The sequence below is a fragment of the Hibiscus syriacus genome, unplaced genomic scaffold, assembly GCF_006381635.1.
Source record: "Hibiscus syriacus cultivar Baekdansim isolate YM2019G1 unplaced genomic scaffold, ASM638163v2 tig00113337_pilon, whole genome shotgun sequence".
NCBI lineage: Eukaryota > Viridiplantae > Streptophyta > Magnoliopsida > Malvales > Malvaceae > Hibiscus > Hibiscus syriacus.
The window spans coordinates 132890-186785 of NW_024063456.1; the positions used below are offsets into that span (position 1 = coordinate 132890).

The 53896-nt window shown below is 33.6% G+C and overlaps 4 protein-coding genes and 2 pseudogenes across 4 annotated transcripts in view; 4 read left to right on the top strand and 2 right to left on the bottom strand.

The window, feature by feature from the left end:
• Positions 1 to 4451: 4451 nt before the first annotated feature.
• On the top strand, positions 4452 to 6740 carry LOC120186266 (S-adenosylmethionine synthase 1-like). Its single transcript, XM_039190249.1, has 2 exons — positions 4452 to 4600; positions 5293 to 6740. Exon 2 carries the CDS (start codon positions 5302 to 5304, stop codon positions 6481 to 6483), a length of 1182 nt encoding a protein of 393 aa, XP_039046180.1. The 5' UTR covers positions 4452 to 4600; positions 5293 to 5301; the 3' UTR covers positions 6484 to 6740.
• Positions 6741 to 9963: 3223 nt separating this feature from the next.
• On the top strand, positions 9964 to 14497 carry LOC120186311 (annotated as a pseudogene).
• Positions 14498 to 21061: 6564 nt separating this feature from the next.
• Positions 21062 to 27093, top strand: LOC120186218 (cytosolic sulfotransferase 5-like). The gene is made up of 2 exons (XM_039190210.1): positions 21062 to 21125; positions 26227 to 27093. Exons 1-2 carry the CDS (start codon positions 21062 to 21064, stop codon positions 27066 to 27068), a joined length of 906 nt encoding a protein of 301 aa, XP_039046141.1. The 3' UTR covers positions 27069 to 27093.
• Positions 27094 to 44704: 17611 nt separating this feature from the next.
• LOC120186313 lies at positions 44705 to 46866 on the top strand (annotated as a pseudogene).
• A 619-nt stretch (positions 46867 to 47485) lies between these two features.
• On the bottom strand, positions 47486 to 48792 carry LOC120186212 (sufE-like protein 1, chloroplastic/mitochondrial). The gene has a single exon (XM_039190205.1). The coding sequence runs from the start codon at positions 48555 to 48557 to the stop codon at positions 47532 to 47534; it is 1026 nt and encodes a 341-aa protein (XP_039046136.1). The 5' UTR covers positions 48558 to 48792; the 3' UTR covers positions 47486 to 47531.
• A 1547-nt stretch (positions 48793 to 50339) lies between these two features.
• The window catches only part of LOC120186262, a 4703-nt gene continuing 1146 nt past the window's right edge, over positions 50340 to 53896 (bottom strand). Inside the window, exons 3-7 of the mRNA XM_039190247.1 lie at positions 53875 to 53896; positions 53556 to 53648; positions 52711 to 52741; positions 50617 to 50749; positions 50340 to 50525 (exon numbers count right to left, since the gene is read on the bottom strand). The exon at positions 53875 to 53896 is cut by the window's right edge and continues 63 nt beyond it. Coding sequence (XP_039046178.1) covers positions 50471 to 50525; positions 50617 to 50749; positions 52711 to 52741; positions 53556 to 53648; positions 53875 to 53896 — 334 coding nt within the window. The 3' untranslated portion in view covers positions 50340 to 50470. The remainder of the gene's footprint in view (positions 50526 to 50616; positions 50750 to 52710; positions 52742 to 53555; positions 53649 to 53874) is intronic.

A 53896-nucleotide genomic window follows, 5' to 3' on the forward strand; every position in this document is an offset into this window, starting at 1 on the left:
ATTCAAACTTACCCTTTTCGTTAAAAAGACAACTGAAAATTACCTTAGCCTGACTCACTTACCGTTCCCAGTGGAGTCGCCAAGCTGTCGCAACCGTCTTTCGGTTGGGCCCCGGAATTGGGCTTCGACTTATAAAATGTGGATTGGAGTCGCCACCGATCATTTATTTAAAATAAATGGGTTGATCGGATACCCTATTTCTTACCTGATATGCGTCTTACCAAAGATGTATCGAATTCGGGAGTCGGTTACAGTCAAGGAAGGGTTAGCACCCTTGAACTGCCCTTTCGGTACTACGTAGTTTCCAGTTGTCTTAAATTAAGAAAATTGTAATTTTTAATTAAAAGGTAAAATTTGATCCTGAATTACTTACACTGATTGAGTGAAATACATCCTTGAAAGGTAGAGATTGTTAGAAAGGAAAAAAATGTGAAAAAAACTAATAAGATAAAGTAATTATAAGAAAACAAATAAGAACAAGATAAGATAAAGGCAATAAAAAAACAAATAAAAATAGGATGAATATAATAAAGGAAAAGAAACAATATATATATATAGTAAATAAAGTAAAATAATAAAATATATGTATAACGAGAAAAAAAAATATCAAAAAGGTACGATGATAATAATAAAAGAACAATAAATAAATAAAATATGTATGTTAATGATAATAAGTAATAATAACGATAAATAAGAATATATACATATATGAAAACGATAATAATAGTTATATGGATAAAATATATATATAATAAAAAGGAAAAAAAAAATAATATATATATATATATATAATAAAAACAATAATGATAAAAAGGATTGAATTGAACACGAAATAAATTCAAGGGTCAATTTATAAAGATTTCGTGTATAAAAATCGATTTAGGGGACTAAATTAAATGTTTTAAAACATGGAGGGCCAAAGCGCGAATCTCTCTTTTCTTGTAAAAAACACTCGGGTCTGAGACTCGGATCGGGTCGTAGCGCGGGTCGCTAGGCCGGGTATGGGCTTTGTATAAAAGCCAATTTGCTCTCTTAATTTCTCATTTTCCTTTCTTCTCATACGAGAGCCTCCTCAATTCTCTCATCTGTTCTTCACTCTTTGAAGAACACGGTGGGCCTCCCACCATCTCCAAAATCTGACAACCGTGTGCCGCCTCACCACCGCCGTTGATCGGCGGCGGCCGTCGTTCATCGGCGGCCAAACAAAAAAGTTTGTCTTTTTTAAAAGCTTTCGTCCTCCCGGTTTCAAAAATGTTTTTTGTTTTTGCAAAGTGGCCTCAGGGGAGGCTAGATCTGGATTTTAAAACCTCGACCTTCCCTTAAAAGTTCATCGGCCGAAATAATTTTTTTGGGTTGATTCGAGCCAAAATAAAAATGAAGAAAGAACACGCATGCAAGCCAAACGTTGCAAGGTATGGAATTTACCTCTTGCTGCTCTCTATCGAAATATAAATGCTTCGAAGAAAAGAAAACTACTGTTATTGGATGCAATTTGTTTGTAACTTTTGCTTGGTATTTCGTATCAATCCCCCCATGTCCTACAAAATGTTTCTGTTACATGTATTTATAGCCTAAAAAATGCTATTTCAATGATGGAGTCCTGATGAAACTGGTGCTCTTGTTTGCTGTTATTGTGAGGTCCTTGCGTCGGAGGTCTCTGGTTGTTGATGGCGAAACGTTCGGCCGTGTAACGTGGGGCTGTGGGACTCTCCTTGGCTGTTGTACGGCGCTGTGGAGCATAAGAGGCTAGGGTTTCTTATTGTACCTAGGCCACGGGCTGCTGACTTGTACTTGGGCCCTGTAGAAAAAAAATGAATGTAATATTATTATGTAATATAATTTATAATATATAATATAATAATATTAATTAATGGGATGAAATTAAGTGTCTTCAATATCCTTAGAAGAAGGAGATAGAGAAGCTTTCTAGACAGAGTGAATTGCCCTTTTCCATCATGTTCTCTTTTTATCAACAAGCTAATGTAGGGTTAGTGTAGATCCACATCTTTATGTCTTTCACAGTAAAATTTAAAATTTTTAGTTAATTATTTATTTTATTGATGATGTTATCTATTTAAAAATTTTATATCATTAATATATGTATATTCACACTAAAATAATATATCTAAATTCTATCATTTTATAGAAGGCTTGAACAAGGCTGGTGTAGGTGTAGGTGCAGGTGACTTATGACTGATGCCGTTGGAGGAGACTTTTCATGGATCTCTTAGTTTTGGTCTTATGTACTAAAATAAATAGTTTGTATAATAATAAATAAATTATTTTATTATACTTAAGGTTGAACTGTTTTAAAAAAATACTTATAAAATTGATATATATATATATATATATATTTTTTTTTCTTTGTATCTTTTATCTGTTCCGATCAAATGATGTACAGAATTGTGAAGCAAACAATACGATAAAAAGGCTATTCTGTCATATTTATGCTTGTAACGATGATGCATATTAGCGTGAAGGGTTTCCGTTTTTCAATCAGTCTCTCTCTTTTTTGGTGGTGCCTCGCTTTATACGGATGTACAATGTCGGTGATATTTTATCTGACCGAAACACCCATGAAAATTTTGTCGTTGACCCATATCTACCCGTGTTTGGATAACTTATTCCTTCAACCGTGATTTAATGTTAGATTCTTGTTTGAACCCTGTGATAAGTAAAACGGCACCAAAAAAAGTATGAAGCATCTCACTTTAATGTGAAGATTCTCTGTATTTGATAAATTATAGTTGAGGTAGAGCACAATGTTCTTAACTTTGAGGTCATGAGATCGAGTCCTACGGAGGGCATTTCATAATTCAGAGGTCTTCTACGGAAGCTACTCTCAATCTGATGTTGGGGGCAACCTACTATCTTACCTCCCCCCTTACTCCATTAAATATGGGAACAAGGGACAACCATATAGTTGAAGTTTTATTAATTTATTTCATTCATAATAAAAAAATTAATAGTATAATAATTAAAATTTGTAAGGATTGTTATTTTTAACTTGATAGGTTTAGTTAATGTTAGAGATGAACATGTGACCTATACTCGATTGGTTTTGACTCAATTGAGTTACTTCTTTTAAAGAAAATTAGGTTTGAGTTGGGTCTATTTTTAGATGATAAGTTCATATTTAGGGTATAAAATATCTGATTTGATCTGACTAAAAAATAATGTAATTATACCTTATATATTTAAGGATAATTGCAATAATACCATTCTGTTTTTAATTAGATCCATATTCTATTAAATAAAATTAAGAATTATATATATTTATATCAGATTGAGTCACATGCAGATTTTATCTAATGAATAGGTTAGATTTTAGGTAAAGTTGTATTTTTATCAGTTTGAGTTGACCGAATATCCGACCATTTATCATCCCTAGTTAATACACTTAAGTTTAAATTGGTGTGAAGAATTAACATTATTTAAACAACTAAAATATTATGAACAATAACTTTCTAATTGAAATAGTATGCTCGAGACAAGAATATCATATCAAGAATGACATCGATGAAATAAAAACAGATATATTAAAAGTAGTAATATATTCATTAATTGAAGGTTTAGAGTTTAAACTTTAGAGTTTAGGATTTGAGATTTAGGGAGTGAAATATAATTATTTTTTGAGAGAAGAAAAGAAAAAACACAGGTACCAGCAATGTGCTTTTCTTTTACTATTGAAGTTAATACTTAAAAAGAACGAAGCACGGTTGACAAAGGTTCATGTGTTGAGTTGTTGATTATTTATGTTTAAATTTCAATGCTTGCATCGTTTTCATAGTTATTTTGATTTGATTTTGGTTATTGTTTTATATGTGCTTCGATATAATTTTTTTTAATATTATAAAATGATTAATTTTAATTAAATATACTCAGTTCTATTTTAATTATAATTATATCTTTTATTTATATTTTCAAATTTTTAATTAATATATTATATATTTTTTACCAGCACGGAAATGAAATTCAAATTACACTTCGTACAAGTTAGAATTAATAATTTGCAACTTCTAAAGCTCTTGTTTTTAAAATATTATATAATTCATAATATATATTTTTGTAAAGAAAATGACCGAGGAAGATTGGTGAATTCCAATATCAAATAAAGGATCAAACGATGCGACTGTTTTGGGGGATTGAAGTAAAAGCTGGACCACTGCAAAATTAAAATAAAATAATAAAACAAAAAAATTCAATGGGGCAAATCAAAGTGCCGGGATACACTACCAAGCCAGAGGCAAACGGCTCAAGCCAAGCCATCAAGCCAATTCACTGGCGATAGTCGGTGAGTGACCGAAGTTTCCCGGTTATATCTATAGAAAAATCTAAAAACCAATAGCCAATCTTTCGCTCTCACCAACCCCACCGATCCTCACCAATTCAAATCGGATCTCAATTCCTAAAGAGAGAAGAAAAATCTAAACCGACTAAAGCAGTTACCGGTAACTTCCATTTTCTCTATAAATAGGCGCGATCGAGGCCTTAACTCGTCGTGCCGTTGAGTTCCGCCAATCTAGAGGTCTGGTCCGCTCAACATCCGCTCTCTTTATCTAAACCAAAGACTCAGATCCGCTCGGAATTCTTTGTCCAGGTTCCCTTTTTCTATCCTCTGTGTTCTTTCTTCTTTTATTTACTTTTGCTCTGTGGTTTTCGTTCGTAGATTTGGCTTTGTTGGCTGTAGCAGCAGCGGGGAATTAGTGTTCATTTAAGTGAATCTTGACTCAATTGTTTTCTGATCCGTTAAATCTGGAGTTTCTCGGTATTTTGGTTCTTGAAAATTATAGGAACTTGAGATTCTGAGGTTTGACTGGATTATTTATGGAAATTTTACTGAAAAAGTACAACATGTTTTAGTGTAAGACTTTTAGTTGATGACGTTTTAAACTTCCATAGAATTTGTTTTTTACGTGAAAAGTAGTTTTGCTTTGTGTAGGATCTACTGGATCTATATTTTTCTACCTTGCTTTGAGTACGATCAACTGGATCTATATTTTTTCGATTAACTGGATCTATATATTTTCATCGTCATAGTATCTTATATCATTATCGATCTTTCAAATTGAGTATAAAGATCTATAAATTTTGTTGTGGTTTTACCACTTGATTTAGTTTTGCGTCTGTCACTCAAAAGCAGCCAACAGGTACAACATTTGCCGTTTAAACATCCTTCTGCAAGTAAATAATTACGGAAGCTTTCTGTTAGTCAAACGAAAGTAGAAATCAGTGTCAATAGTTGAACATGGTAATTGTACTGAGTTTCCTCTGGTGTTCTTATGTTTGCAGCACGTTAGAATGGAGACTTTTCTATTCACATCTGAGTCTGTCAACGAGGGTCACCCCGACAAGCTGTGTGACCAGATCTCTGATGCTGTGCTGGATGCCTGCCTTGCCCAGGACCCTGACAGCAAGGTTGCCTGTGAAACATGCTCTAAGACTAACATGGTCATGGTCTTTGGAGAGATTACCACCAAAGCCGATGTAGACTATGAGAAGATTGTCCGTGATACTTGCCGCTCCATTGGATTTGTTTCTGATGATGTGGGTCTTGATGCTGACAACTGCAAGGTCCTAGTCAATATTGAGCAGCAGAGTCCTGATATAGCCCAGGGTGTCCATGGCCACTTCACGAAGCGCCCGGAAGACGTTGGAGCTGGTGACCAGGGCCATATGTTTGGTTATGCCACCGATGAAACCCCAGAATTCATGCCTCTTAGCCATGTCCTTGCAACTAAGCTTGGAGCACGTCTTACCGAGGTTAGGAAGAATGGTACCTGCGCCTGGCTAAGACCTGATGGTAAAACCCAGGTTACTGTTGAATACTACGACGATAATGGTGCTATGGTTCCAGTGCGTGTTCACACCGTCCTCATCTCCACCCAGCATGACGAGACTGTTACCAATGATGAAATTGCCGCTGACCTCAAAGAGCATGTTATCAAGCCCGTCATTCCTGAGAAGTATCTTGATGAGAAGACAATCTTCCACCTCAACCCATCTGGCCGCTTTGTCATTGGTGGTCCTCATGGTGATGCTGGTCTCACTGGTCGTAAGATCATTATCGACACTTATGGTGGTTGGGGAGCCCATGGCGGTGGTGCTTTCTCAGGAAAGGACCCAACCAAGGTGGACCGGAGTGGTGCTTACATTGTAAGGCAGGCTGCCAAGAGCATTGTAGCAAATGGCCTTGCTCGTAGGTGCCTTGTGCAGGTCTCCTACGCTATTGGTGTGCCCGAGCCTTTGTCTGTCTTTGTCAACAGCTACGGAACTGGAAAGATTCCAGACAAGGAAATCCTCCAAATAGTGAAGGAGAACTTTGATTTCAGGCCTGGTATGATCACCATCAACCTGGACCTCAAGAGAGGTGGCAATGGACGTTTCTTGAAGACGGCTGCCTATGGACATTTTGGAAGGGACGACCCGGACTTCACCTGGGAAATTGTGAAGCCCCTTAAATGGGAAAAGCCCCAATCTTGAACTCGAGCTTTGCCATGCCCCTGCTGCTCAGTACTTGCTCATCCATCCAAGGCACCGAATAATCTGTATTTTCGTAGCTCCTGCCGCATAAGCCCCTGGCATTCCTCGACATATCTAATCTCATACATATGATGCCCCTATTGATTGTCATTTTCTTTTCTGTTTGTTCTTTTTACCATGTTCGTTTTGATTAATGATGTGAGTGTCGGTGTTGCAAAAATGTATGAGAATTTTACTTATATTGATGGCACTAGAATTTTTGATTGATTGCTCATGGAATTCACAGCATTTGCAGTGAGTATTCAGTAATCTGTACTTTGTGATAAATCAAAAATATTGTTCTAAAGCTGCCACCATTTTTAACGTGCTAGCCGACAAGCAACAAGAATTAGACAATGGGCTTTTGATCGAATACCGCAATGCAAAGGTACTTCGGCCGTATCTAGGGCGGCCGAGCCCAAAAGTGAGAATATTTTCTAAAATTTATTATTAAAAAGAATATCTTCATAAATCAAATGGGACCTTGTTAGTTTAGCCTTCAGTACTCGTACCAATGCTATTCTATTTTATTTATGAATATTGTTGTCCTTTTTATTTATGTTTTAGTTGGGGTATTGAGTTTGTAGAATATTTAATTTTATTTATATGAATATAGAATTTGAATTTTAAATTATCTAATATAAAAAATTAAAATTATATTAAAAAATCAAAGATTTCAAAAAATTTGAAAAAACCAAAAACGAAAACTCTAATTTCAACTCCTAAACCCACCATGCCCACTACTCTTTGCCAGCACCTCACCTCCACCCGGTAACCAATAACCCCAAGAAAAACCACTGTAACAGGAGTCAACTGATGAGTGTACCCTGATGAGCCTCGATGCTACAAATTATAATCTCACGCGACCCCGAAGGTCGATCGACGATAAAGATGATGACGTCTGACTAGGAATATGACAAGAATGATGTCAGCAGTGGTGGCCGAGGATTTTTATGGATTTAGGGCTTTCTTGTAATTTAAGAAAAATTAAGATTTTTCAAAATATAATGATATTTTTATTTTTTAAAAAAATCAAAATTATTAAAACATGAAATGTGTCACTTAATGGAGTTTTTTTAAGCCATTACGTTCGTGACACCTAAAATGGTAACATTTGTAATGTTACACACCTAGACAAATAAAAAAAAAGTTTTAGCAACTATTTTAGAAAAAATGATATAGTTTGAACACTTGTTTTCTAATTAAGCCTTAAAAAGTAGTTAAGTAACTAAAACTCCATAAGAATAAGGAGTGTATTCGGTTCGGTTCGGTTTGGTTTTTTACCAAAAATTGAACCGAACCGAAATAAACGGTTTTTCAAAATTTAAACCGAAATCGATTTTTTCGGTTCGGTTCGGTTTATCGGTTTTTCAATGAAAAAATCACTTGAAACTATAATTTTTTTTTAAAAAAATTGTCTATTCGGTTCAATATGAAACAAATGAGTTCCATATGGAAAATCCGAACCGAACCGAATAAAAAGAATTGAGACTTTAAACCGAACCGAAAACGAATCGTATAATACCGAACCGAACCGAACCGTTTTACTTAGTTCGTGTCGATTTTTGATTTTCTTGATTTCGTTGCTCAGCTCTAAGAATAAGTAGATGATTAAATATATAACTCCCCATAATAAATCATATTGAGTGTGAATTTCAATCAATACCTTGATATCATGATTGTAATAAATATATTGAAAATTTGATTTTAATTATATTAAATTAAAGTATAAAAGGTTAAAAGTTAAAAAAAGGTAAACCATATAGCTGGTTACTAGTGTTTGGGTAGTTTTCATTTCCCCACTAATGTTTCAAAAGTTACAAATCGGTCACTAACGTTATTGTTTAGTTACAAATTTGTCACTCAACGTTAACAACTGTTAACATGCGTGACGAAAAATACAGTTGGTGCGTTAACTACTGACATGGATGGGTTGATTGCCACGTTAAAAAGGGTAAACTACACAAATGATCACTAATGTTTGAATAAGTTTCATTTTCCCCGCTGAAGTTTCAAAAGTAATAAATTGGTCACTAACGTTATCGATTTGTAACAAAACAGTCACTCGCCGTTAACCTTCGTTAACGTGGGTGATCGAAAACTTACGTGTAGGGGTGTAAATGAACCGAGCTTGAACGAACAAGACCATGTTCATGCTCGTTTGTTTATATTTGAAGGTGTTCATGTTCGGTTTGTGTTCGTTTAATTTTTCAATATCATGTTCGTGTTCATTTATTTATTTTCGAATGTGTTCATGTTCGTTTATTTAACGTTCACAAACGTGTTCGTGAACATGTTCGTTTATAGTTTGTTTATAGTTCGCAAACATGTTCATTTGGTATTCGTGAACATGCTCGTTTATATATGTTAAAAAATGTTACTAAATAAATAGAAAAGAATAAATTAAACAGAATCACCTAACAAAACTTATATACCAATCCACAATAACAAAATACAACCTTAAAACATACTAGAAACATCCATGAACATTTCTATCTTAAAACATACTTGAAAATAAAATGGAACAATCAAATCATACGAGTAGAAGCTTAGCAAAACGTCATCCGTCACATATCGAACAACACAGTCAAAACAACAAAATAAAATGGCAGTCACAACCAAAATATCCATCCTAAAACGTTATTCAATTCACCTGCAGAACCTAAGAAATAAAAACAAACATCAAGAATGGTCAAACGAAATTAGCAGCAACATAGACAATTATAAACATAAACATTTATAAACATAAACATTTATAAACATAAACATTTAAAGTTAGAGAATAAAAAATTAGCAGTAACATAAACATAAAGAATAGTAAAACGAAAATAGCAGTAACATAAACATTTAAAGTTAGAGCACATAAGAGAGTTATAAACAATTATTAAACAATTATAAACAATCATAACATGAGTTAGTATAATGGACACACATAAGACTCTTATGATTTTTTTGAAAATGAGATTCCCAAAATATTTTATAATAAAGTGTAATTGTAAATTATCTTATGAGCAAAATCGTGACATTATTTTTTAAATTTCGGGACTCTATGATGTATCACATGTCATAGTTGTAGATGGACAATCTAATTATAGCAAATTTAAACATACTTATGAGTTAATACTATATTATTATTATTAGGATGAATATTTGATGCACTTATTGTATATAGTTTTATATATTAGTAATAAATTATTGGACGACACACATCAAAAATGAATTTAAATTATGTATCTTCAATGTGTCAAATATAATTTCTATTATTGTGATAGTAAAATGTTAATAAGTGTGTAATTATATGAAGGGATAGTAAAATGTAATAATTCGAAACTTTATATTTAATTATATATATATATATATAGTAATATTTAAAAAATGTCTTAAGCAATTAGTTAAAAACCTATAAAAAATATGTGGTCAAAGAAAATTAATGGATATGCGATGATCAGACTTCCAAGTAAGTTAGAACATTAAATTAGTGTACTAATTGCTTAATATTTCCAATGCAACAGGGGAAATGATGGTTGGTCCGACCAAAGCCTTCTTTATGGATGAAATATTAACAGGCTTAGATAGCTTCACTACCTTCCAAATTGTCACACGTCTACAACAGTTGGCTCATACAACAGGAGCCACAATTTTAATTTCACTTCGTCAACCAGCTCTGGAGACCTTTAATCTCTTTTGACGACGTTATTCTAATGGACAGAAGAAATACTGTATACCAAGGACCTAGGAATCAAGTTCATAATTTCTTTGAATACTGTGGCTTTAAGTGCCCTCCAATGAAAGGCTTTGCAGTCTTCCTGCAAGAGGTACTGTCCGAAAAAGATCAAGTACAGTACTGGTTTTGTAGGGACCGACCTTATAGTTATGTTTCTGTCGACAAATTCAAAGTTGCATGTAAAGAGTTTCATGCAGGACAAGGGCTAAACGAAGAACTCTGCAAATCTTTTGACGAAGCCGAGAATCAGAAGAACGGTTGTCGTTTAATATATATTCATTGGGAAAATGGGAATCATTCAAAGCATGCTTGGCTAGGGAACGGTCTCTTACCAAGCGTAGTTCATTTTTGTATGTGTTCAGATCAGCACAGGTAATGATTTAATATATGAATCAATACTGAGATGGTGAGTTACTAATCAACATACTCTCACAAGCTTTGGGTGTTTTTTTTTTTGCTTGCAGCTTGTTTTATTGGCATTGTTTATATGAACTCGGATGAAGATCAATGAGTTCCATTCGAGAAAGTACATGGCTTGCTTATTTTTTGGTCTCACCAGAGTTCTGACCAGTGGAGTTCCAGAATTGGCACTTACTAGTTCCAGGCTTGGCATATTCTACAAGCAAAGGGATTTATATTTCCATCCTGCATGGGCTTATTCAATTTCTTCAACTATTGTAAGGATTCCGTTTTCATTTTTGGATACTTTGCTATGGACATCTCTTATATATTTTGGGGTTGGTTACAGTCCAGAACCAGAAAGGTTAGCATTTTTAAGGACAATATCCTACTATTATGTTAGATATATAAAATTTCAACATGTTCTCTAATGAGTCCTGAGCGTAACTTTCAGGTTCTTCTACCAGCTTTTCATTCAGTTCCTTTTCCATCAAGTAGCAATCTCGATCTTCCGTTTGATTACGGCTGTAATTCGAACACTACCCATCGCTGCAATCTTTTGTCAATTTACAGTGATGGCAACACTATTATTCAGTGGCTTCATGGTACCTTTACGTACGGCCAACATTATTATAATCAGCATGAGTACTTCAATTTGTTCAAAGTATTCATGTAACAATAATAACTCAACTGTTATATCAAAGCAGCATCGATGCCTTCTTGGATAAAATGGTGCTTTTGGATTTTCCCTCTATCCTATACAAATATAGGAAATTCAATAAATGAATTTCTATCTCAAAGGTGGCAACAGATGAAAAAAAGAAATCACACACCTTTATTTATGAAATAAATTAGCAGTTATTTGATGGTCGTGTTGTGGCCTTTCAGGTTTCATCCTTAAATGTGACTCTGGGACATCAGGCTTTACAGAGAAATGGATTAAACTTCGATGAATACTTCTACTGGATATCCATTGCAGCTTTGATAGGAATATGGATTCTGGTTAATGTTTTATTCACCTTGGCACTTATTTGAAGTGTAAGTTTCACATTATAGAAAAACTTTGATTGATGAATTTAATCATTTCTGGTTCTAAGTTGTGTTTGCCTTGCAGCTCCAGGGACCGGGAGATCTCGAGTTTTATATCTTACATAGAAAGAAAAAAAGACTCGAGTAATTCCATACAGGAAAACCAGTTGTCCGGTGCTCGTGTAAAAACACAAGTTACTAATATGGTTTTACCTTTTGTGCCCGTAACGCTCTCATTTGAGAATGTGCATTACTTTGTGGATACTCCCAAGGTAACAATTTGTTTTACCAATAAAACCCTTTACTACTTTGAAGATGATAAGAAAAAAATTCATTTGTTTCTATTTTCCCAGAAATTTAGAGGGAAAGTTCCGAATAAGAAGCTACATCTTCTTCAAGATATTTCTGGTTCATTTAGGCCTGGAGTTCTTACCGCATTGATTGGTTCCAGTGGAGCTGGCAAGACAACATTGATGGATGTTTTATCTGGAAGAAAAACTGGAGGGTATATTCAAGGGGATATAAGAGTTGGAGGGTACCCTAAAGTCCAAAAATCTTACGCTAGAGTATCGGGGTACTGCGAGCAAACGGACACACACTCTTCCCCATATAACAGTAAAGGAAGCTGTGATTTACTCAGTTTGGTTACGCCTATCACCTGAGGTTCCTATGCATAAAAGATTGGTACGAGTGTTTCAACTTTATGCAAATCCTCATCAACCAATTTAATCTATAAAAAAACAATATTAAGGCTCACTCGATTCTCGTATTTAACAGAAATTTGTGAAAGAGTTCCTTCAAATGATTGAGCTTGATGAAATAAAAGATTCTTTAGTTGGCATACGTGGTGTCAATGGTATATCAGCAGAGCAGCACAAACAGCTTACAATAGCAATAGAGCTTGTAGCTAATCCATCAATAATATTTATGGATGAACCCACCTCAGGTTTAGATGCCAGAGCAGCTGCCAATGTCATGCGAGTGGTGAAGAACATAGTTAGTACTAAGAGGACCGTTGTATGTACCATTCATCTACCGAGTATCGAAATATTCGAGACATTCGACGAGGTAACAGAGTGAAACATTCCTAAACGTTCCATAGTTCTTTTCCTTAAATAACAACGGTCCTTCTTGGCTACTATGATTCTTCTGCTTCACATATCATAAATCATCATGCAGATAATTTTGATGAAAGGAGGGCAAATAGTATATTCTGGAGAGCTTGGTCATAATTCTTGTAAGCTTATTGAATACTTTGAAGTAATCCAAAGTAACATTCTACAAATTATTAACTCATATAGTTTTCAAATGAATAAGAAACTAATGCTTCAAAGCACTTCAAGCAGGGAATACCAGGGGTGCCGAAAATAAAAGAAAACTACAATCCAGCAACATGGATGTTAGAGGTCACAAATTCTTCTATTGAAGCTGAACTTGGAGTCGATTTTTCCCATCTCTTCAAACAATCCAATCTGTATCAGTAAGTCCACCATGATTGATATATTTAGGACCTTTGAATCATAAACTCACACCTCAAAATAAAAAGAGGATATAAAAGAGCTTAGAAATAATATATTTCTGTTGCATAATATTGAATATTTTTGTGCAGAAGAAACAAAGAGCTAGTCCAAGAGTTGAGAGTTCCAGCACATGGCTCAAAGGAAGTACGTTTTACTACACGCTTTTCACAAAATAGATGGGAGCAATTCAAAGCATGCCTATGGAAGCAACATTTGTCTTATTGTAGAAACCCAACATATAACTTAGGGCGCCTGGTTTTAGCCATGGTATCGTCTTTGTTATATGGAGCGCTTCTTTGGGATAAGGGGCAAAAAGTGTAGGACGTTTCCTTAAAATTTTCTTTCTTTTTTCGCCATTCACATATGCCATTGTCCTGAAATCATGATTATCTTTCATGAAGAAATAATGAGCAGGGCTTGATCAATATAATGGGATCCGTGTATGTTTTCATGGTTTCCACCGGAGCAAGCAACTTGCTTTCAATTCTTCCGATCATAATTAGTCAACGGACTATCGTGTTCCAAGAAAAGTTTGCCGGAATGTACTCGTCCAAAGCACATTCATTAGCACAGGTCCATAACTACTCGCTCATCACACTTGTTTTACATTTCCTATAGGTTAATAACAAACCGTCACTTCTGCAATTTCAGGTTATAGTAGAAATACCATGTCTTCCTTGAAACAGCTTTGTTCTTGATCCTTTCATATCCAGCAGTCAACTTGTACGAATCAGCTTACAAAGTGTCATGGTATTTCTATGACACTTTTTGTACAATGCTCACGTACAAATACATGGGCACGGCAGTTGTTTCTTTATCTAAAACTTACCAAATGGCCGCAATAAATGGGAGTTATTGTATCGCGGTTGCGAACTTGCTCTCTGGCTTTTTCATACGACAACCTGTAAGCCTACTCCATATCTTTGCCAACTAAAACTACAGTTTTTTTCCTATATGTAAATAAGAGTATTGGACTGATACATGATAAATTTGAGATTTGCAGGCAATTCCTAAATGGTGGGTTTGGTTTTATTGGATGGTTCCAAATTCTTGGACATTGAGAGGTCTCATCACTTCCCAATATGGAGATATAAATAAGGAAATCATAGCATTCGGAGAGCGCAAAACTATCAGTGTCTTCTTAGACAGCTACTATGGCTTCAAACATAAGGATTTGCCCCTTACGGCTATTTTACTATTTGCTTACCCAATTTTTTTGCCTCTATTTTTATATATTGTACGGATAAGCTTAACTTTCAAAGGAGATGAACTATACCATCATGCCATTTCTAGTTCCTGAATTTTCATGCATCTTTAGATATAAACTTAGTTTGAATTTTATAATATCGTATAAGCTTAGCTTGTTCTAACATGAGGAATGAATCGGTTTTGCAAGAGTTTCAGCTATTGCTCAGCTGTTGTAACATTTTTCAAGTTGAAATATTAGATTTTCTTATGTTCACGATATTTTCATTAATTTCTTAACTATATAGTTTGGTTGTTTCAAATAACTTGGGCAGTAGTAGTTACTGCTTTTTTCTGCGGAAGTTGATCATAGAATCATATCTCATCTAATCCCTTATTTTACATTTCTTTAATTAATTTCCCGTTTTATTTGAAGTCTTCATCAGTTCGGTAAAGAAACAGGGTAAAGTAAATAAATGATCTTAACTATATAGGGTTATTTTGTTGAGTCTCAACCATTAAAAATTACAAAATGATCCATATACTATAGGTATTGTTTTGTCGTGTCCTTTTAATATTAAAAGTTATAAAATGGTCACTCGACTATTCATATATTTCAAATTTGTCATTTTTTATTAAAAAGTTGACGATCGTATTAGCTGGACGTTAACTTACTAACTGAGATATGATAAAACATAATCCCAAAACCTCAAACAAAGAGACAATTTAGATGGTTCTAAGGTTAGATTTATCATATCACAGTCAGCAGATTAAAGTCAAACTCAAAATATCATCAATTTTTTAACGGAAATGATGGCTTTGGAACATATGAATGATCGGGTGCCCATTTTGTAACTTTTAATAGTCGAGAGACTCAACAAAACAACATCCTATAGTCAGGAGGCAATTTTATATCTCTTAATAGTCAAATGATTCAACAAAACAACGACCTATATTCAAAGGACCACTTATATACTTTATCCTAAAAATATATACTTCATACAATAAATTCATTTATTTTTCTTCTTGTTTAAAATATCAAACTTTTTTCTTTAAAAATTAAAAACAGGCTCTCTTCTTGAGGAACCAATTAATTCAAAAAAAAAATCTTGAATTTTTTGATTGCTTAGGTTTTAAAACTAAGTAACATTACTTGATTTTGAATCTTTTTATTCTATATTAGTTTAAAAAAATTCTTGAAAAGATTTGAAATTGTCATTTTCTAATTGGAAAACATTAAAGATTTGTTAAAGGTTAGCTCAACAATAAATGCTTTATAGATTAAGAGAATAAAAAACTCATCAGATTCGAAGGGTTTGTTAAAGTTAATGTGTCATATTATGTAAAATTAGGACGTAACATGTGTAATGTCAACTAAAGTGATAACGAGACATATATCATGTCAATAATTAAACATATAAAAAATATCACGTCAACAGAATGTGCCGATAGTTAACCATCTAATAATTTTTATCTAACATAACAAAAAATTAGAACATTGAAACAAAAAATGCTCCAAAAATTTAAATTAATGTGAATATTTGAACAAACGTTAACAAAACTAATTTTATCATGAGAAAATAACCTTAGTGACCAAAAATACCTTATAATATACGATTTTAACCAATTTTTTTTGGATTTGTCAAAATGACCAACTAAATCGCAATGCGATCGATAATTCGCAACGCGATCTCCGGTATCGTAAATCAGTTTCCAGATTCGCAACGCGAACATCGACTATCGCAACGCGAACTTCGACTATCGCAATGTGATTTTCCAAATTCGTGTTGCGATTTATTCAAAGTGCATTGCGATAGTCGAAGTTCGCGTTGCGATTTATTCCAAATTCGTTGCGATTTATTCCAAATTCACGTTGCGATAGTCGAAGTTCGCGTTGCGATTTATTCCAAGTTCGTTGCGATAGTCGAAGTTCGCGTTGCGATTTATTCCAAGTTCGTTGCGATAGTCTAAGTTCGCGTTGCGATTTATTCCAAATTCGTTGCGGTAGTCCAAATTCGCAACGACTGGTGGTATTACATTTGTTTCTTAAGAATTTTCTCTAAAAAGATAGTATTCGCGCGGACGTGTCGAAGACACGTATTACCACGACCACAACCACGACCACGACCACGACCCGACCCGACCCGACCCGAGACGACGGCGCGCGAGAGTCCCCCTTGCTCTATCACTCAACAATAAAGTGGGAAAGCCAAGCCTTAAATACCATGCCCAATAGTGTTTCCAATACTATGTGGGATTGAGCATTACCAACACTTGTTCCCAATACTATGTGGGATTGAGCCTTAAATAGTGATATTATTTGTGAATTATAGTTAACGACTTTAGTATTTGTATGAAAAGTATTTGTGGTTCGTTTAGTTTTCATGTAATTCTAATTTATTTTCAATTGATTGTAATTACACGATAACAATTTTTTTTATTCTCGCGAGTGATGCAATTTTTTTTGAATGTTTTGCTTAAAATTGCAATAATCGTGATTGATTGTAGATTGACTTTTAATTATGACATATTTAATCGTATAATACTAATGCAATTGGTTGCTGATTTAGTTGTTTTAAGGTGCATGATTGTTAATTGTTTCCTGAATAATCATATAGTATTGGAAACAAGTGTTAGTAATGCTCAATCTCACATAGTATTGGAAACACTATTGGGAATGGTATTTAAGGCTTGGCTTTCCCACTTCCTTGTTGAGTGATAGAGAACAAGGGGGACTCTCGCGCGCCGCCGCCACCGCCGTCCGTCTCGTCTCGGGTCGTGGTCGTGGTCGTGGTAATACGTGTCTTTGACACGTCCGCGCGAATACTATCTTTTTAGAGAAAATTCTTAAGAAACAAATGCAATACCACCTGTCGTTGCGATTTTGGACTATCGCAACGAATTTAGAATAAATCGCAACGCGAACTTCGACTATCGCAACGAACTTAGACTATCGCAACAAATTTGGAATAAATCGCAACGCGAATTTGGAAAATTGCAACGCGAACTTCGACTATCGCAACGCGAACTTGGACTATCGCAATGCGAATATGTAAATCGCAATGCGATAGTCGAAGTTCGCGTTGCGAATCTGGAAACTGATTTGCGATACCGGAGATTGCGTTGCGAATTATCGATCGCATTGCGATTTAGTTGGTCATTTTGGCAAATCCAAAAAAAATTGGTTAAAATCGTATATTATAAGACATTTTTGGTCACTGAGATTATTTTCTCTTTTATCATTATCTCTAAACCAAAATAATTAAATGTCAAAAAATTCTATAGGCCAATAATATTAATAATGGTCATGTAAATACACATACTGAAATAATATTGTATTTCAGTTTGAAACAATAACATTAAAATACTGCTTTGACGATAATCCTCAAATAAATATAAACAGCTAAACATCTAAACTTTTACTCCCTTGATCTACTTTATAAATAAGGGTAAATTATACTAGAGACCACCCAACTATAGCCCCTTTTCATTTTGACCACTATTTTTGAATTCATGTCAATAAGTCACCTAACTATTTAAATGCATTCAATCAGGCCACCAACCGTTAACAGTTAACTAACGAAAGTGGTGACGTAGCAGTTAGTAAAATTAATATAATTCAACATTTAGTCTCTATTACTTATATATTATGTCGATTTAGTTTTAATTTAAAAAATTCACTCTCTAATCAGGAAGTGACAAATGTCACCACTTGATTGGAGATTTTTTAATTTAATTTATTTTTAATTAAATAATACATTGACCAATCAGGTGGTGACATATGTCAACATTTTTTTTTGCAATAATCTAAACCGCAATATATAAAATATTTTGAAATCACATAACAAATGTAGTCTTTACACCGGTGGTTGATCCGTTGCTAGAGATGCCTTTGGACATTGGTCAATTCCTCGAAATGCCATCTTCAAATTGGATTTATTTTCCATTTAAAACGGTGCACCTAATTGGTTTAAAAATTATTCAATTTCAATATTAATTGGTAACACAGGTTACTAAAGAAATGTGTCAGTTGACTGTCGAGTTAACAGAGTTAATGGTCTGATTGACAAAAATTCAAAAACAATGTTCAAAATGAGAAAGAGCTATAGTTGAATGGTCTCTGGTATAGTTTACCCTATAAATAATACTATACGTAAAGGACGAAAATAGATTCCTTTTTGTTCCCAAGCAACATTTGTTTTTTATTTTTTGTGTGTAACCAGGCAAGATATTTGTTGAAAATACATATTCAGCATAAAAAATATCAACACACGTGATCAATATTGACGGTAAACAATTACAGATGAAAATAAGAGGTAAATTATTATCCTTTTCCATTTTGATTATCTATTTTGAAATTTTATATGTTAGACCTCCTAATTATGCAAACGGTTCAACAAACCATTTCTCGTTAATGTTTCAATGTAGAAGTGATTGACAGTTAACAAATTGGCATAATTATACATTTAGTCTTTAATATTTATATATTTTATCTATTTAGTAGTACTTTTATATAAAAGATTAAGTCTGCACCATTTGCGAAGAGCTCTGCTCTTTTTCTTCCGGGTTAGACAATAGCTTGGGAAGCTTTGGTTGGAGCAATCCAATGGCTGATATCAAAACGGCAGCAGTAGCAAGGTCTTCAATGGATTCAGCCTTATATAGTTCGGCTGTTTTCCAGGAGAGCCATAAGCTGTGAACTGAAGATTTTAATGGATTATTTATAATTGATTTAAGATTTTAAGATTTTTAAATTAAATTTACTTTTTCATATTTATTGTTAATGATTATTTATATGAAATTATATTTAAAATTTAATATAAAAATATTAAAATCTAATATCAATTATAAAAAAATCTATTGGATTTTTAGTGATTTAAGCGCTATCTTATTCTTAATTGACCCATATTTAACTTCTCACTATTCTATTTTTTCATGTCATTAATTATAATATATGATATATATAAAATGTTACAACTAATTTATGAATATTTGATTTAGTCTAACGGTTAAAATTTGTTTGGTCTCCAACATGGTCTTGGTTTCATATCTAATTTAAACAAATTTAGTTTTTTTTTTTCTGCCTTTAACTTCAACAAGATATATAATACATGTTTTTACTTTTTATCAAACATGTCGTGTGGTTTAGCGGTTAAGGTGCATAGATGTTTTCCTTTAACACTTGGGTTTGAATCCCCCTAGGGTCATACCCATTTTAAATTATTTTCTCTTCAATTCCTAAGATGACACGTGTCACATTTGGATTGGATTGAAAATTTATTAAACTAATTTAATTAAAATTAAAAAAAAATCTTCTAATCAAGTGGTGACATGTGTCACAAATTGAGAGAATGTATAAGTATTGAGGATCAAAATATATAATTAAACTCAGCATTACTTTCGTTAAATAATAATAGCTAGTGGATATACTGAAACTATTTAAATAGTTCAATGATCATATTGATACAAATTTAAAAATAGTAGTCATTTTAATACTAACTTTATAGTTGGGTGGTCATTCAAATAGTTTATTTTAATTTTAATTTTAATTTTAATTATATGTAGACTGATACAGCCTCAGTACTCTCAGAAGTCGGAAGCCATTGAATACATAAAATTCATCCATGAACAAGTCAATGTAAATTTAACTCATAAGAAAAGAAGCTCTTCAAAAATGGCGCAGACCTAATCTTTTATATAAATTATTTTGCAACAATGGTTGACTTGTAGATAAGTTTTCCCTTGATCTAAGTTCAATCCCCACGTTTTTTTTTCTCTTTCTACCAGTTTTCCTTACCAATAAGGCAGCGACACACATTTCACAGCTTGAATGATTAGAAAATTTATTAAGTTTATGGGTAAACTAACAGGTGACACTTAACTATTGCCAAATTTCATTTTGACCACCAATGTTTCAATTTAATCAATCATACAATGTTTCAATTAAACCATTGTCGTTAGTATTTAACGCAAGAAGTGACGTGACAATTAAAAAACTTGATGTAATTACAAGTTTAATTCCTAATTTTCTAAAAATTATTTTCTCCACTTAATGAGGTGATGATCTGATTGGATGGGAAATAAAATAATTATAATTAATGAAATACTCTTTAATCGTGTGATTACATATGTCATCATCTAATTGAATATTAAATTTATTTAATTGAATTAAAGTGAAGAGTAAATTGATAAATATTAATTATTGAGGATCAAATGTATAATTATGCTAATTTTGTTAACTGCTACATCTCCATCTCTTTTAAATGTTAACAACTAGTGGCCCGATTGAAACATTTAAATAATTAGGTGGTATGATTCATGAAATTGAAATATGGATGGTCAAAATGAAATTGGATAATAGTTGAATGATCACCCGTGTAGTATACCCTTAAAATTATGACCTAATTGATGAAACATGCAAATATTAACGACAAGACAAGAGATTTTATTAAACCATTTAAATAATTAGATGGTTTGATTGATAAAATTTCAAAATTGATGATAAAGTAAAAGACAATATTTTAGTGATCATACATATAAATTACCCAAAAAATCAAAAGCCGAAGATGTTTTATGGTCGTACTCTCCAAGGATAATATAGTTAGTATTTGCTTGACCTCTTAGTTGGCCGCAAGCAAGCAAAGCAGGTTTGTTTATTTCTGAAAACATCTTTTAGGTACTAATGGAGTTGGGCTTTCCAGATTCATTTTCGACTTTGCTCGATGAAGTCCCTAAAGAAACATGGTATGGTTTGTTGGAAATAAAACACTCACACAAACAACTTTTATTGAAACTCAAACAAATATTACAAGAGCACTCTCACTCAAAAACAAGAACTACAACTTACTCTTATAGGACTTTGCTTCTTCACTCACTTAGAAGCTCTTAATTTTTCTTGATGCTTAAAACTAAAATGGGAATGGGTATTTATACTACTCAAGAATAATCCTACACCACACAAATAAACTAATTTAAACCATTACAAATTCAACAAATATCTAACTCTCACCTAACTAAATTGATGTAAGTAATGACATCATTACTTAAATGATGTAAGCAATGACATCTTTAATTAAATGATGTAAGTAATGACATCAATTTAGTTTGGGTTTGGGTTTAGGCTCCCATAATGGATCAAGTTTATGATCCAACACCCCCCTTAAACTTGATCTCGTGACCCCTAGTTGGTTCCTTAATCTTAAAAAGTCTTCGCTGGTCAGTGGCTTGGTAAAAATATCAGCAACTTGATCTTGTGACTTCACGTATTCAACTTCCACATCTTTTCTTGCAACACACTCCCTTATATAGTGGTAGCGAATATCAATGTGCTTGCTTCGATCATGGAATACTGGATTCTTCGCTAAGGCAATGGCTGACTTGTTGTCGACACAAACCTTGGTAGGCTCTTCTTGTATCAAACCTATCTCCTTCAATAGATTTCTAAGCCAAATTGCATGACAAACACATGAGGTAGCAGCAACATATTCCACTTCACAAGTGGACAATGTGACAATCGGTTGTTTCTTTGACATCCATGTGAACGCAATATCTCCCATGAAAAATATGAATCCAGTAGTGCTCTTTCGACTATCTATGTCTCCACTCCAATCACTGTCGCTATATCCAACAAGCTTGTAATAGTTAGAAACTGAATAGAACAAGCCAAAGTCAATTGTACCTTTCAGATAACGAAGAATTCTCTTTGTGGCTTTAAAATGGGTGGTTGTTGGAGATTCCATATAGAGACTAACCAATCCAACTGCGTGAAGAATATCGGGTCTCGTGCAAGTTAGATAGCGTAGACTTCCTACCAAACTTTTGAAGAATGTTGGATCTACACTTTTGTCTTCTTCATGTTTGGTCATCTTGATCCCGTATTCTGCCGGTGTGCTTATTGGTTTACAGTTCTCCATCTTGAACTTCTTCAGTATCTCCTTTGCATAGCTTTCCTGTGAAATGAAAATTCCATCATTTTGTTGCTTAACTTCGATGCCAAGGTAGTACGCCATAAGCCCCATGTATGTCATCTCGAATTCTTTCATCATCACATCCTTGAATTTATTAAACATGCTTGGGTTGCTTCCAGTGAAGATCAAATCGTCCACATAGAGACACACGATCAAAATATCTTCATCTTGATATATAGAGCATGCTCGTAGGGACATATGTTGAAGCCATTCTCTTGGAAGTACTTGTCGATTCGGCTATTCCATGCCCTTGGTGCTTGTTTTAGCCCGTAAAGAGCCTTCTTCAACTTTAACACCTTGTCTTCGTTCCCTTTGACTTCATAACCTGATGGTTGCTGAATGTAAACTTCCTCTTCAAGAACTCCATTTAGGAAGGCGGACTTTATATCCATCTGTTGTATCTTCCACTTGTTTTGAGCTGCCAAAGAAATGATTAGTCTGATAGTCTCCAATCGAGCAACAGGAGTAAATACCCCATCATAGTCAATTCCAGTCTTTTGACTATAGCCTTTAGCAACTAGCCTCGCCTTGTGCCTTTCAATCTCTCCTTTGGCATTTTGCTTTGTTTTGTACACCCATTTGACACCTATCGCCTTATGTCCCTTGGGAAGTGAGGTAAGTTCCCATGTGTCATTCTTCTCGATGGCCTTGATTTCTTCATCCATCGCATCTCTCTATTTCTTTTCTTGTACCGCTTCTTGAAAGCTCACTGGTTCACAATCGGCAAACAGACAAAATAATGTAAGATTATCTTGTCGTTCAGTTACCTCATAGAGATCTCTAAGGCTTCTTGTGCGTTGCACAACTCTTTCACTTTGACTCCCACTTGACGATGACGAAGGTGATGAGTCTCCTTGAGTGGTTGATGTTGGTGAAGTGGGTGGAGTTGCAAACTCTTATTGAGATTCATCTAGTTATTCCCTCATTGTCTGCTCATCTTATTCAAACTGAGGAAAGAAATTGAAGTCATCTGTATGAGAGTTAAAATCTCATTCTCCTTCTTCGTTGAAGTCCACATCTCGACTAATCACAAACTTCTTATTGTTTGGATTGTACAACTTGTAGCCCTTCGAATTAGCATCATAGCCGATGAAGATAAAACTCTCGCTTTTATCATCAAGCTTCGTTCTTCTCTCGTCTGGTACGTGAACATGGGCTATACTTCCAAAGGTTCTCAAATGGGAAATGCTAGGCTTTCTTCCACTCCATGCTTCTTGTGGTGTCTTTCTCATACACTTCTTATTGGAGATCGGTTTGTCAAGTAGACTGCACACGCTATTGCCTCCGCCCAAAATTCCTTAGGTAGTTTCTTGCTTTTGAGCATGTTCCGTGCCATGTCGAGGATTGTTCTGTTCTTTCCTTCTGCCACACCATTTTACTGGGGGGATCTAGGAACTGTCATTGGTCGACGAATTCCATTTGCTTCACAGAACTCTTGAAACTCCCTGGAAGTAAATTCTCCACCTCGATCAGATCTCATGGCTTTAATCTTTCTACCGCTTTCTCTCTCCACTACTGCTTTGAACTTCTTGAAGACTTCAAAAACTTCTGACTTCTGTTTCAAGAAATATACACAGGTTTTTCTTGAAAAATCATCAATGAAGAGAAGAAAATAGTTACTGTTACCGAGAGAGCTTGGCTTGATCGGTCCACACACATCGGTATGGATGAGCTCGAGTGGCTTCTTGGCTCTTGTCTCTGACTCCTTTGGAAAGCTTTTCCTGAATTGTTTCCCAGCTAGACACCCTTCACAAAGCTGGTTAGGATGGTTGATGTGAGGTAGTCCCTTCACCATCTCCTTCTTAGATAGCAGCTCTAGACCTCCAAAATTGAAATCGAATATGCCAAAGCCATGATGCATCTTTATAGCAAGCTTTCAGGCACTTTGCAACATCATTTTGTATGTTGATCAAGAACATTCTATTCTTTGACATCGACACTTTAGCAATGAAGTTATTCTTATCATCTTTTATAGAAAGATTATAATTATTCATGTGAATATCATAACCTTTCTCTACCAGTTGCCCTAAACTTAAGATGTTACTTTTCATATTGGGCACATAGTAGACATTTGAAATAAATTGATGCCTCCCATCTTTCAAACGGATAAGAATGTTACCTCTCCCTTTCACTGCTATTGTGGAATCATCTCCAAACGAAACATTTCCGCTTACTGACTCGTCTAGCTCCACGAACATGTCTTTCCTTCCACACATGTGATTGCTTGCACCACTGTCAAGATACCAGGAATTTGCTTGGCCACCATCAGTTTCCTTTCGTGCTAGAAGAAGAGTTTCTTTGCTATCTGTCTTTTCCTCCACGTAGTTAGCCTTTTCCTCAATTTTATTTTTGGGAGCTCTACATTCTGAAGCATAATGCCCAAACTTTTGACAATTATAACATCGAACTTGAGATTTGTCATGCCTTGAATTCAGATTGATTCTTCCACGGCCTCGTGTTGAGCTTTCTCCTTTCTCATAGTTGTTGTTGGAATTGTTGTTGTTGTAATTCCAGCCTCGTCCACGACCTCGTCCATGGCCTTTACCTCTGCCTTGGCCACGTTGGTTTCTATCATTGCGTTGGCTTTCATGCATATCTTTGAGTTGCAGCATGAGGAGTTGCTCAGTAAACTCATGTTTCTTCTTATGCTTCTCTTCGTATGCTTGCAATGATCCTTGGAGTTGCTCGATCGTCATTTCTTCCAAGTCTTTAGTTTCTTCAATCGTCACGACGATGTGCTCAAATTTGGGATCCAACGAACGGAGTATCTTCTCTATTATCCTCACATCGTCTAACTTTTCACCATTTCTTTTTAAATCTGAAATAGACTCAGATGCTTTCATGTTTAAGGATTCGAATTCACCTCTTAATGTTTGGAGACGAACCTTCTTCAATTGCTCGGATCCTTTATAAGAGGTTTGCAGCTTCTCCCACGCTTCCTTGCTAGAGCTTGCACTTGAAATATTTTCAAAACCATCATCATCTAATGCTTAATAGATGAGGTAGAGAGCCTTCTTGTCTCTCTTTCTTGAATCCTTCAAAGTTGTCTTTTGATCTGGTGTAAGAGTAGCAAAAGCATCATCATCCACAGGCTCGTTATAGCCTTTCTCTATGATATCCCACACATCTTGTGTTCCAATAAGTGCATTCATTTTGATACTCCAATTGTCGTAGTTTTTGTTGTTGAGTGTCGGAACTTGGAATGGTGCCATACCATTTGCCATATCTCTCAATATAATGAGATTTTGTAAAATCCGATTGCACGGATGAATCCGGAACGCTGAAAAAAACTTTGGAGGGACTTGGACAACTCGGTCAAGGGCTCCAACTCGGCTGACTCGGCTCAACTCGGTGAGTCAACTCGATTTTCTGGCAGCAGTCTTCCAGCGGTGCGTCAGAACTCAGATTGAGAAAATTCTGGCGGCGTCGGATTCCTCTCGTCGAGACCTTCGATCTTTCCAACTCGCTCTGATGCCACTTTGTTAGAAATAAAACACTCACACAAACAACTTTTATTGAAACTCAAACAAATATTACAAGAGCACTCTCACTCAAAAACAAGAACTACAACTTACTCTTATAGGACTTTGCTTCTTCACTCACTTAGAAGCTCTTAATTTTTCTTGATGCTTAAAACTAAAATGGGAAGGGGTATTTATACTACTCAAGAACAATCCTACACCACACAAATAAACTAATTTAAACCATTACAAATTCAACAAATATCTAACTCTCACCTAACTAAATTGATGTAAGCAATGACATCATTACTTAAATGATGTAAGCAGTGACATCTTTAATTAAATGATGTAAGTAATGACATCAATTTAGTTTGGGTTTGGGTTTAGGCTCCCATAATGGATCAAGTTTATGATCCAACATGGTTCGGATGCTTACAACTGGGAAGGCTTCTGGTATAGGGCTCATCACCTTTCTGCTGCCATGGCTGCAAGATCAAGCTTCCAAGCAAATGATTCCGATGTATTTTTGGCGTCTTCTATGAAGACAAGCACCACATGGCTCAAGGCTATCATCCCCACAATCATGAATCCTTATGAAGACGACCCTTTGCTCAACCACCATCCTAATGAGCTGATGCCATCTCTGAAAATTCAGATTTTCAAGGTAAACCGAAACCCTAATCTCTCAGATATGCCTCCTCCCAGACTATTTCGAACCCATGTGCCTTACCCTATGTTATATGAGTCTATTAAAAGCTCTGCCTGCAAGATTGTTTACATTAGTCGAGACCCTAAGGACACGTTTACGTCGTGCTGTCACTTTATGAACTCTGTGATTGCTGATAGAGGAATAGATCCATGGCCAATGGATGAAGCTTTCGAGAGCTTTTGCAGAGGGATTCATGCTTTTGGGCCGTTCCATGACCATGTTTTGGGTTATTGGAAAGAGAGTATAAAGAGACCCGAGAAGATACATTTCATGAGATATGAAGACATGAAGAATGAGCCCAAGGAGCAACTGAGGAAGCTGGCTTGTTTCCTCCAAAGGCCTTTCCACAAGGAAGAAGAGGTGGACAAAGTGTTGTGGAGATGCAGCCTTGAAAGGCTTAAGAGCCTGGAGGTGAACCAACATGGCGTCGACCCTTGGGTAGGCATTAACTACAAGCATTATTTCAGGAGTGGCACTGTTGGGGACTGGAAGAACCAATTCACTGATGAGATGAAAGAAAAGTTGGATCGTATTACAACCTTGAAATTTTAGGGTTCTGGTCTGAGCTTCGGACAATAATTTAATATGGGTTAGGATCTATTTATTCAATGTAAAACTTTTTTAGTTTTACAAGACATTACGGTTGGATGAATGGAAAAGTACTGCTGAGATTAGTAATAATAAATAAGAAGATATTTATATAGTATTAAAAATTGTGAACACTTTCGTGAAAAAAATTTCAATTGATTCTTGCTGAGTTTATTATTATTCCTTGAATATATTATAGACACCAAAACTCCTTTAGGTCTGAGCTAATATTTTTAAAATGACTCGATTTCATCGAGAAAATAACATGCTCTACCAAGGAGAGTTTGATGTGTACGACATCTCTCCTACAAGGTGATGTACATTGATGATTGAATACCATCAAAAAGGGTATTGCTGCAGAAATTTTGATTCGGGGCTTCAATTTAATCAAATACACGCTCTTGGATGGTTTACTCGCTCCCTTCAATAGGTTGTTGTCATCACTAAGTCACCACGATTGATATAAAAGAGCTTAGAAATAATATATTTCTGTTGCGTAATATTAGATATTTTTTTTTGCAGAAGAAACAAAGAACTAGTCCAAGAACTTAGAGTTGCAGCACACGGTTCAAAGGAAGTACTTTTTACGACACGCTTTCCACAAAATAGATGGGAGCAATTCAAAGGATGCCTATGGAAGCAACACTTGTCTTATTGGAGAAACCCAACTTATAACTTAGGGCTCATGGTTTTAGCCATGGTATTGTCTTTGTTATATGGAGCGCTTCTTTGGGACAAGGGGCAAAAAGTGTAAGATGTTTCCTTAAAATTTTCTTTCTTTTTTGCCATTCACATATGCCATTGTCCCGAAATCATGATCATCTTTCATGAAGCGATAATGAGCAGTACTTGTTCAACATAATGGGATCAGTATATGTTTTCATGGTTTCCACTGGAGCAAGCCACTTGCTTTCAATTCTTCCGATCATAATTAGTCAACGGACAATCGTGTACCGAGAAAGGTTTGCCGGAATGTACTCATCCAAAACTACTCTTCCATCACACTTGTTTCGTGTTTCTAACAGGCCAATAACAAACAATCACTTCTGTAATTGCAGGTTATAGTTGAAATACCGTATATATTCCTTTAAACAGCTTTGTTCTTGATCCTTCGTATCTAGCAATCAAACTTGTATGAATCAGCTTCCAAAATGTCATGGTATATCTATGACAGTACTTTTTGAACATTGCTCACATACAAATACATGGGCATGGCCATTGTTTCTTTATCTAAAACTTACCAAATGGCCGCAATAAATGGGAGTTATTGTATCTCCTTTGCGAACTTGTTTTCTGGTTTTTTTCATACCACAACCTGTAAGCCTACTCCATATCTTTGCTGCCTAAAGCTACACTTCTTTTTCTTATATGTAAATAAGAATATTAGACGTCTGTTTTTGATACATGATAAAATTGAGATTTTCAGGCAATTTCTAAATGGTGGGTTTGGTTTATTGGATGGTTCCAAATTCTTGGACATTGAGAGGTCTCATCACTTCCCAATATGGAGATATAAACAAGGAAATCATAGCATTTGGAGAGCGCAAAACTATCAGTGCCTTCTTAGAAAGCCACTATGGCTTTAAACCTACTAAGGATTTGCCCTTATAGCTATTTTACTATTTGCTTAAGCAATTTTTTTTTGCCTCTACTTTTATACATTGTACGGACAAGCTTAGTTTTCAAAGGAGATGAACTATAACATCATGCCATTTCTAGTTCATGAATTTTCATGCATCTTTATATATAAACTTAGTTTGAAGTTTATAATGTATAAGCTTAGCTTGTTCTAACATGAGAAATGAATCAGTTTTCTAATTTTACTTGTTTTTCTAATTTCATAAATTTTAATTGACCGTAGATGTAGTCTAGCATGGGAAATTATGATGCAGTGCATGTTTTTCTAGTTTTAGAATGGGAATTTATGATGTCGTGAAGGTGAATCTAATGCTTTTCTAATTTTACATGTGTTTTTAATTGCATATGTTTGAACTTTTTAATTACTTCCAACTTTTAACAATGGTGTTCTACTGTTGTAGCCTTCAAATGATCCCATTTCTTAATTCCTACCTATTGACTACTTGGAGAAAGAGATTGTTGGGCAATCTTTTGCTTTAGTGCCCAACTGACCAAATCTTCATTATTGTATTAGAGAAAATAACCTCAGAGACCGAAAATCCTTTATAATATACGATTTTAACTAATTTTTTTTGGATTTGCCAAAATGACCAACAAAATCGCAATGCGATCTCTAAATCGCAACACGATCTCCAGTATCGCAAATAAGTTTTCAGATTCGCAACGCGAATTTGGAAAATCGCAATGCGATTCTTACTATCGCAATGTGATAGTCCGAATTCGCGTTGCGATAGTCCAAAATCATTGCGATAACACTGTTCACCGTTGCGACAGCACTGTTCACCGTTGCGATAGCACTGTTCACCGTTGCGATAGCACTGTTCACATTTTATAATTTTTTTGTTGTTTCCTGTCCAGAAGGATGCAAAAAAGCTTCAAACTTAGGATTTTGTTTAATTTTATTTTATTCTATCATAAATAATTTAGAATTTATATTTATTTAATTTTATATTATTTAAAATTTATAGTTTATCATAAATAAACATTATAAATTTATTTTTATTTTTTAAAAAATTATATTCTATCATAAAACCTTATAAAGAGAATTCAAACAAAAAAAATCTCAAGTTTGAAGCTTTTTTACATCCTTCTGGACAGGAAACAACAATGATTTTTTTTGCGATAGCACTGCTAGTTGCTGGAAACCATTAAGACAGAGTTTAAGAAAATGCCATTAACAAGAGTAGAAAAACTTGGCATTTGAGGGAAGAAGTACAAGGTACAATTAATACCTTTAGATGCAGCTGAAGAATCTGGGAATTAAAAGAAAGAAAATTAAGAGATTAAATATAAATAAATAATTATATTCTATTCTATCATAAATAATTTAGAATTTATATTTATTTAATTTTATATTATTTAAAATTTATAGTTTATCATAAATAAACATTATAAAATTTATTTTTTTTTAAAAAAAAATTATATTCTATCATAAAACCTTATAAAGAGAATTCAAACAAAAAAAATCCCAAGTTTAAAGTTTTTTTGCATCATTCTGGACAGGAAACAACAATACTATCGCAAATTCGCAATGTGAACAGTGCTATCGCAATGGTGAACAGTGCTATCGCAACGGTAAGCAGTGCTATCGCAACGGTAAACAGTGCTATCGTAACGCGAATTCGGACTATCGCAACGCGAATTTGGACTATCGCATTATGATTTTCCAAATTCGCGTTGCGAATCTGAAAATTTATTTGCGATACTGGAAATCGCGTTACGATTTAGAGATCGCATTGCGATTTTGTTGGTCATTTTGGAAAATCCAAAAAAAATTGGTTAAAATCGTATATTATAAGAGATTTTCGATCACTGAGGTTATTTTCTCATTGTATTATTGTCGTTTCGATTATAAATATCAAACACTCTATTTTAATTTATTTGTATTGGTATTATGGTTCATCAAAATATCAAATTGAGATTTTCGGTAACCATATCGACAACTCATTCTGGTACAATTAACTGCCCGTGAATATTTCTAACCTCAATTTTTGCAACATTTTTCATGTTGAAATATTGGATTTTCTTCTGTTCATGGTATTCTCAATTTGACATAATATCTAAAAATGTCCTTAACGTTTGATAAAAAAAATCACTTTAATCATATGATGTTTTATTTTCAGGTAAAATTATTCATGAGTTAGATGAAAAAGTTGTTTGATTAATAGTAAGTACTTAATGGTGGGTGAGACTATCATGTCACCACTTTCGACATATGTCATGTCATCACTTCTTGACATGTGATTTGTATCATGTTATCACTTTTAATATGAGACATGTTTCATGTAACACCCCCAACCCGTATCCGACCCGGATACGAGTCCGAAGTGTCACATTGACTTTTAAAACCTTGACTCTTAAGAAAAATCCCGGGAAATTTAAAACTTTATTTAAAACAAAATACAGACTTTATCAGAGTGCTCGTACTTAATGACTTATTACATGCCAACACTTTATACATAACCAAATACATACTTTGTCAAATATTTCTGATCTGATCTTTTGGTAAGGAAAACTGACATGTCTTGCTCCGTATCACTCTTTACTCTTCTCGAAACCTACGTGTGAAACAATCACACGCTAAGTCGAAGACTTAGTGAGGCATAACAACTTATAATGCACTTTAAACATATATCGATACATGCATGTTCTGTTCTATCATGTTATAGTAATTCCATGCATTTTTCCTATCGTATAAAATCATATCAGATTAATTGCAGTAAATACATATATACATATAATTCATCATTAACAGTTTATCATATAATCACATACTTTTTCAATCAAACACTATACACACACAACATCATATCATTTCTATAGCATTTATCCTACCACTAACTTATATTTGTTCATATCTCTGGATTAGCCCATGTACGTATGTGAGAACTATCGATATGCGAGTCTATAGAGGTTGTGCACTAATGCTGTCACCACAGCTCGTATAATTGCACCGAAGTGTCGCGTAGAATTGCACCGTAGTGCCATATAATAATGTCCATAAGGACCACATAGAATTCCTTAAGAATCATATACATATGCTAGGGATCAAGTATGTGTCTTTCAAGACTTCACACATGTTCCACAGAATATATATATATCCCGAAGGACCGCGTAGAATTGCACCGTAGTGCCATATAATGATGTCCATAAGGACCACATAGAATTCCTTAAGAATCATATACATATGCTAGGGATCATATATGTGTCTCACCAGACTTCACACATGTTCCAAAGAATATATATATATCCCGAAGGACCGCGTAAACCCTCGACTCTTGGCATGCCAACTATACCCCTAGCTCTCATGACACATAACATGGGCGTTATCATTTATTTCATTTCAATATTCACATAAACGTGTAATTCACTTTCACATATCACGTATCACATAGCTTCTTTTCATATTATCCCATAGTCACGTAGTTCACTTATACGTAGATCATTTCCATATAATTCACATGTCACATATGTCATGTTTTCATATAATTTCTATCATTTCTCACCCAATCACCTTTATTCATGTAAACATACTTATCATATCTTGTTCACATAAGATCATATACTTCATATAATATATCGAAACACCTAGAACACTTTCACGTAGCTTATAGTCATAGGTCTTATCTCATAACATATACTTGTTTTCACATATATATTTCATATCATTTCTTATACCCTCCCATAATTCATTTAACATACATAACATATTATGTAACATTATAATATAAATACCTATAAGTCATATCACTTAGAGCACATATATACTTATAGTCACATTGCTTATATCTTAATCTTATGCCTTCTCTTAGACATATATATATATATATATATATATATATATATATATATATATATATATATATCACATGTTCAGGTAATCCACCATTTCATCACATAATTATGTATTCATATAACTCATTTCATTTCATATTCATCTATATAAATATATATTCTCAAGATTTATCCTAATATAAATCATATAGCACTCTTATAATTTATATTCATATTCATCTAGGGCAGACTTATAAACACATCTCACTTCATCCTATAGATCAATATTATCCAGCTTATTTCACTTATCATATAATAATAATTATATTTTACTATGATCACATAGTTTATATCTCATATAATTCATAACCTTTCTTATGTAATTACTTATACTTTCTCACCTAACACATAAAAGAACAGATCAATCCATATAATCAAGCATACATACATGCATATTCAATTCATGCCTTTAATCATGCATTCATGTGTAACACTTCAGGAAATAGACTCATCGCAAGTCTTATTCCCATCGCACATCATATACTATTGAATATGCACTCACCTGGGCCTCGTTGTTTGAATCAATCCTAATCCTTAGTTTGTTCCGGAACAAGCTTTCATTCTATATCTACATAATAATACATTAATACTTATCAGTATACTGATTGATATATTCGAAACTATCACTCCTTAGTCTCAAAGAAAAGCCAATTTCATCTTTTAATGAAGGTATGCATCGATGCACTACACCATGCATCGATGCATAAATCCTATTCGATGTTTGTATTTAATAGGGATACATCGATGAACTCCTTATGCATCGATGCATAAATCCTATTCGATGTTTTCTATTTAAATTCATGCATCGATGCACTGCATGTGCATCGATGCACCTTAAACAATTTCTGGTATTTATCATCGATGCATCAGTGCACAATGAATGTGCATCGATGCACATTGCCCAGAACTGACATTTTAGCACGTAAATCATCAACTCTTCCCTTAATTCTTCTATTTTAAGCCCCTATTTTGACATTAAACTCAACTACTATAACTTGAACCAACTTATATCCATGTAAATTATCTTTAACCTCAAAATCCTATCTTCTTTATGAGATTCAAGAATCATACCAAATTTTCTATATGTTCTAAATCCAATTCTAACACTTAATACTTCTTAATTAAGCTGATGACAAGTCAAATCCAACTTTAGAACTTCAAAAACCTTTCTATAACAAAAGTTTATTTATAAACCCTTAATAGAAATTCCTTTCTAATTCTATCTCTTTGGTGTTTTAAGCTTATATAAGCTTTCCTTAAGCTTATATAACCCTCAAAGACTCAAATCCAACTTAAAACTTTCAAGAAATCATAAGCTAAATCAAACTTACCTTTGCTCTTGGCTTCCACGTGAAGAAGAAGAAGAAATGAGAAGAGAATTCTGGAGAATTCTCTCCCTCTCCACGTGTATATAATTCCCTTTTTTTTCTTAAATGATCAAATGACCATTTTACCCTTTATTTCCTTTAATAATTACTGAATAACCTTCATCATATTTCCAAGAAGTCATTGAACTATTCAATTATCCTACTTTAGTCACCAAATTCTGAAACTTTACAATTTGGTCACTAACCCGATAATGCGGATGTTACAAATCTCCCCTCCTTTTTAAAAAAATTCGTCCTCGAATTTTCACTGAACATATCAATAAGAACATATCTTCTAATGTTCTCATACTACCTCTTTCACTTAATCTCTCATTCCTTTATTTCTTCAGTTGCCTTTTTCCTTTATACATTCATGTACTGACACTTATCATATAAACAGTAACTAGTAACTTTAATCCATTTATGGCTTTTCTCTCCTTCCTTTATGCATTTTCCTTTGACTATTTCTGAAATTTCATATAAGGTCACTAATCACATAGACGGTAACATCAATTTTCATCACTAAACATCATAAATTCATCTTTAAATACTTTATAATAACCAAATTCATTTTCCATCATCATTTAACCAAGAATACGACCTTAAATCTTCTTAAATATGATTCAACCTACACTTTAAAGAATCTTTTTCACATCACCTTGCACACTTGTCTTATTTCTATATCAAAATTGTCATCTGTACTTCCATACTTATCGTATCTGATCTTTTAAATCAATCCTTTTCATTTCTTTATCATTTCTTATACTTGTATTTTTCTTTCCTGAAGGTTCCATGTAAATACTTATCTTTATTTCTACATCATAGCTATCTGCTCAGAATATACAACCATATTCAAATTCACATCCTAATCAATTAATTCCACTTTATCTTTCCTCCAATCTTATAACTCTAGCACATTTACTCTGACAGCTAGTCAATAACATATGTTCAATCTAGGGTACAAACCCTAATCAACCAAACACATACATCCTTTCAAATCGAAATTATCTTAAAATTCGCTTACTCAACTTATCAATTTCACCTCTATTCTCATACATCCTAAAATTTCTTTTGCTCAAACTCAACATTCTGACTTCATGTTTCTTATAATCTGATCATCGATATACACATTCTCAAACTCTTCTTATCAATCCTCAGCTTTACTTAAATATACAAATTCTTACTTCCTTTTCCTTTACTATACCACATTACTATGATCCAAATATGCAACTATATCCAGATCCATTGCAGATCTGGTTATCATATCCTGACAATATCTTATAATCTTATAATTCCAGTACATTTTTATCATATACTCTAGTTAGCCAATGCTAACTTTTCCGTCTTAACTGCAAACCCTTATCATATAAACGCTCTGGCTTATACACAATGTTATCCCTTTATTTCGAACTCATAAGCTCTGACTTATACATCTTATACGCTTGTCACTAATGCACTTATCCTTGAGTTCTTCTATACGTACTCATCACGTCATTAGATCTTTTTAACATTCTTATGGTGACACCTGTTCACCATATTCTATCTTATCCACATAATAGCAAAACTACTCTATATCGTTTTTTCGATTCCAAACGATGAAAACTTTCTATCATTATTCAGATATGATTTCAGCTTTCTGAAATCAACTTTTGATCTTACTAGGCATTTCCTGAGGTGTCCTCTCTTCATCCTGCCTGGCCAGGGCAGGTGAATAGCTATCACAATCAGGAATATCACCTTCCACTTACTTCGAAATTATCACGATCAAATTTCTACTGTATTAAATTATTCTTATTCTATTAGCAAGACAACATATTCCTTACACTATCATATCATAATTTTTTTTCAATCTATGTTGGCATGTACACCTTTTATGACACTTTGGACTTCGGTTTATGCCGAGAATCGGCTAAACCATAGCTCTGATACCATTAAATGTAACACCCCCAACCCGTATCCGACCCGGATACGAGTCCGAAGTGTCACATTGACTTTTAAAACCTTGACTCTTAATAAAAATCCCGGGAAATTTAAAACTTTATTTAAAACAAAATACAGACTTTATCAGAGTGCTCGTACTTAATGACTTATTACATGCCAACACTTTATACATAACCAAATACATACTTTGTAAAATATTTCTGATCTGATCTTTTGGTAAGGAAAACTGACCTGTCTTGCTCCGTATCACTCTTTACTCTTCTCGAAACCTACGTGTGAAACAATCACACGCTAAGTCGAAGACTTAGTGAGGCATAACAACTTATAATGCACTTTAAACATATATCGATACATGCATGTTCTGTTCTATCATGTTATAGCAATTCCATGCATTTTTCCTATCGTATAAAATCATATCAGATTAATTGCAGTAAATACATACATACGCATAATTCATCATTAACAGTTTATCATATAATTACATACTTTTTCAATTAAACACTATACACACACAACATCATATCATTTCTATAGCATTTATCCTACCACTAACTTATATTTGTTCATATCTCTGGATTAGCCCATGTACGTATGTGAGAACTATCGATATGCGAGTCTATAGAGGTTGTGCACTAATGCTGTCACCACAGCTCGTATAATTGCACCGAAGTGCCGCGTAGAATTGCACCGTAGTGCCATATAATAATGTCCATAAGGACCACATAGAATTCCTTAAGAATCATATACATATGCTAGGGATCAAGTATGTGTCTTTCAAGACTTCACACATGTTCCACAGAATATATATATATCCCGAAGGACCGCGTAGAATTGCACCGTAGTGCCATATAATGATGTCCATAAGGACCATATAGAATTCCTTAAGAATCATATACATATGCTAGGGATCATATATGTGTCTCACCAGACTTCACACATGTTCCAAAGAATATATATATATATCCCGAAGGACCGCGTAGACCCTCGACTCTTGGCATGCCAACTATACCCCTAGCTCTCATGACACATAACATGGGCGTTATCATTTATTTCATTTCAATATTCACATAAACGTGTAATTCACTTTCACATATCACGTATCACATAGCTTCTTTTCATATTATCCCATAGTCACGTAGTTCACTTACACGTAGATCATTTACATATAATTCACATGTCACATATGTCATGTTTTCATATAATTTCTATCATTTCTCACCCAATCACCTTTATTCATGTAAACATACTTATCATATCTTGTTCACATAAGATCATATACTTCATATAATATATCGAAACACCTAGAACACTTTCACGTAGCTTATAGTCATAGGTCTTATCTCATAACATATACTCGTTTTCATATATATATTTCATATCATTTCTTATACCCTCCCATAATTCATTTAACATACATAACATATTATGTAACATTATAATAGAAATACCTATAAGTCATATCACTTAGAGCACATATATACTTATAGTCACATTGCTTATATCTTAATCTTATGCCTTCTCTTAGACATATATATATATATATATATATATATATATATATATCACATGTTCAGGTAATCCACCATTTCATCACATAATTATGTATTCATATAACTCATTTCATTTCATATCCATCTATATAAATATATTCTCAAGATTTATCCTAATATAAATCATATAGCACTCTTATAATTTATATTCATATTCATCTAGGGCAGACTTATAAACACATCTCACTTCATCCTATAGATCAATATTATCCAGCTTATTTCACTTATCATATAATAATAATAATAATTATATTTTACTATGATCACATAGTTTATATCTCATATAATTCATAACCTTTCTTATGTAATTACTTATACTTTCTCACCTAACACATAAAAGAACAAATCAATCCATATAATCAAGCATACATACATGCATATTCAATTCATGCCTTTAATCATGCATTCATGTGTAACACTTCAGGAAATAGACTCATCGCAAGTCTTATTCCCATCGCACATCATATACTATTGAATATGCACTCACCTGGGCCTCGTTGTTTGAATCAATCCTAATCCTTAGTTTGTTCTGGAACAAGCTTTCATTCTATATCTACATAATAATATATTAATACTTATCAGTATAATGATTGATATATTCGAAACTATCACTCCTTAGTCTCAAAGAAAAGCCAATTTCATCTTTTAATGAAGGTATGCATCGATGCACTACACCATGCATCGATGCATAAATCCTATTCGATGTTTGTATTTAATGGGGATGCATCGATGCACTCCTTATGCATCGATGCATAAATCCTATTCGATGTTTTCTATTTAAATTCATGCATCGATGCACTGCATGTGCATCGATGCACCTTAAACAATTTCTGGTATTTATCATCGATGCATCGGTGCACAATGAATGTGCATCGATGCACATTGCCCAGAACTGACATTTTAGCACGTAAATCATCAACTCTTCCCTTAATTCTTCTATTTTAAGCCCCTATTTTGACATTAAACTCAACTACTATAACTTGAACCAACTTATATCCATGTAAATCATCTTTAACCTCAAAATCCTATCTTCTTTATGAGATTCAAGAATCATACCAAATTTTCTATATGTTTTAAATCCAATTCTAACACTTAATACTTCTTAATTAAGCTGATGACAAGTCAAATCCAACTTTAGAACTTCAAAAACCTTTATATAACAAAAGTTTATTTATAAACCCTTAATAGAAATTCCTTTCTAATTCTATCTCTTTGGTGTTTTAAGCTTATATAAGCTTTCCTTAAGCTTATATAACCCTCAAAGACTCAAATCCAACTTAAAACTTTCAAGAAATCATAAGCTAAATCAAACTTACCTTTGCTCTTGGCTTCCACGTGAAGAAGAAGAAGATTCTCTCCCTCTCCACGTGTATATAATTCCCTTTTTTTTCTTAAATGATCAAATGACCATTTTACCCTTTATTTCCTTTAATAATTACTGAATAACCTTCATCATATTTCCAAGAAGTCATTGAACTATTCAATTATCCTACTTTAGTCACCAAATTCTGAAACTTTACAATTTGGTCACTAACCCGGTAATGCGGATATTACATTTCATATAATCACTTTTGACACATTTCATATGTCATATTATCACTTTCAACATGTATCATAGGACATGTCATAACTTTTTAACACTTTGACATGTGCAACATTACAATCTTTTGACATCATATGTTATATCATTATTTTCAATACGTAATATATGTTGTGTCATCATTCTGGACACTTGGATTGTGTAACACCATCATTTTTTACACGTGACATGTGTCACAGAGTCTCACATTAACAATATACTTTGATCGTTAGTCAACTAACAATTTTCATCTAACTAATAATTTTTTTTCGTGAAGGTTAATCATATATCATGTAATCCCTTATTTTGTGTTTCAATTAATTTTTCAGTTGCATTTAGTATTTTAGAAATTTATTATGTATAGAATTTATTAATCTAGTTTGTTTTATTCATATTGTTAAAATTCAATCTTATAATTTAACACGTCATTTTATCGTACATAATTTTATAAATTTAAATTTACACTAAATCACAGTATTTGTAATTTTCTATCTAAAACGATTTTCTAGTTTTTTTTCCAAAGTTTCACCTTAGACGCCAGCATGATGTCGTCACTCCTTTTTTTTCTTCCCTATTTTGATTAATTTTCTATTGACTTAGATCTAAATATCTTCTATTTTGATTTACTTTTGTTCGCGTATTCTTAAAATGTTCATTTTTATCTACTTTTATAGTATAATTGTTCGTCTATTTTATTGGCATGGTTTTATATATTGTTATGACAGTTTGATATTTTGTGTTGTATTCATGGTGAGACACCTTTCGATCATGAAAGATTGAGTTCTCATATAGTTATATCCTTTTTACGGTAGTTTATTGATGTATTCAAAATCGTTCACGAGATAATACGTCAAGTTGGTTCTCTTAATCTCTACGCCTACATCTATATTGCGTCTAATTTCAAATAGAGACACAAATGGTATTGATAATTGTTAATTTCTTTTAGGAAGAAGAAATATATAATCAAAAAAAGTTTTCTATTTTATTTTTTTCACACCTTTTAAATTTGCATATTAGAATTATATTTTATTTATTATATTTATCTTTTTATTTAATAAAGCCTAGTTTATTGTTTAAAAAAATTACACTAAATCTGTATTTTCCCACACAAAGTTATATTCGAATATCCAGAACTTTGCAAATTTCCAATTTATTACGGTCCCTACATTCTCATCAAGTTGTATTAAGTGTTAATGAGTTAGGCCGTTGTTAAATACGTCTAAACCTGTGATGTTACATTTGTATAGGCAACTTTTTAGTCGCTAGAAAGGAAAAATGTTTACGGCACTCTTTGTAGAATCACGGACAATTTATAAATGATCATTAATTTCTTTTATTTATTAAAAAGTCAAATATTTTGTTTAGATAAAAAAATAAATATAATATCATTTTGATACAAACATAATATAAAATATGATATAATAAGAAGAAGAGAAAAACAAATATGATATGATATATAATAATATCACAAATTGTATTTGTTTTGGGTACAACATATCCAAATTGTATAATAAAGTATGAAAATTTATACAAATGTAAAATATTTTGAATACAAATATAGCCACAGAAAATATAAATAAACGATATAAATAAAAGGCTTATATAACAAATAAGTACATATGTATACCGTCTTTTTCATTTATATTTCTATAGTATTTTTTTGGTCAAAATAAATACCTAAAATTATCATTTGGTCAAAATATGTACCTGAAGTATTCATATTTTTCATCCAAATACCTAAAATATTCTTTAATTAATGTTGCATGTCAACTTTTTAAGAATTTAGATCATGAAAATGTTTGAATAGTTTAGGTACCTATTTTGACTAAAAAGATATCTTTTGGTATTTATTTTGACCAAAAAATACATTAGGTACTTAAATGAAAAATAAGGTATACTTTAAGTACTTATTTGTGATATAAGCCTAAATAAAATAATAAATGAAAATTACAAAATAATATTTTTTATTAGTCTAGGTGATTACAAGTGTTAGTATATGTTATAAAAAATTATCAGTCATTTGACAATGAATGCTTAAATATCCTACAAGTCGTTGATACTCAAACCCATGATCTCTAGGGATAACAACCATTCTTTTAACCACTGAGATTATTAAGTTCGTTCTGTAGATATTTTAATATCAATAAAAAGGTCTTGAAAATATAAACCTAATATTTGATTGTTATAAAATTACAAAGCCTCAATATTTTAAGAGTTAATTGTATCATATGTTCTCAAAGTATAACTCTTATTTTAAATTGATCTTTAAACTCTTAAATATTCTAATTTCATCTTTAAACTATGACTATCATTCTAAATTAATCCTCAAACTTTTTAACATTTCAATCTTATCCCCAAACTATGGCCTTCATTCTAAATTGGTCCTCAAACTTTTTGAACATTCCAATTTCATCCCAAAGTATATGTATATACTAATCACATCCTTTTTTAATAAAATTATTAGGCCAAGTTATATTATTATATGTTTGAAAAAATAGAATTAAGTTAAATTGTGGTTAAAACTAATTAAATATTTGGATGGTTTTGGGGATGAAATTGGAATATTCAAAAGTTTAAGGATCAATTTAAAAAGAGGGTCACATTTTAGTAATGAAATTAGAATGTTTAAAAGCTTAAGGACTAAGTTAGAATGAGAGACATAATTTAGGGATTAAATTAGAATATTCAACAATCTAAGGATAAATTTAAAATGAGAGTTATAGTTTAGGGACATATGATGCAATTAACTCATATTTTAGTTACAAATAATATTTACAAAAAAATACCTTTTTATATTCTCTAGTATTGTTTTTTTTTTTTTTTGCGTTATGTAATATTTTATGTTATATGATAATATTGTATTCAATTTTACTTTTATCTAATTAGAATATTTAAAATTTAATAAACAAATAGAGTAAAATATTGAACCTTAACCTATTTACAAGTCTATCTACTTTAACCTACTAGAAAATCACGGACCGTGAATTAAGCATTTTTACATTAAAAATAACACGGATTAGGGTTTGAACAAACACCATAATAATTTTAAATTATTTTATTAATTATTTTTAATTAAATTTAACGTAAATTTTTTTATCATTTATTTTAGGTAATTTAATGTCATATTTATTATTCATTTTAGTTTAGCATTTATTTTTTAATTAAAATAAAGTTTTTTTTGTGTTCAAGTTGTAGTACCCAAATTTTATTTGAGCTTCAAATTCATCCGAGCGGACACTTTCCTTGGAGAATGTTGAAGAGGCCGTGCACGCTTGTTATGACAAGAAGATCATATGTTTAATACCTATCAGAATATTTTCTTTTTGATTTTGTAACACTCTGAACCCAATTGAGCCTAAAGTGTCACAGTGAGCTACCGAGGGAATCCCAGATTTTCAAAACATAATCATTTTCTTTTCAAATGTACTGAATGATATCATAATAAAAACATAAATAATTGTTATAAAAACATTTTATAAAACCGGAGCTTCGTGACACATAATTTAAAACAAATAATACATTTTAAAGTTTACAACTCAATATATAACTAAGGTTCCATGTGTAACGCCCTGAATTTTGGGTTACAAGTATTGGGCTAACTCGAGATGGACCTTGGTTTAATTCCTTAGCTTGTAGGAAGCCTTGACCCAAATTAAAGATGATTTGGGCTTGAGGTAAGCCCAATAGAGATTAAAAAAGAGTGTTTTTAGTTTGCAATCAAAATCAGGAGGACCAAAAGAGCAATTACACCATTGAGGATTTCAAAAGCTGAAAACCATTTATGAACAATGATCTCACGTATGATTTCTTTGCCTCCCACTTTTCTTCATCTTTGTCTTCTCTCCCAAACTCCTATTTCTTCTTCATCTTCTTCCTCAACTCTCTAAGTAAATGTGAGAGCTTTAGTTCCCTTTGGGCATTTTCCAGCAACATCAAGGTAAGAAACGAATTTAGCACTCCCTAATCTTTCTTTTAAGCTCTCAAACCATCGATTTCACCATAGTTCTCAAAAATGGGTTTTAGAGAGTTCGAGAAATTAGATGGTTCCAATCCGTTTTTCAGATATTTCTAGCCTTAGGAAGTGTTTTAAAACCCTCCTTAACCCCTAACAATAGTTAGTAATCTTTGCAATTGGTTTTCTTTAGTGCAAGAGGTTGGAGAAGGCTCCAAAGCTAGGGGAAGAAAAAATTTACTTTGGGTTGAATCTTTGACGTTTCCAGTAGTTTAGCATTAAAGGAAACTCACTTTTGACTTAGTTATACCATGTGTAAGTCATTTAGATGAAATGTAGTAGGTTTTTGCACCTATTTTATGCTCTCTACAGGTTGAGTTTCGATACTAGAGGGATAATATCAAAACTTGTTTTTCTTCTCGGGCAAACTCATGAGTTTCTAGGCAAGAGTATTGATACTTTGGGTCATACTTTCGAAACTCCAGAAAGTATCGAAACTAGGCAGTCCAGAATGTTTAAAAGTATCGATACTTGTAGAAAGTATCAAAACTTTTGCAGGAGTATAGATACTCTTGGGCTAATATCGATACTTTCGATTTGTTTTAGACAAAAAACAGTTTTTAAGGAAATTAGACTCGAGGTGCCCCAACACTTCAGTATATCCTCAAATAAGACTTCAAGCGAAAACAATAATTAATATCAGAATAATAGAAATATAATATAGTTACGTTTAGATAAAACTAGCCTTGTTTAATGCTCGGGAAACAATTAGGACACCCGAGTTCCTTTTAGCATAAATACAACAGTCATTGGATCCAAGTTAGTGCCACGACACTTCAACAGTCGACTGAGAGCCAGATGCCCCAAGACTCGACGAAGTAAGTTGGTGGGTGCACATTTCTGATGCTGAATTCCGGATCTTAGCTAGAAGTACCCGATGGTGCTTCGGCAGTGCAAGAGGGGTGCATGAGCTTCGAGATGCAGAATCCCTCAGCCACACCATGATGCCAACCACATATTAGTAGTACAATATTTAGCATGTTTAGACTTGTGCCACTTGTCACTTCATCTAGTGAATGCATATAGTATAATGTAGCTTCCAGTGAGGCATTGAGCTCGTAAGCTCATCATTTGGAATGTATTTATGTGTGTAGATTCTTAGCGGCAGATTGTAGGGAGCTATCGTCATCAAATATCCTAGTGTAGCAGAGCAGATTTTCATATACCTTTCAAAGTACATCTTGAGTTATCTTTAGAAAGCATGTATTATTATAGACCTTATTATGTATTCAGTCGTAACTCTTGTTGAAACTCAGTATTTGTATTATTTTGCGGATGCATTTTGGGCGCTCCACATAAATTGTAAACCCATATTTTATTATATTTTTATATTATATTATGGATGATTAAATTTCAGAAATTTACAAGCAGTTTTAAAAGAAAATTTTTTTGTCACTATTTCGGTAATCTCGTGTAATATTGTAATCCATGGATCTTCTGATCAAACTGAGCGTCAGGTTTAGTAGTTTCTAGGACCCGCGGGTTAGAGTCAGTCAGTGTCTGTATATGTACATTGCCTCTAGAGAGTCCAGGGTACTTAAATAATTGGAATAACGATAATTACCCTTGTCATTTTCTAATTTCATATAGACCCTATGACAGTCGACCCAGATTATAGCTAGGATGGCAGAGACAAGAATCATGCCTCACCTTGAAGGTGTATTGGGTGGTGGTGAGGCATGACTCTCCAGTCAGACCTGCCTCCACGACCCGAACTCTGTCTAGTCTTCGGGACTGCTTTGTTGGGGTCTATCTGGGTTGAATTTGACCAATCAGGAAATGATGGAGGTTACCATACATCTGAAACTGCATCAAAGAGCGCTCAAACTGTGAAGGTTCAACCTATTGAAGTCCCTACTATTCCAGCATACGAATTGAAAGAAATCACAGATGACTACGGTACTAATTCTTTGATTGGGGAAGGTTCCTACGGCAGGGTTTTTTATGGAGTCCTTAAAAGTAGGCAGGCTGCAGCAATCAAAACATTAGACGCCAGCAAGCAACCTGATGATGAGTTTTTGTCCCAGGTTCAATTGTCAGCTATAATTCATTTCATTTACTGCTTCTTGATATTTGCTTTAGGGTTTCATATTATATCCACTGGTGCATGGTTTTCAGGTTTCTATGGTATCAAGGTTGAAACATGAAAACTTTGTTCAATTGTTGCTTGGCTACTGTGTTGATGGGGGCTCCCGCATACTTGCCTATGAGTTTGCATCAAATGGATCGCTGCATGATATTCTCCATGGTATGTGATGATTCTTCATTTGTTTCTCCAGTTACATAAAGTTGAAAACCATTGACTATAACGATGCCTGAAGCATAGATCTATTTGTAATGCTGTTATAGAAATGGATGCAAAGTATTTATTTGGTTATATTATCATTCCTTTTTTTTGTTTTTTGAGAAGAGAACATTATGATTCCTTTAATGTAGGGAGAAAAGTGTTAAGGGACCTCAGCATGGCCCTGTTCTGACATCGGCACAAATAGTAAAAATTGATGTAGGATCTGCAAGAGGGCTTGAATACTTGCACGAGAAGGCTAATCCTCACATCATTCATCGTGACATAAGTCCATCAATGTGCTAATATTTGATGATGATGTGGCAAAGATTGCGGACTTTGATTTATCAAATTAGGCTCCTGATATGGTAGCCTGTCTTCATTCCACTCGTGTACTTGGAACCTTTGGTTATCATGCTTCTGAGTAAGTAATTGTGGATTCTTTTCGTGCTAACATCTATTATATTTTTTTGTTTCTGATAAGAAGTGGTTTAAGACAGTTTGTAAAAATCTTGTAGCATGATATTTTGCAAATCAATCATGAATTGCTTGATGGAACCAAAGCTAGCTTAATTTCTCATTTCATTAATGAGATATTTCATGACCGGACAATTAAATGCCTTGGAAATGACTCTCGTGATTGGCAGATAAGCAATGACTGGGCAATTAAATGCCAAGAGTGATGTATACAGCTTTGGTGTCGTTCTGCTTGAACTTTTGACTGGGAGAAAACCTGTTGGTCATACTTTACCCCGTGGACAGCAAAGTCTCGTTACATGGGTACATTTTTCTGCTCCTTATTTTCTAATATCCGACCCGACTTCCATTCTCAAACTTTCCAGACATGATGACCAAGAGAGTTTTGAATTATGTTTGGCTACGCCGAGACTCAGTGAAGACAAGGTTAGGCAGTGTGTTGATCAAAGACTAGGAGGAGATTATCCTCCCAAGGCTGTTGCCAAGGTATTATTATGATTGGTTGCTCCTGGTATTCTCTCTTTATTTGCACATTTTCTCTGTTAACATGTCTTCAAGTGACTAAAATTTGGAAGTTGCATCTGTTCAAATACATTTTACTTGCATAGATACACCATTGTTTTAGAACCTTAACATCTTAACTTTCCGGGGTTGCTGCCCTCACTAAATGTCAAATGTCATATGTGCCTAAAAGCATTTTATTGTTTGATCGCAGATGGCTGCTGTTGCTGCATTGTGTGTGCAATATGAAGCTGATTTTCGGCCAAATATGAGCATAGTTATCAAAGCTCTTCAGCCCCTGCTAAATGCCCGGCCAGGACCGGGTGCCAAAACACCAAGCACATAATTTCATACGTCTCCCTCTCTCACATATATCATACACGCACTCCCTCCCTCATCCGTTGTATCTCTATTTGCCTGTGCGTGCGGTAGTCTTCACACATTCAACCACCCAAAGTATACAATGAGGGCACAATTAGATGGTGATAGTTTGCTTTATTGGAAATTCTACATGTATCGATCTTATATGATCTGTATTCGATTTGTTCATAACGTGAGTTATTCTTTTTTCTCCTTGCATGTACGTTAATGGTCTTCCGACATGTATTTTTTATGTAATCTTAACCTTCATTCGTTTCATAAATGGTTTTCTTTTTTCATTTACTAGAAATGGTTATTCCCCTCTGATCGGCAAAATTGCTTGAATATTGTGCCCCGAAAATTATCTTATGATCTAAGCTGATTACTATAGCGAGGATCTTATAAGGACTAGATTATTTCTAGAAAGCATCGGATTTTTTGGAATTTCTACTTGTGAATTGCACGGCTGCCACTTAAATGTAGGTAGCATGGGGAAGTAGTCTTACAGTCAACACGTTTTCCAAAATTTACCTTGCAATCAACACATTTTTAAAAAAATACCAACAGCCTCAAATTACTGTGGCAATCATGATACACCTTATTCAATCATTTTGTTTCACCACAATATTTTGTCCCCTCCGATTGCTTGGATTACAAGACATCACCGAGTTAAGAAAGAAATATACCGTGAATATAGAAACATCTTTATCGGGTACATCGTTGAAATCAACCAACATGAGACTAGTTAATGCATTGTCAAAAATCCAAGATGCAATAATCCCATTTCTCAATCAAGCACCTGTGGAAAACTTCCAAAGTAAAAGCATGTCAAAATGCATATAAAAAAAAGAACCTAATTTTTTCTCTAGTCATGGGACATCTCTTCAATTTGCTTCGACTTCAGATGGTGTCTTTGCCACTATAGACAAGGCGTGCAATCCAGTCTGCAACTCCTCATCCAACAAACCATAAATTAACCTATGCCTTTTCACCAAGCTCTTGCCTTCAAATTCCTTGGACACAATCCTGACATTAAAATGTGTTTCCCCATCACTTCCCCTCACACCAGCATGTCCAGCGTGCTGATAAGAAACATCCTCCACTTCCAATTCAACTGGACTAAGTTCCCTCTCCAGCTTCTCCTTGATTCTCATTCCTCTACCTCCCAAACCACTCCAACTATCTTCGCTACTTTTTCGAGAATCAAATCCAACACCTGAGTTCTCATCGACTTTTGAATCCGAATTTGAGTTCTCAACAGATTTTTCACCGTCATCATTCACAATCTGACCATTACCCGAAGATCCATAACCCTTCTCAGCTTCAATAAGCAACTCAAGTGCCTTCCTTTGCATCAACTTCAACATGTTCAAAAACCCATTATTCCTTGAAGGTGTTAAGCTCTGTTGCAGCCCGAGAAGCACTGCAAAATCAGGAGAAACCCTCAAAATTTCCTTGGCAGGCCTTCCGGACAGTCCATTAACAAGCAAAGCAGCCAGTCCTTTGGTTAAAACAGAATCAGAATCAGCTTGATAGAAAACATTCTTGTCTTCGTCCAGATAAGCCCTGACCCAGACCTGAGAAACACAGCCCTCGACTTTGTTCTCCTTAGTTTTGAACTGGGCATCGAGGGTATTCAAGTTTTTGCCATAAAACATCAGCTGCTCGTACTTGGCCTTGGGTTCTTCGACTGATTGGAAAAGCTTGATGATTTCTTGGAGCTTAGGGGGGAATTCTTCCATGGGTAGGAGCTGGGTGGAGCTAGATTGAAGCGTAGGTGGGGATTTAGTAGGGACCTTTTGGAAAGAGATGGATCTGTTGGAAAAAAATGGAAATTTTGAGGGTTTTGGCAGATGGAAACAGATTGGGAATTTGGAAGAGCAAAAGCGAGCAGAAGAATATAATGACATGTTTCTTAGAAGTTTTAAAAAGCGCAGAAAAGATGGAGGAACCGAACCACCTTACAAACCAAAGTTTCAGCCTCAATAATCTAGATTATTCGTACCCAAAAGAACAAAAAGCTAAATGAATCTCAAATCATTTGAAATGAAAACGAACAAATAGCTAACCTGGGGGGGGGGGAGATGCCTTTGTGAAAGTGAAGCCTCCCTCAATCGATGCTGGCTCTGAGATTTCGAGAAGCAGCGGCTTCGTGGACGATATCATCACACGATAGATGTTAAAAGGTCAAGAATTAAAATTTGGGATCCAAAGGTTAACATCTAAATTTGATCCCTTAACGTTTCTCAAGTTTAGAATTCAACCTTTCTATTTTAATTTTACATAAGCTAATCCTTTTTTTCATATTATCTTTTGCGTAGAAGATTACACTGATCGCTCAATTATCATTTTTTTGGGTATTAAATTGCTTATTTTAACAAAACAAAGCATGTAAATAGGTTTGTTTGCCCTCTTGATTGTACAAAATAGGCTTTGTTGAACTTTAGATTGATGACTAAATAAGAAAAATGAGTCGTGTATTTATTTAGTTATTTCAATAACTAATGAAATATTCATTCAAATCGAAAATTATCATAGAAAACCTTTTAAAAATAGTTCCGTAATCCTCCTCAACTTTCCACATAAAAAAATTGAGACAAACGTGGAAATCAAATTTCATAAAAGAGAACAAAGGGTATACAATAGTAAATTTATTATACGTGCAGAAACACCTACCAAAAAGGTAGTGGAAAAATGATTACAATCCAAGGTTATTTATCAACGTTGATCGATTTAATTAGTAAACAGTTTGATATCGTTTAAATCAAATTTAAGATTTGAATTATTATGTATGCAAAAAATCTTCATTGGAAAGTTCACTCACCAAAATTAGGTGTGATTTCTAAATCAATTCAGATTAATCAAAACAAAACCTTAAAACTCGATAACAATAAAAAAATATTTAAATATATAAAATTAGTTGACATTTTTTATTAATCTTAAATTTAATCCTAATAATCAAAAGAATCATAAGAAGACAGAATTTAATAACCATAAAGATATAAATTTACCCTTAAATAAATAATATTCAACATATATATTCTGTTTGTTCCACTTATATTAATCCCTTATTAATATTTTTTCCATTAAATTTTTTTTAACATTGAGTTATTATTATTTAAAATTTATTATTTATAAAACATGAAAAATATATTTTATAAATCTTTAATAAATTAATATTAAAATATATATTTAATAAGATTTAATTTTTTAAAATATATATTTAATAAGATTTAATTTTTTAAAATATTTAAAATAATCATGATCAAAATTTAAAAAATTTGAGCTTTAAAAAATCAATAAGATACATTTTTAGTGAGACAAATATAATATTAAAACTAATCAATATTATAATAAGATATTTTTTCTTTCTCCCTAGATCTTTTTTTGTCATTACCGTCTCCTAGTTCTACATCCTCTCTTTGTCTCTTCAAACGTTGTTTATGGTAATGTATGTTTTTGCTATGCTTTCATATTCTGGGAACCAATTTCAGTAACTAATAAAAAAGAATCATGAGAAAAAGATCAAAACTGGAATCTCGTAAAACAGATTTAACCCAAATCATTAATGTTCATGCAGCAGGGGAGGATTCAAATGAATATGCTTGTAAACCAAATGAATCAACGTGCCCAATTGTGCAAGTGATTCAATGCATGCTTATTACACTTAACCAAACATTTAAACAGATTAAGGTCAAAGGTATAATGATATTACCCAAATTCGTTTGATTCCGATAAACAAGGCTCATGTAAATTGAAACTTCCTTCCATATTGATACAAAAAATGAAAGAACAGTATAATTCCCCAGTTCGAGGTCTTGTTTCAGGGGAGGAATGGGTTGTGAGAAGGGCATGCCTCTTTTTGCTTTCTATAAGCCCTGACAAGAAGAATAAACCGACTATTTAGACTAACAAAATGTGGTATTCAGCCACCAAAAGAAAACCATTCTTCGTCATGCTGTTGGTTACCTGGTGGCGTTTAGTCCCCCGAGGCCAACACTTCCCAGAACTATAAGGAGGAAAGGAATCTGAATCAAAGCACGATTTTTTCTTCCCCCATGAGCCTTCGGTACTCTCATTCTCACAACATGCGAATATGTAGCTAGAGAAGAAAGACAATGTCTAACTAGCAGAGCAAAGAAATAAAATCTAGTTTCCAATGCTTTTGAACAAGAAATTAACCTCCTCCTCCTGAACCTGTGACAATCATTAAGATGAATTTGAATAGCATGTAAATGGAATTGTACACATTAATGTACTTAGTAACAAGACAGAAGCATTCGGAATCAGGTTTGCAAACTCATTTCCATAAGTTATGTCCAAGAATATTGGCACCTACATCAAAGTGACTAATTTTTAACCATTTTCTGGCCATTCGATCATTAGATTCAATCCCATTTAGTGGAATCCTAGGATCCAGGATAAAACCAGTTTAACAAACCACATAAAAGATGTAGATGGCAACAACCTATCAAATAATAGAACAAGGTGTTTATTGAGGATACAAAGAGAATATAGGTTAGATACAACCAACTGTAATCATAGGTGCAGACGTGTACTGAACTACTAGATCCATTCCCATCTAGTGGGAATGAGAATTTATGATAAGTCGATAACAAATGACTAATTTATAAAAGTAAATGAAGAAAAGAGCTGGGAACCATCATCAAGATTCACAATTTTAAATGAAGTAAATCCATAAACGCCAGCAAATCATGTAACAGAAGATGGAAAATAAAAATGGGCACATAAATTAAAAGAAGGAAGAGGGTATGAGCTGGATAGTGCCCAATCTGGTGATTGATGCAGAAACATGTGCTCACCTACTAAAGAATTGGCATGAAAGAGAATTAAAATTGAAATAATCTCAGTGACATGGTAATACTTTCATAATCATATATGGCACAGCAAACTATAATCTAATATTGGTATTTGACAACATCAAATTACTTTTTCCTTTCCATCAATACCCAGTGGAAATAGATATTTCATTGCTTACTACAGGTTTAATGAGCGACATGAAAGAGAAACTAGTATGCCGAACCATTATCAAGAAAATAAAGATTATCATCAGTGGTGACACCTCTGCTAGCAGGAATAAACATCCAATAGTTCAATCGAAGTAGCTAATGTGATAATTTCTCTAGGTTTCTTTTCTTCATGGTCATGTTCATCCAAATCATCTCCAAAAAAAATTTCAACATCATTATATAATGATCTCCTAAATCAGGAAAATGATTCATGAATAGCACTAAAATTTGGAATTTTTTCAAATCAAATTACATATTTCTTAAGACTAAGCTTAATGAACACAATTCAATTGGAATGAAAGTTACCTCATCTTCTAGCATGTCCTGCTTCTCGGGCCCAGCAAGCTGGTCATCTAAACACTTCCTAACAGGGAAAGGTCAAAGGAAACCAACTTTTGCTCCTTTCACAGTTGACATTCTGTCAATCTCTTCTGGGACAAAAAGCTATGTCTTTCGCTGTGAACCTGATCAAATGCAGTCCAGGTATGCTCACATTCAAATCATGAGAATCTCTAGCTTAGTATGTTTATGGCAATTCATGGTAGCTCTAAGCAACTTATTCCACTTTGTTGCCACCATGAAGCTAGTGATGAAACAGTAACCCGTAATATCCCTCAGAGATCCAGGTTGTTTACTTTTATTGCTAAAATCATTGCACAAGTCTATAAAGCAAGCCTGAGGTAGTTATCAACACTTAGTAATAGGTAAGTCGGGAGAACAAGGCGTGCAACGCAAATAGAATATTTTTTAAGAATCTCCAAGAAACACCAGAAGAGATACATACACAAGTCAAAGCGAGTTTAGCAGCCAAAGAGACAGCATAGAGAGGCATGGACATATGATCTATAGTTTTCTAAGTTCAGACAACAACCTATTATCTCTCCACAAAATGTGCTACCTTTGGAGAACATTAAACAAGAGATTTCTTCCCATGTTAAACTGGAAACTGGTCTATTCAAGAGATTTTGCAAGCCATAATTTCTCGGAACACTCCTAATATTATCTCAAAAGCATATGAAGGTAGGAGAATTACCAGACTGTAGACATGCATAAGCTTCTGCAATCTGCAAAATATGCACATGTAAAGGTTAGACTTCTCACATCCATAAACGCAACTGAATTATTTCTAAATTGCAGAATACATGATTAAAAATATCCGACTATTATCTCATTCAAGTGTTCCTAGAAGAAAAAAAAAGTTTTAAGGTTCAGGTGCGATATGGCAAACTAAACTAAGTGGAAAGACATTATTCTTACTGCATTCGTTACTTGTTTTCCAGTATGTTGGCTCTCGTCCAGAATGGCAACCTCCAGAAGTACCATAATTTAGATAGTAAATGGCTTAAAACGTCAGTCCACAATGATGGATTTCTTTGAAAGTGAAACTACTATTTAGAAAGACTAAACCTAGCCTTTATCAGGCAAAATTCAATTTCTCTCCCAAATCCACAGTTAGACTTAACAGTTTCAACAGTTATATAAATCCAAAAAAACTCAAGAAAGAAAAGAAAATACAAATAGATTTAATTACTCACCAGATCATACCACTATAAATCACCATGAATTTAACCAAAATACAATACATACCACTAAGCAATCCAGCTCCCTCCCTCCAAATAATTTTAATAGAAAAGAAGAATCAACAAAGACTCCCCAAGTAATAGATCATAGAAAGCGTAGAATTATTCTACTGGCAGTCACTAAATTGCTGTAATCTAATCTCTAACTCTTTACAATGAAGAAATGCTTTCTTTGTCCATATCAAGCTCTAAAATGCTTAAACTTGTCTCAATACGCTCCAACTTCACGGTTCCCTACCAAACGCATCACTAATATACTAAAAAGAGGTGAAATGTTTGAAGGCATATGGATGCTTACCAACTTGAACTTAGACTCCGCCGAAGGCTTTTGGTGAACTGGAAACAAGTCAGGATGCGACTCCCATACTTTCTTTCTATAAGCCGCTTTAATCTAAATTCCAAATTCATAAAAGAAATTAATCAATGTTACAAATTCATAAAGGAAAAGAGAAAAAATTGAGGAACTTTGTAAGACTAGCTGATTGAAATAAAGCAATCAAGGCCACAATCTCCAAAAGGAAAACAACTCCAATTCATAAACGTCAACCCAAGTCAACAAAAAAAAGATATTAAAAAAACCCTAAAATAATCAAAGATTTAATAGTGAAAATAAAAACCTGAGAAGGAGTAGGGCGAGAA

Coding starts and splice junctions, on each gene's coding strand:
- LOC120186266 (XM_039190249.1), top strand. CDS start 5,302: ATGGAGACTTTTCTATTCACATCTGAGTCTGTCAACGAGGGTCACCCC.
- LOC120186212 (XM_039190205.1), bottom strand. CDS start 48,557: ATGTCATTATATTCTTCTGCTCGCTTTTGCTCTTCCAAATTCCCAATC.
- LOC120186218 (XM_039190210.1), top strand. CDS start 21,062: ATGGAGTTGGGCTTTCCAGATTCATTTTCGACTTTGCTCGATGAAGTC. Junction 21,126..26,226: donor AGTCCCTAAAGAAACATGGT/ATGGTTTGTTGG, acceptor TTATGATCCAAC/ATGGTTCGGATGCTTACAAC.